The sequence below is a fragment of the Cheilinus undulatus genome, linkage group 13 (genome assembly GCF_018320785.1).
Source record: "Cheilinus undulatus linkage group 13, ASM1832078v1, whole genome shotgun sequence".
NCBI classification, from domain to species: Eukaryota; Metazoa; Chordata; class Actinopteri; order Labriformes; family Labridae; genus Cheilinus; species Cheilinus undulatus.
In genome coordinates this window covers 2,869,774-2,941,862 of record NC_054877.1, presented here as the reverse complement: position 1 = coordinate 2,941,862, position 72,089 = coordinate 2,869,774, and the positions used below count along the sequence as shown (strand labels likewise).

Below are 72,089 nucleotides of genomic sequence, written 5' to 3'. Positions count from 1 at the left end.
TCGCAGCCTTGATCAGCTGACAGAGATCACAAGAGAAGTGTAAGTTCACGTGGGAATAGTAGTTCAACAGCTGACTATTTTACCTGTCGGGGTTAATTTATCATCCTTTCTGGTAAAAGTTCGTGATATTATTAATCTGGCACACCAGACGGATTTGTTTCACACATCCATCTGGAAAGGTAGCGTTTGGGAAAGGACAGAGCCTTTTAAAAAAAATTTAGAGGGTGATTGGATGAGTGTTCTGTCTGTCACATATTTATGTGCCAATAAGATCAACAAAACATGTGACGTAGCCGCTACCGAGCTGCGCCTGCGCCCCTACTGAAGGAGTAAACTACATGAAGAACTGCATAAAGCGAACCATGGCGACTGTAGACATGTCAGTACATGGCTTTTGTTGTTTTAAAAGAAAAAAAAACTCACTGCTGTTCTTTGTTCTTCTTTTAACAGAGAAATGTCGTCAAGTTTTGATAAAACTGGCGCTTTAGCAGCATCCACGCTAATCTCTTCCGCCATAACAGCACCGGTCTCTTGTTGGTGCTTGTTTACGTCACGACTCTGCCATGCCTGAAAGTACTGCCCCTCGATGCTGATTGGTCCTGTCACTTTCTAACAGGGCCCAAACGGGTCAGATGGGAGCTTTGCAAGATGGACTCGCTTGTGAGAAACATGGAAACAGCGTATCCATCGACTTTGCAAGGTTAAGATATTATTGCTTCTGCCACTGGGTGAGTACATTAAGAAGTTAAAATTCTTTGGCTAAATGTCAAAAGTTAACTCTTCCTGGTCAATGGCGCCGTTGTAGCTCTGTGACACATTGACCTCTCAGGGACCCTTTGCTCTCGCCACAAGATGAGATGTAATGTTGATGTAGTGATGATTTACAATCATGAGTCAGTGCATTGTTTTGTGTTTTGAAAGAACCAAATATTCTACGCTTGTGACTTCCTGTTTGGAGCTTTCTACTCAACGGAATTGACGCGGTTTGGCAGCAGCCAGCGCTGAAAATAGAACTGCAGTCTATCTCAGATGAAGTGGAGTGGGGCTCCAGGGATGCGGCGCTGACGGACTGGAGTGCAGTCAGTGAAACTGCTCTGATAGACTAGAGAGGGAGTGATTTGCTCCACAGTACGATTCACAGCGTGGTCACTGTTTGTGGAAACTGGAGGTTAGCCGGACTGAAATGTTGAAATATAAAATTATCACAGTCCGACTAAATCAGCTAGAAACTGCCATTTTTTCAAAGTAGTCGTTCATAGAAACGTGCTGACTAAGGCCTTGGGGCTCTTGATGTCAGTGTTTATTTATGGATGAACATGTAAGGGTTCCTTTTGATTTTCTCTGCATTTCCTTGGCAGATTCAAGCCAAACAGCTGTTTGCTGTTAACATTTGTTGAAAACTGTTAAGCTGTCATGGCCCAGACACTCTCTGAATAGAGATGAAGAAAATCTCAATCCTTTTCTATCAGCGAAGGTAAAACAGATCAAAAAGCAGTCTAATCACGTTTGGTCTCTGCAGGTGTTTTTACACGACCTTTGGAACTTCTGTTTGTTTCTTTGTGCTGGTGGGCAATCTGTCAAACAGACCTGCCAAAAACTGCTTTAGGCATGGATATTTGGTCTGGTACGTGTGTTTTAGTGTGGTTTGTTAGTAGTGCAGACATGAACTGACCTTGATCGACCTAACCAGGAAGTTTTGTTCTGTTTTTAGATTTAACCAGCTGAACATGAGCTAAAGTCCACAGGCATACCTGACAGGATCTCTGGAACAGTTTGTGTGGATGAGCAGGTAATAGTTCAGCATGATGCACGGGTTCCATCTCTTCAACTGTCCAGTCCAGTGGTGCCAAAAGTGGGGGTCGGGACACCATGGGGGATCGCAAGACACTGAGAGCGGTCGCAGGATGCCTTCCAAAAAACAGAGTATTTTAAATGATTTGGTGAGATTTATACTGGAATTTAAAAAATCCTTAAATGTACATGTGCACATGACTGTTCTTGAATGTGTTCAGCTATGGTGCTTTCTCTCTCAGGCACAGTGGAGGTCCCCAGTCTCCACCACCATTATTTTGGGGGTCATGGACTGAAAAGTTTGGAAACCCCAGTTTTAGATGACTTACTGAAAATATGGTTAAAATTAAAAAAAAAAAAAAAAAAAAAAAAGTAGTCATACAACCACTTAATAAACAATTAATATGAATTACAATTCAATACAATTAAAGGCTTTTCTTTCTTTCTTTCTTTCTTTCTTTCTTTCTTAACATTACCAGTCTTTCTGAGCTCCCTGAGCTCACCTGAGTTTAACGTGAAGGTCATCTGTCTTTCAGAGTAACAGAGTATTAAAGACCTACCTCTTCTGGTTGATATCTCTTTCCATTGTTGCTGCCCAATCGTGGGTTTTTGGATTTGACCCATGACAGGTGCTATTGGCTTTGGCTACTGAATACACAGTGGAGGCTTTAAACCAGACCTCAGTGAGACTGCCTGACTCCACATTCCAATAGGATATGGCAGCATTTTCTCTAGAGGCTGAGAGTGATCACACCCCAGAAGTTTACCATACCATTTTTGCCTTGCCTGGACACTGCACTACAGGATTTTGCTGATACCAGCCATTCAGAAAGTATTCAGACCCCCTTCACTTTTTAAAATTCTGTGATGTTGCAGCCTGATGCTGCAGTCAAAATAACTCATTTTTATTCTCTAGATCTACACTCAGTACTTCATCATGAAAAAGTGAAAACACAATCCATTATTATTATTTTTTGCAAATAAATTAAAATATAAAAACTGAAATATCACAATGACATGTGATGAGATTCATTGGAGTCCACCTGTGCTAAATTAAACTGATAGGACATGATTTGGAAAGGTGCTCACCTCTCTATAGAAGGCCTCACAGCTGACAATGATATCAGAGCAGAAACCAAGCCATGAGGTCAGAGGAGCTGCGGAGCTTAGACAGGACTGTTGACAGGCACAGCTCTGGGGAAAGTTTCACAAATACTGCACTGGAGAAGAAGTTTGGCACAACCAGGACTCTTAAAAGGAACCCTGCATGAACAGACAAGTTCATCTTGTTGGATAGATATTTGTATCTCTCAAATCTATATTGAACTAAAAAACTCACTAGAGATCTGCATGTTGGGTAAATTTGAGCTTACAAACTCACCAGGAGGCCGCCATGTTTTGGTCCATGCCCGTGCTGTGACATCACAGTTCCGCAGCCTCCCTATGAGCTCCTCGCCATTGCTATGCAGTAACCGTTTTTCAGACGGTTTTTCTCCTTGCAGTTGTTGCTGCCATAACAGCTTTCATACCAGACACCAGTTTGCTGCATGTTGGTTTTGTTTCCCTGCTGTCAAAGCTCTGTCATTCCTCCAATGTTTTACCTCATTAAAACTCCCTAAAGTGACTGGATTCAGTGTACAGTGGAAGCATATCAGGAGCTTTTAAGAATAAAAGCCTTATGAACATATGAATGGAGTTTCTCCAAAGAAATGCTAAAGTGGACTTTTACTTTGAAAAGCGTAAACCGGAAGTGCTTTCATACTGAGCTTTACCTGATCCATATGGAAACAGAAAGCAGGGTTGCCAGGCTACTTTCAACGTACTGCCGCGGGTAGATTTTTTTGTCTGCGGGTTGAGCAGACCCATTTTTTATGTCTTGTGTATGAGTATTTAATTTCTGTAGCAGAACAAACTACTTTATTTACACTCAAGTACAACTAAAACAACCAGCAGAGGCAGGAAAACATGGAACATGGCGCGCAGACATACACGCCACCCACAGAGAAGCAGAATGTCTGCAGGCGATCAAGCAATATATGCAGTGTGTTAGAGGGTTCACTGTATTATTTTGAATTTCAGAATTGGGCTTGGTTTTGGGCTAGTTTTTATCGGCCACTGTGCTGTTTTTGTCACACAGACCTGGCAACCCTGACAGAATGCTTCATAATAATAATAATAATAATAATAATAATAATAATAACAATAATAGTTATAATAGTAATAATGAAAATAATAATTATAATAAAATAATAAAATAGTAATAATAATAATAATAATAATAACAATAAGAATAAAATAGTTTTATGATAATAGTAGGAGTATTCATAATAATAATTATATAATAAAAATAATAATAATAATAATAATAATTGTATTATTAATTATAATATTAATAATAATATTATTATTATATTATTATTATTAATAATATAATAATAATAAAATAATATTAATAATAATAGTATTATTAATAATAATATTATAATAAAATTAATAATAATAGTATTATTATTATATTAATAATCATAATAATCATCATAATAATAATAATAATGATAACAATAAAAATAATAGTATTAAAAAAATAATAATAATAGTATTAAAAATAATAATAATAATAATAATAATAATAATAACGATAGGTACTGATGAGAACTTGGATAAAGGCTATCTATATCAATAAAAAGATCGGTGTCAGTGATGCTTTGCTACAGTTTCACAGAATTAAACTATTGATAGAGTCCAGGGTCTCACTGATAAAACAGTACATCAAGTCCAGGCTAAAGGTGCGAAACACCCAAACATGGCTATGCCAAAGACCCTTCAAGAGTTCAAAATTGTGCATTAGCACACACTTTTGCAGTGTTTTCATTATAAATCAGAATACAGCTGTAAACCTGAGAACATAAATTCTGTCTCATCCTCCTTCCTCTACACATTCAACCATAAAAGGCCAACGTTAACCCCCTCATGACCCCATCATGAAATGATTCTTCTTGTAATGTCAGAGCGATCTCTCCCAAACTGTCGAGTTTTATTAGAGAGAAGTCTGATCAGTGAGCTTTTATTTTTCTATTCTCATTGAAGTGGACTCAGTGTCAGAACAGGCTGACTGTGTGACTGCTGTTGAGACTTCATTTACACACTTTGTCCAAACGTACAGTATTTATCTGCAGGTGATGAAGATGTGGAGAAAGAGAAAAACCAGGCTGTGTGTGCGTGTTACAGCACAGAGATATTTATTCAAACTCAAATCAAACCATGAGTAGTTATAATTTGGCAAGGCACAACGGATGTGTTTCAACTTGTGGTCTTCTTCAGCAGTGTGTGTGTTGTGTCTTGCTTAAATAAAACTACCTAAAGGACATTTTTGAGAGCCGACATCTCATTTTCTAGTACGTCTTTTTGTCCTGCACCTTAAGGAGTTTATTGTTTGGAGGGTGCTCCTTTTTTTGCTGTCTCTATGTCTGTTGAAATGCCTGACTCAATCGTGTGTTCTGGCAGAGTGATGATTAGTTGGGGTGTAATCAGTAGGCGATTTTAGGGGGGATGAGGGGGGATGGCGTCCCCCTTGTTAGCAAAATGACCAAAATGCGTCCCCTTTGTTAACCTGCCATCCCCTCTCTGTCAGGGCAGAGCAGGGATGCTTAGTTGAGTACGTTCTGACTGACTCATTGATCCTTTACAGGGTTCCCCATTTATGCAGCGAATCTCCACTGTTTAATTAGCCCCCCTGTTTTCACACATTCCCATCCAGCATAACTTGTACTGTCCCATGGATACACAGCCTGATCAATGTGCTGATGCTGCGCCGTTATCCCGCCTCCCTCCCTCTCCCCTCCTGGGTGTAAAGTAAAGCTCGGAGCTTGACACTGTAGGCCGGTGATAGCCTACTCTACCCGTGGCTCTCGAGCCGCATGTGGCTCTTTAGTGACCAGTTGCAGCTCTTTTAAGGCTTGCTTTTAAAAAACTCTTCCGAAATCCTCTATAAAGGTGAAAACTGTCAACAGAAAAGACTCATTGCAATAAGTCATATCAATAAATCTAATTCTACGGTGGCCAAGAGGTCTCAAACAAATGCAAATTCGAAACGTTTTGCAAAAAGAAAAAACATGACGACATTTGAGAAAAACACAAAAACAAAAGTTCACATTCATGCTGCAGCACATGAAAACACAAACACTCAGCGCCGCGCATGGACACATAAACGCGACACAGCGCGGAGGCAAACAGATTCCACAACAGCACAAAAATACAACAACTTGGAGCAGCAGATGCAAATAAAAAGTCACAACACAACGGAAGTGGGGCCGTTATTAGGGACGGACCTGCTAGCCTGCTAACAGCTCCATTAGCAACAAAGTTACATACAACACCGCTACTCAAAATAATTTCTGTACTCACAGTATGTCATTTGTAGTGTGTTTTTCATGATTTTTAATAACTGTAACTTCCTGTATAGTTTAATATGTATGTTAACAACTATCTAAATCAAATTGATCAAGTCAATTCATTCGTCTGACAGCTTACGTAATGCATATCGGACCCCAATCGTAGCTGTCCGCGCTGTTTGCCGGTTAAAATTACTTCTAAAACTTATCGATTACAAAATAAAATGCAAGAAGTGGAGCTGACGAACGAACAATGTTTACTTACTTTAATTACTCGATCCAAGCGTGTCTTCAGTTAGTTTGCATTGTGGTACGTAACTTTATTGCTAACGGAGCCGTTAGCAGCTTAGCAGGTCCGTCCCTAATAACGGCCCCACTTCCGTTGTGTTGTGACTTGATAGGATTTTAATCTACTTTTTTATATGCCAGTGTAGAAATGAATGGGATTTTGTTATGATTTTAACATCTAATTATTAAAAATGCTGCAGTTAACATGGAAAATCAGAGGGATACCTAGAGACCCCCAGTACAAGAATATGCTGGAATTTTCTGATAACAACTACTGCTAACAATTGGATTTTGTTATTTTGTGGAATTCTGAAAACTGGAATATATGGTTGTTCTTTTTTATGTCTTTCATTATTTTAAAAATGCTCCAGCAATAAAAGAACAATAAGTTATGGCAAATGTCTGCATTTCTACAAAGGAAAATAACAAAAAAAAAAATTAAAGGAGACATATTTTACCCTTTTAAGACAAGCTTAAATTGGTCTCATAGGTCCCCAAAACATGCCTGTGAAGTTTGGTGCTGAAAAAACACTCCAGTATAGGATTTTTGTACGTCTAAAACCCCCTCTTTTTCAGCCCTTCTCAGAAGGAGCCATTACTGTGTCTGTGGCTTTAAATGGTAATTAGCTGTCTCACTCCTCCCCTGAACACACCCCTCTCAGGAAATGGATGCAGTACTCCTGGTACTACAGACACTTCTATCCAAAGTTTAGCACTTGACGAGGATTCAAACCATCAACCTCCCAGACTGTAGTCAGCAGGATAACCCACTGAGCTATCCAGCATCTCAGCTGGTAGTTGAGAGGATCAGTAGAGGAGGGCAGAACTTTCCCCCAAGTGGGGTAGGGCCAACTAAACCTGGGGGCGGGTGCTTACGCTCCTGGTGAGGTCACCAGGAGCTAAACCTGAGAACAGCTTGTTCCAGCGCACATTTTCTGAAAGGTGGAGAAAGAGAGGGGGAGAGGTAATGGATTTTTCTGGTATTTGAGGGGATTGTGGACAGGCCAGGGGCACATATTTGTGTTAGAAAAGCCTGAAAAAGTGATTTTTGCATAATATGTCTCCTTTAACTGTCCCGTTTTAAGCAACCTGCCTATCATTCAAGTATATGTTAGATTTATGACTTGCACTTGAAAGCACCATGACGTCTCACAGGCAAAACATTTTAATGAGGTCCACCCGAGATAGCGTGACTGACCACAACTGGTGTGTGTGTGTGTGTGTGTGTTTGTGTGGGGGGGGGGACAAGATGCATCCCCCTTGTTAAAAAAAAAACAACCCCCTAATGTCTGTTATCCTTTCAAAGCAGATGGATACGCCCGTTTCCTTGTTTCTCACTGGTGAATCCATCTTGCAAAGCTCCCGTCTGAACCGTTTGGGCCCGGTTAGAAAGTGACAGGACCAATCAGCGTCAAGGGGCAGTACTTTTGGGCGTGACAGAGTCGTGACGTAATCAAGCAGCAACAAGAGACCGGTGCAGTTATGGTGGAAGAGATTAGCGCAGATGCTGCTAAAGCACCAGTTTTATCAGAACTTGAAGACATTTCTTCATTAAAAGAAGAACAAAGAACAGCAGTGAGTTGTTTTCTTTTCAAAAACAACAAAAGTCGAGTACTGACATGTCTACAGTCGCCATGGTTCGCGTTATTCCCCGGTAGCTGCGCACACACACCTTGGTCGCGGCTACAACACGTATTTTTGCTCTGATTGACCCTTAAAAATCTTCAGAGGGTAATTGGAGAAACGTTCTGTCACATTCATGACGGGCCAATCAGAGTGAAAAATGACAGTGCACGTGCGCTAGTCTTGTGCAGGTGATCACCACCTTTGATTGTTAATGGCAGATCTTCATGTAAAAACGGTGCCAAGGCCGGTCAGGAGACATGCAAGAACTTCTGTGCCAATACAAGCTTTCAGTGTGACTGTTTGCTCTTATTTTAAAACAGAAATGCAGTCCAGTTCTGATTAAACTAACGCATTCCTACAGCTACATACCAGCTAACGGCTACTGTGGCAGCAGCCCCTGAATACACCGGAAAATCCCACCTCAACCATCGCAAACCCATGCTGGAGCAGACTGGGAGAAGAGCGAAAACATGTTTTCTGTAACAGATAGCGTCCAGTGTTGCTCCCTGTGTGTGTTTTAATGAAGACACGTTGTCCAGTTCTGACAAAACCACCGCTGTGGCTAAGTCTGAGTGAATCCCTTCACTAGCAGGGCTTGTATACAAACGTTCACACAGCTAACCCTTTCCCCCGTAACTATCACAGTCATGCTGAAGCAGGTCAGCAAAAGAGCAAAAAACATCTTTCACAACATGAAAAGCTTTTAGGGTTTTTTTTTTAATTCATTATCTCATACAGAAATGTGGTTCAGTTCCAGTAAAATGATCCAGTGCTAAGGCTACACCAGAGGTATTTAGAGCAGTAGAGGAAGCCATTTCCCAGAGCTTTCAGTACAACTAAACCCTGCCCACAGCACAACTCTGCACGTATGGCTCTGAAAGGGATTCAGTCAGATACATGCACACCCATGTGCAAGACTGACCTCAGTGGTCAGTCAAAAAAACATCTGAAGATAGTGAAAAAGGCACTTTGGCCTGCTGATGTTGGTGTTTCTTTTTACATCCCATGGTTAACCCTGAGTTTCCACTGAGACAAAAAGGACTTATGTAAACAAATAAGTGAAGGAAATGCAGTAAAACTAAATCAATATGTTGTTTTAAATCATAGAAACAATCAGCATCAGCGATTAAATTAAGGAAATAGGTGCAAGGTAGAGGTACACCACAAAAGCTCAGTTTATATTTTATCTACTAAAGGCATTCTGGACAAAAATCATGCAAGGGGGGGAGGGGTTACTCAGCTCAGTGACGTAACATAATTTACAACATGGGAAATGTTTGGAGACAGTTTGACCATCTGGATAAACGTAGAGTAGATTATACTGATGAAATATTTTTGCAGGCATCTAAAATTTAAATATATTTTCATATAAAAGTAGAATATCGCCATAGGCCAAGGCAGAGCCTACTGTCATCTTTCTCCAAAACTAAACCATCATATAATGCATTTATCTGTCAGGTTTTTGTTTTTTTGTTTTTTTTATGATTTGTGATGATGAGACAGCCATGATTTACTATCAGCGGGGTCAGCGGATGCTGAGGCTCATGGTGCGCAGAGGTCGCCAACTTTCTGCAGAGTCAATGGCTACAGACCTCCAAACTTCATGTGGCCTTCAGATTAGCTCAAGAACAGTGGTAGAGAGCTTCATGGATGGGTTTCCATGGCTGAGCAGCTGCATCCAAGCCATACATCACCAAGTGCAATGCAAAGCGTTGGATGCAGTGGTGTAAAGCACTCTAGACTGGACTCTAGAGCAGTGGAGACGCGTTCTCTGGAGTGACCAATCACGCTTCTCCATCTGGCAATCTGATGGACAAGTCTGGGTTTGGCAGTTGCCAGGAGAACAGTACTTGTCTGACTGCATTGTGCCAAGTGTAAAGTTTGGAGGAGGGGGGATTATGGTGTGGGCTTGTTTTTCAGGAGCTGGGCTTGGCCCCTTAGTTCCACTGAAAGGAACTCTGAATGCTTCAGCATACCAAGAGATTTTGGACAATTCCATGCACCCAACTTTGTGGGAACAGTTTGGGGATGGCCCCTTCCTGTTCCAACATGACTGTGCACCAGTGCACAAAGCAAGGTCCATAAAGACATGGATGAGAGAGTTTGGTGTGGATCAACTTGACTGGCCTGCACAGAGTCCTGACCTCAACCCCATAGAACACCTTTGGGATGAATTAGACAGAGACTGAGAGCCATGCCTTCTGGTCCAACATCAGTGTGTGACCTCACAAATGCTCTTCTGGAAGAATGGTCAAAAATTCCCATAAATACACTCCTAAGCCTTGTGGAAAGCCTTCCCAGAAGAGTTGAAGCTGTTATAGCTGCAAAGAGTGGACTGATGTCATATTAAACCCTCTGGATTAAAATGGGATGTCACTTAAGTTCATATGCCAGTCAAGGCAGGTGAGTGAATACTTTTGGCAATATAGTGTACATGCAATCACATATCTATTGTAGAAACAAAATCTTTAAAACCTCCTAATGTACTCAACAAAGGCAGAAGCAAACAAAGAACTGAAATAGAGTAAAATAAACAAATATATTGAAGAGAGTCCACCCATGCATTTTCTTCCGCTTCTCCAGGGTCGGGTTGTGGTTGCAGCCGGCTAAGTGAGCCCCCTCACTCTATAAAAGGTTTCGTGTGGTTAATAAAACAAGCTTAAAATAAAAGTTTTCTAAAGTAAAAAAATATGTTTGTCATCTTTAAGTTGTTTTAGTCCATTTACAACTTAAAGTGTATATCAAACTTAAAATGTGAGAGCATTGACTTAACTCCATATTTGATCAATTTCAAACATATCTTTTAGTGTAACTTTTGAGAAATTAAGTTCAGGCTCTTTACTTAGCCGCTCTCGTTCTCTCCATGCATCATTTCAAAGTCTGGATTTGTCTGGACCTGTTCTGCTGGCACACAGACCCCCACACATGGAAGAAGAGGGAGAGATACGGTTTTACTTTGCAGATATTAACAGTAAGAAGCCGTTTCCTCTATGTTTGTTAATAATTTCTACAAACTGTGCTGCACACAGTCTTAAAACTATTTGAGCACAATCCTCAACTTCAAAGAATTCATTGTTACGTTTGAGCTAAGCTAACGTTAATTTAGCGTTGGCATGTTTTTAAATGTCATTTTAAGCTAGCTAACTGTCTTCAATGAAGTCTGTTGTTTGTTTTTTTCCAGTAGCAGATGAATGCCCTCAAACAGTCTGAGATAAAGACATATCAGGTTTAAAAACTGCAGACATAAGTGGACTAGTGTTTTATTAAGCTAGCATTGGTTTGAGTGAAGTTCAGCCACCCACAATTACGAGTTTCAGCACTTTGGTATTCTATAGTAGTTTAACCTCAGACAGATGTGAGTAAAGATATTCTTAGATTAAAGAGTCAAGGCACGACGTTGGAATTATTCTGTATGTCAAATATTTTGGGCTAATTGTTTACACTACAAATTTCACTATTTTTGCTCTAATTTAATTTTGCATAATTTATTTTAATTCTTTAACTTTGTTTTTCTAAAGCACCATATAATTCAGCTCTTTTCACCTCATGTTAATAGCATTTTTAATCAGTTTTGGCTTGCCTGACCACAGAATCTAAATTTACGTTAGACTGTCTCCCCTGAGGTGCTTTTGTGTTTTTACCTTCTTTTGGCTCCGGTGCTGATCCGTAGTCTGGTGGTTTATCTCAGAGAGGAGGAGGATCTCTTCAAAGAACATTCATGTGGGCACTGAAGTTTAGAAATTGCATACTTATTATAACCTTGTTAAACTATGATGACTTAGGAAGCTAACATAGGACTTTTGATTTTTCATTCTGGGATGAAGAGAGGCAGCTGATGATCTGCTGGAGATTGTTGTCTCTGGAGGGGCCATAAGGTCTAAAGCAACCAGCCCAAAGATGAGGATCAGGGAGAGAGAAATCTGGACTGAGTGTTAAAAAAACAGTTAGACCAAAGTGTTTCTTTGTGTTCTTTATTCTGACTAAAGTGAGATAAGTTACCAAAACTCAAAAAAAGTCTACCTTCATTTTTTTTCTCACCCCTGCAACATTTTCCAGCTCTTCCTGGGGGATTCTGAGGCATTCCCAGACCAGATGAGATGTATAATCCCTCCAGAGAGTTCTAGGTCTCCTTCCAGCTCACCGCCCCACTTTGAGGGAGCAATCCACCGGTTTCTGGCAGAGAACCATGGCCTCGGACCTGGAGGTGCCGACCCTCATCTCCCTGACTGACCTCACACTTTCAGTTCTCCTGTGGTCTCGTGTCTCCAGCTGCTCTGGGCTGAGCTGAGGTACAGGAACACTTCCTGTGGGCTGTCCTGGTCGGAACACAGCACAGGTGGAGTATGTGGAATTTTGGGGTCAGTTTTAATGTTGAGAATGACACAGATCCAGCAGTAGTGTTTGATATGTAGTGAAATTATATGTGTTAACTCTGAATTAATTCCTCACCTTGATGTCTGTGTCACTAGTCCTGCCTCTGAAATGTACGTACACATGGGTCAGACTTTTCCTACCAGTGCACACATTTTACTGTCAGGCTTGTTTGTATTGATCACATACCTCGCATGGGAAGTGGCGAACGCCAGTTTTCAGCCCTGTTTTGAACAATGTTCATCTCTAAGACCCCAGAGCTTCACGATCTTAGAGAGAGTTGGGTTGAACCAGCTCCTCTGCTTTGGACCACTGGCTGGTAAAGATGTTTAGAATGTATACTTTCCATGCAGAGAGTTTAGATTATTTTATTTCATTCTCTTAATACAGCCAAACAAATATGTGAAGTTATACTCACATCTGTAGAAGAAAGAAATAGTGACAGGTTGCTCTGACAGTAAAGTTTCAGACTAAGCAGAGAGGAAACAGTTTAAATAGTCCCAGATAAACGCTGTGGGGCTGCAGCAGGATGACTGATTACATCAAAACAAAACTAGTTTTATTTGAATTACATTGACACCTTTGTTGTTTTTATTAGGAGGCATTTCACAGCTTCTGTGTTACACTCCATCCCTTTTTGCTTCTCCTCACAGTCAATAAATAGATTCTGGTTTCTGTCCACATCCCGTCCTCCCTTGGGAAAATAACTCCAGGGTGACAGGAAAAAAGTTGGAAGAATCTGAGATAGAGAGGGCATGCTTGGGTGAGTCATGGACCAGTTATGTTGGCACTGCTCCCGAAAAATCACATTATTTGGTTGTGAGCAGAGAGGGCAGCCAAACATCATGAGAGCCATAGAGAGCCCTGTCACAAGTGATGAAAGTGATGGCGATTACTTCAGTGTGTGTGTGTGTGTGTGTGTGTGTGTGAGAAAGAGATATGTGTGGAAATAGTGTATTTGTGTCTGTGTGAACGTGTGTGTGTGGGGGGGTACAGGTCATGATGGTGCCCTTGGCCTTGTAAGGCAGGGTTATCAGGGGTTATATATTTGATCCCTGCCCTCCCTGCAGGTCCAGCAGCTGCTCTCTCTTCACCTGGCCTCTGTAAGTCTGCATCACTCTTTATTCTCTGCTCCTTTTCTGCTTTTTACTTCTCTAAAGATAAATAATTTAAATGTGAAAATCTAGAGTTAATGAGAGAGTTAAAGCATAGCCAACACAAGACTGAAAAAAGCTTTACAAGGCAAATTTGAATTCTGTCTGTCAGATAAATTTATATGGACAAGGTTAAAATTAGGGCTGTTGAATAATTGATTTTAAAAATCCCCATTTATTCCTCATCTTTGATAGTTAACCCCAACTAATCAATGTTTTGATCTCATGTTTAAATCATTTTGCATTTTGGCAACTTAAATGAAGTCAACAGTGTGAAGCAGTTCCTACCAGAGTCCTGCTTTGGGAATCAAAAAAAGTCCAAGAGATGCATTTAATGCTGTTGATTTTTAGATTTATTATTTAAATAAGTTGCACTGCTACACCAGTGTGGTCTGAGACACTGACTTAGAGCTGGGAGACAGCTTCAAAGTGCTTCTTCTGTGAAATACACACTTTGACATCAGTGCTTATTAGAAAATATGCAGGAGTGCATGTACAAAATGACTCACTGACAGTGATCCCCAGTGATATAACAGGATTTGCTCTTTTAGGAGTTCCAGTTTAGTTGCTTCTTCTTAACCCAGGTTAGGTTAACAGTGAGGCTTAAAGACTTCCCTAAACTGTTCTGTAGCATTTTACTTTGTCACTTGTACTGTCTTAATGTGAGGGAACTGGAAAATCTAAACAAAATATTAGTTTTATTTTGAAAGACGACAAGGAACTTCTGATGTATTGAAAGTTACAACACTGGCTTAAACACAGTAAAAGGGAAGTTTCTATGACTAGAAAAGTAAATAGAAATAGCTAAAAGTGTTATATTTTACAACCTGAGGTGCAGAATTCATCCGACTTGTCCACCAAAATGGAAAATCAGCGCCGCCACTGGCCAGATGCAGGAACTTTTGAGCAGCATTTTCCTAACTTTGCAGCATTTTCCTAACTTACCAGCCACTGGTGCAGGTAAATAATAGTAGCCTAATGTAACTGGGTGATTTTATCACAGTAAACGGCATAAATTAAAGCCATTTCGTTCTGTTTGTTCCTGACTTTATGAGGAGAGCTGAGCTGAACTACACACTCATTGACCAAAGCAGCCCGCCTCCTCCCCTCTGTGTCAGAGCTGTGGTCAGATGTTTACAGGCCACTGTGTGCTGGGAGGGTTTGACTCAGCATCACATGAGAGTAGTTCCCCTCTGCAACTGTTTTTTCTCGAGGGAGGGTGTTTGAACCGTTATCGTGCTTGTCCAAAGTTCTAGGAAGTTAAACAAAGCCTGAATTTTGAGACTGCAGAAAATGTGCAAAATATATTTAAGTCCCTTCAGTGTGAAATGCAAACATTGTTGACATGTTGGACTGAGGTTGCTCCAAACATGTGAAAACACTGAGAGCTGTGGGACTGAATTTTGGATTTAGACTGTTAGAAAGTTGTTCACCTCTTTCCTGGCTTGGTTTGTTTTGAGCAGGGCAGATATCTGAGCCCACGACATCACCCGTCCTGATGGGGGATTGCCCCCCCCAGAGCTGCATTTATATCAAATCACGAGCAGTTCATCTCAGTACAGTCTGCTGTTAGCTGATGTCACTGCCTTCATTGAACGTTAACATTCAGCTACATGCTGTATTGTTGTTCATTGTGAGGTAAATTTACCAAATCTATCAGCTGTGGTTGCCTATGGGTCATTGAAAGCATCATTACAGAGAGATCTGTACCAGAAAACAGTAAAATTTAATCCCTAACTTTGTTTATCTGCTCTGGCACAGAGCCAGGCAGCTGAGCTCTGATCAAAAGATTTTATTTATTTTTATCTGAGAGGACTGAATTTCTCTTGAGTGGGCGTGGCCTCATCTCATTCAACAGACACGCCCACACCATCCTGGAGCAGATTTTACTGCCTGGTTGTCCATGATTTTGAAGCTTAATTTGATAAAGTAAGAGAAGTTTTCCATGACTAAAATTTGGCCTGGTGGTTCAAAACACAGTGGTCTGTCATACAGCAAACCTAAAATAAAGATTTTTTTGTATCTCTTTACAGGGACTTTAAGTTCAAGTCTGATACTCATAGCTTCATAGTTTAGGTAATCCCAGCACATGTTTGCATGGTTTAGGACAAATTGGTCAAAAATGAGGCTTGAAATAAACCCCAGTTTGGATCATTCATGCACCAACTCTCTCCTATTAAACAGCCTATGACCTGTATACTATAAGCCTTGATTACCATATCTTATTTAGCAATGCTGCTCGTTAAAATAGAGTGACTAGTAGATGTTTGTTGCTGTAGATTTATTTATCAACCAGCCACTGTGGCATGTGAAAAAGTCTAACCCTGTTGTCCACTGAGCGGTCTGTTTTTATGTTTTTTAAGTGAAATGAAACATTCATGGGGCCGGTAGTGTCCGTATCACTGTAAGAGCAGGAAGGCGCCACGGTGATTAGTGTCCAGCTGGTGCCCCGCTACGGTAGTTTAACTACGGTCCTCATAAAAGGACAAAATAGTCCTGACTGCAAATAAAAACTTACATGCATGGAAGTCAGACTTAATCTCATCATGACTTTGCATGACAGTAGTAGATAGAATAAATATACAGAACTCTTAATATACAGAAAACCCCTACCTGTGTAACAGAGACATTTTAAACTATCTAAAATCATGCTTTTTTACTTTTTTCTCTTCCTTCTTAAGGTGCACCACTGACGACTACCCTCAAGGTTGAACTCAGCTGATATCTGTCTTGAACCTACAGGTAAATTCTCCTTTCAAACTGTTGTATAATCCTTATTATAGAACTATTGTTGAGCAGTGCATTATAATGATGTATTTAAAAAGTTAAAATCCAGATGTGATAGAAAAAGTGACATTAGTTAGAGTTGAACTACAGTTGAACAGTAGCTGACGTATTAAGAAACAGAAGCTGAGTTTATGTGACTGTCAGTTATGAATCCATGAATGTTTGTGCAACAGTGCAGCCATGGGGGACGCGGAGATGGCTGTGTTTGGGATGGCTGCCTCGTACCTGAGGAAGTCAGACAAGGAGCGTATGGAGGCGTCCACGCGTCCCTTCGACATAAAGAAGGAATGCTTCGTCCCGGATCAGGTGGAGGAGTTTGTGAAAGCAACCATCACTAGCCGGGATGGAGACAAAGTCACAGTGCAGACGGAGAGAGGGAAGGTCAGAGGTTTTATTTCACTGTTTAAACATTTAGTTTTCAGCACCAACACCTCTGTCGTCCTTTCTATCACGCTGAAATCAACGTGAAGAAAAGTAGAAAGAAAAGAGTGCAATAGATTACAAATATGATACAACAGGCGTGATAATGTGGAAATAACCAGAACTGAAGTGCATCTTTGTGAAATCAACATAACCTTTATCAGCACACTTGTCTTTTACAAATATATGAGCATATCTTTAAAGCCAGATATATTGTCCAGCCCTAGTTTCAGTTCCAGATTCCTCAGAATCTGTTAGAGCAGCACAAATACATGAGCAGAAGAGTCTGAGTGAGATTCCTGTCAGGGAGTGTTAATCTGAGCGTTAATCTGTGGGAAATTTCAAGCATCTCTCCTTGAGTGAGTGTGAATACAAGTTTAAATGACTGTGTGAACACTATGGCATTTAGTTCAGTAGAACAGAGCGATGAAAAAAAGCTTTGTCTTAAATATTAAATATATTATTTCCAGGTGAAACAAAGACTTTTCTGAAAGTAAACTGCTCTCCTTTCCTGCAGACTGTGACCGTCAAGGACACTCAGATTCTGCAACAGAATCCTCCCAAGTTTGACAAGATCGAGGACATGGCCATGCTGACCTTCCTCCATGAGCCCGCTGTGCTGTTCAACCTCAAAGAGCGTTACGCAGCATGGATGATCTACGTGAGTAATCCTTTTTTTTTTTTTTTTTTTTTTTTTTTTTTTAAAGGTGAGTTTTGGGAGTTTCCTGCCTTAGTTGTAGAGAGAGGACAGTGGATAAGGGAAGAAACTGAGGAGAGAGAGATGGAGGAATGACATGAGGAAGAGGAGCCACACAGCAACATCATCAGTGCTGATTCAACAAACCCTGTGTTCGTAGTATTCTAACAGTGTTATTTCTGTTAAACATCAACATGTTCTTTTAACACAAATAGGATTTATTCCTCTTCTTTCTGGCTGTTTACTTGAAGAATATATATTGTTTATTCTTGATAAGCTGCAGTTTAACTTTTATACAAAGTTGAATTTCCCACCTACATCGATCACCCATGACGGAGATAAATGTCCTGTGACATGGATAAACTTAAGGAACAATATCTCACTAAGTAATGCCTTTCATGAAGGCCAGCCCATCTCTTACGATTGGCTGAACCAAATCAGTAGAAATGACTAATTCAATGGATAACTTCACACATGGTGCAAAAGCATGCATCATAAAAACAACAACAGTCCAATCAAAAAGCATGTGAACAGATTTAAACACATGTTTGCCCAGCTGCATGATTGGAAACTCTGCCCATAAAGCCCCCAGATTTAGAGTGTCAGTGGGCGGGGCTTAGATGAGTTGACTGTACAGAGATGGACTAACACTGATAGATCAACACTGTCAAATAACCCCAACACTGAAGACCTTTCACTCAGGATGGAGATAAAATAACATAAAAATAAACTCTGAATCTTTAAAACTGAAAATTCAACTCTCCAGTTTTTTGCATGTACACAGGCCAGACCTGAACCCAGACCACCTGGCCTCGACATAGAACCACTAGGCTCGGTGTACTTCAAGTAGCCTGACAGGGTTTTTAAACCCAGAGTTTTGGCAGAGGTGCATTTTCCTTAGAGTTTCAGAACATCAACATGGACAAGGCTGGGGTTATGATAATAATGGACTTCTCTCCTCCGGAGCCTCCTGTAGGCCACGACCACTGAGGTCAGCAATGCAGCCAGTGGCTGGGAAATATCTCAGAATTGTAAAAAACGCCCCCTAGAGGATCTGAATATCTTAGAGTTTAACAATGTGGATCCTGCGGGAAGAATTCCCACTCTTTCTCTAAAAAGATTTTTAGCCATAATGTCAAAACCATCCCAAGTCCTAGGGAAAAAAACAACACTACCTACGATATTAGAGGGTGACAGCAATGTCTCTGATGGTTGGAGCCCACTGTTACCATGGAAACGTTTAACTTCTCCACAAATTTCAAGGTCTCCCTTGATAAATAGATCTCTGATCCACCTAATTACCTAACGATCAGGTATAAAAAAAAAAAATCAGCATTTAGGCTGTGACTTCTGAGGGTAATGGTTGTTTATTACGACAGAGAAATCATAATTTAATGGAAGATTCTAAAATAAGAGAGAAGGTTTTCTTACAGAACCAGGCTGTTGTCACGTCTGTTTGATTCTTACTGTTTTTGTCTGATGTTTGTAGATGATTGCTGTGCTTTGGTTCTCATCCTGTCTGTTTGTATTACAATAATTTAAAACAAAAAAATATATATTATGAAAGAAAAAGAAAGAAAAAAGGTACCCTCTTCTTGAAAAACCCGCCCTGCCTGCAGATCAGCCAATAGGAAAATCAGTTTCAGTAGAAAATAAGAAACTGCATTATTCGAAGGCAGGATCAAAGAGTTTGGATAAAAGTGCATGGCATTTATACACGTGCATATATTGTGTGAATATACTTTTACATTTATCCACATTTGTATTTCTAAATGTCTAGATAAACTTGAATATTTTTTTTCTGTGATTTTCAGACCTACTCCGGACTCTTCTGTGTGACTGTCAACCCCTACAAGTGGCTGCCGGTCTACAACCAGGAAGTGGTGGTGGCCTACAGAGGAAAGAAGAGGAGTGAAGCTCCTCCTCACATCTTCTCCATCTCTGATAACGCCTATCAGTACATGCTGGCAGGTGAAACCAAACATGACAGATAGTGTAGAATAAAGGAACCTTCTCATACATGTGATCATGTTGAATCTTTGAAATAACACAGCTGTGCTCTCTTTAAACCTTAGACCGAGAGAACCAGTCAATCCTGATCACGTAAGTTCCCTGATTAAGCATCAGTGATGATGTATGCTCTGAAATCTAACTCTCTGATCGTTAAAACTACACCTTGAAATTACAGCGGAGAATCCGGAGCAGGAAAGACCGTCAACACAAAGAGGGTCATCCAGTATTTTGCCAGTATTGCAGCTGGAGGGATAAAGAAAGACCCCAATGCCAAAGAAAAGGTAAAGGTCGTGTGCTCACTGAGCTGTTGGAGCTCTTAAACCGTCCAAAACGACGGAAAACATGTTAAAACAACAAAGAACAGCACGCAATGAAAGATAAATCTTCACCGATTGTGAAGCCTCTCACAGATTTAGCGGTTTGTTTTATAATGGGCTGTGAACACAAACACATGAATTCAACAATAACCAGTCTTCACTCCTGGAATTCAAAATCTTCCTCGGTTCAGTGCAACTTCAGATTAAGGCCCCATTTACATAAAGTTCTCAGTAGAAAACACAAAACTTTTGTTGTGTTTTGGCCGCCTGTCGTCACGAGAACGCTGTTTTTGGTGCCTAAAGAAAGACTGATTTAGAAATGAGTTCCAGAGTGAAACGTTTTCAAAACGCCCCTATCAATGTAAAAAGGGGAAATACACTGCCTGGCCCAAACAGAAAGCGCCACCTGGATTTAACTAAGCAAATAGGTACGAGCCTCCTATTGGATAATTACTGCATGGGCGATTATCTTTCAGCTGGCAACAAGTTATTTAACCCCAGCTGATGCAATGAGTAACTTCTCATTTCTTAAACAACCATGTCGAAAGACACATCCTGTGGTCGTGGAAAAGATGTTAGTCTGTTTAAGAAGGGTCAAATCATTGGCATGCATCAAGCAGAGCAAACATCTAAGGAGATTGCAGAAACTACTAAAATTGGGTTAAGAACTGTTTTAACATTATTAAATTGTGGTCTGATGAGTCCAGATTGACCCTGTTCCAGAGTGATGGGGGCATCAGGGTAAGAAAGAGGCAGGTGAAGTGATGGACCCATCAAACCTGTGGGGGCAGTGCTATGATCTGGGGTTGCTGCAGTTGGTCAGGTCTAGGTTCAGCAACATTATGTGCCCAAAGAATGAGGTCAGCTGACTACCTGAATATACTGAATGACCAGGTTATTCCATCAATGGATTTTTTCTTCCCTAATGGCACGGGCATATTCCAAGATGACAATGCCAGGATTCATCGGGCTCAAACTGTGAAAGAGTGGTTCAGGGAGCATGAGACATCATTTTCACACATGGATTGGCCACCACAGAGTCCAGACCTTAACCCCAATGAGAATCTTTGGGATGTGCTGGAGAAGGCTTTGCGCAGTGGTCAGACTCTCCCATCATCAATACAAGATCTTGGTAAAAAATTAATGCAACACTGGATGGAAATAAATCTTGTGAAATTGCAGAAGCTTATCCAAACAATGCCACAGTGAATGCTGCTGTAATCAAAGCTAAAGGCGGTCCAACCAAATATTAGAGTGGGTGACCTTTTTTGGTGGCGACTTTTTTTTTTGGCCAGGCAGTGTGTTACTCTCATTTTGATGGCTATAAATGCCAATTTTATTTGAGAAAGTCTATTAATTTTTAAGATTATTACATCTATCTTTTTTCATGGACCATCATGATAATAACTGTCATTTAAACACAAAAATAACAAACAATATTTCTGTTTCCCATTTTTCATATATTTCTACCTCTTGGAATGATTTAGTCTTTATCTTTGTCTTAAAGTTACAATATGGAAACTTAAGCGCATCGACTCTCCTGTCTCCTTAGGCTGGCCACAGGATTTTAAGCCCGATTTTAGGCAAGATTTGACCCCCCCCCCAATGAGCGTGGGGGCGTGTACCGACTGGAGCCTCGTCGCAAACGATTATTTGTCTGAGTAGTCTGCATGTGTGTGGTGTCAACACGATTGATTTACTGCTCCAAATCGTGTCGTAGCCTCCCAGACCCTGAATCATAAATATCAAACATGTTTGATATTTACGATTCTAGGTCAGTGTACCCACAACAACCAATGAGAGCGAGCAGACAGGGTAGCATCACCAGACAGATCATACGTACTTTCAGCGCTCACAACCATGAACACAAGTGTACTTCAATTCCAGCCAGGATTTCATCCTGAGTCTTTCTCTTGTTCTGTGATTGTTGCTGCACCTGTAATGCATGTCTGTTGTGGAGGGACAGCAGGACAGTATCGACAGACATCCATGTTGGTTTTTTTCTGAAGTCATGTGATCACGCGAGGTCGTAGGCAGGTCGGCAGGTGTGTGGTGTCCAGTGATCTGACAGTCGTTCAGAGGATCAAAGATGAAAAATCTTTGGAAATTGTCCTGAAGTCTGTGGTCTCCCACGGTTCTAAAATCGTGTCAGATTAAAAAATCGTCTAGTGTGTGGGCGGCCTTAGTGTTTCCTCGTGTGCAGAGATCGTTTTCAGAATGTTGCCATGTGAACATGGAACTATCTGAAAATGAAAACGGAAAACGAAGCAGAACCGTGTAAAGTAACAGGTAACATGTAAAGCACATAGATTGGCCATAATCTATGTCTGTTATCAGGCAGATCCATCCATCCAAGCTCCCATTTGAAATGACTGTGCTCAGTCTGACAGTTGTACGGCATGTACAATGGCTGCTGCCTGTGTAGCTGGTTTTATCAGAACTGAACATTTCCTCATTAAACTAAGAGCAGAGAGCAGCACTGAAGGCTTCTCTCGGCAGAGAAGATGTTTTTGCATCTGAGCTCAGGTTACAACCAGAGCTGTGCACACCTGTGACTTACAAAATGCTCTGTACTTTTAAAAGCTGAGGAACAAAAGTGAAATATCCGTCTTTGTGTAACTTCACCTTTGACAGGGAACCCTGGAGGATCAGATCATCCAGGCTAATCCTGCCCTGGAGGCCTTTGGGAATGCCAAGACCATCAGGAATGACAACTCCTCCAGATTTGTGAGTGTCAACCATGAGTAGCTAAATTCTGGGTCTAGCTATGCTGAGATAGAAACTAAACTGTGATTATACAGTTGATCTTGAATAAAAATCTCGTCTTTCAGGGTAAATTCATCCGTATCCACTTTGATGCCAGGGGAAAGTTGGCCTCAGCAGACATTGAAACATGTAAGGAGAAACACTTCTTTTATATTTAGTGTATGTTATAAAGCACTGAGAGCGTTACGGTAGTCTTTAACCAGATTAAACCGCTTTTGTCCCCTGTCAGACCTCCTGGAGAAGTCTCGTGTGATCTTCCAGCTTAAAGCTGAGAGAGATTATCACATCTTCTACCAGATTCTGTCCAACAAGAAGCCTGAAATCCTGGGTTAGTGTGTGGCTGTGGAGTATTTGAGGCACAAATGTGCCAAAATCAAACTCTAAGACGAGCAAACATGGCTTTGGTCAGCTTGTATGACCTGTCTGACTTTCTCCTTTCATCTTTCAGAGATGCTGCTGATCACAAATAATCCATACGACTACGCCTTCATCTCCCAAGGGGAAACTCAAGTGGCCTCCATCGATGATGCCGAGGAACTGATGGCAACCGATGTCAGTCTCTTATCCATACCCCCTTCATACCATTATATCAGACCAGGGGCGTAGCTAGGGATTTAGGGCCCCCAGAAAGAATATTACACAGGGATCCTCTTAGCCAGCTAGCAAAGCAACAATATGTTGCATCTTTTTTACTAATATCTATGCATTTCCATGATTTTTTTAGCCATTATTTCCAAATTTTTGAGCAATATTTTTTACTGTGGTTAATATTAAATTTACTTGCATTATTTTGCAGCGCTGGACTACACCATCTGGACATTTTTTTAAGGGAGGAGCCCCCCAGGATTGTATTTGACTCTATTTGATAGAATTTCACTCTGTTGACTGATTCATTTAGCTGCTGCTGATTCAATAATGACACTAATTATTAAGAAAAATTAAACAAAAACACACTTTTTACTGCAGGCATATGGAAACCCATTTCCGCCACTTGAAAAAGAAAAATGTGTAAGTTAGGACATTTACAAAAAAATAATCTTAAGTCATAATTATGAGATAAGAAGTAAAAATTATTAGACAAAAAGTCAAAGTTATGAGATAAAAAGTCATTAAGTTATTTATACATTTTTAGTGTCATAGTTATGACTTTTTAGATGTGAAAGTACAGCAATTCTTGAAAAAAAAAAATCCTAAGTCATTGTTATGAGATACAAAGTCAAAATTATGAGTTAAAACATCTTTATTATAACATAAAAAGTCAAAATTATGATTTAAAAAATCTTAATTATAACATACAAAGTCAAAATTATATGATAAAAAGACTAAAGTATGAGATAAAAGTCAAAATGATAAGTAAAAATGTCATAATTATAAGATAAAAGCTATAATTATGATTTTAAAAAATCAAAGGTATGAAACAAAAAGTCAAAATTATGATATAAAAAATCAAAATTATGAGACAAAACGTCAAATATGTGGGTTAAAAAAACTGACTTATAAGACAAAAGTCATAATTATAAAAAAGGCAAATTATGAGATAAAAACTTATAATTATGATAAAAAATAATAATTATAAGACAAAAAGTTAAAAAAAAAATGAGATAAGTCATTTAGTCAATTATGCCTTTTTCTCGTTTTTCAGCTCATAATTTTATCTCCTAATTAAGAATTTTTAACTCATAATTTTGACTTTTTTCTCATAATTATGACTTTTTATCTCATAATAATGACTTAGGATTTTGTTTTCAAGAACTGCTCTACTTTGACATTTCTGTTTTTTATTTGGTGGAAATGGGCTTCCATACAGGCATGTAGAGGGCCCCTCCCTAATGTGGGCCCAGGTAATCAGGAGCTTTTCACCCTGTTCTAGACCCATGTATCGGACTCCTGAGTTTTAATGCAGTCCAGCTCATTCAGACCAAATCAAGTGTTGAAGCAATGCTGTTCCTGTATAGATAGGGGTCTATTTTTAGAGACTGGTGAGACTTTGGGCTGTTTTCACTGAAGTTTTAATGCTATGGTCATGGCTACGCTGGTTAGGCTGATTTACACTTTATCAGCAATGAGAAATTTACACTAAACCACTGGATTTAAGCTGCAGTAACGGCCTTCAGCACAAAAAGGTACTTGTTTTACAGCCAGCATGTCCTTGCGGGCTCAACATGGGTTATAAGGGGTCTAATGTGGGTTTTTCTGTGGGTTCCATGAGACCCATATATTCCCCATCTCTACAGATCCAAGATAGTGAATGTAGTAAACATGGGCAATTGCAAGGATCTCCAGATGGGTCTCTTATGGGCTGATCCACACTTGCAGTTCACATGGGCAATCACAGGTGGGGCCACCATGGAACCCATGGACAAGCCCACATGGACCCATGTTGTAGCCCACATATAACCCATGTGGGGCCCACATGGACATGCTGGCTGGGTTTACACCATCAGTTGTGTATAAATGTCTTTTAGAATGCATGATAATGATGTGCAGTCCTGTTATTTGTAATGAGCTACCTTCTGCTCTTCTAGCTTTTGTATCTGACTAAGGTTTACATGTTCCACAGAACGCCTTTGACGTTTTGGGCTTTACGCAAGAGGAAAAGAACTCAGTGTACAAGCTGACTGGTGCCATCATGCACTACGGAAACATGAAATTCAAGCAGAAGCAGCGGGAGGAGCAGGCAGAGGCTGACGGCACTGAAGGTTGGAGACGTTCTGTTGTCAGGTTGGGCTGATAAAGAGACTGAATGGTACATGTATACAGTAGTACAACAATCATTCTCCTTCTTCAGATGCTGACAAAGCAGCGTACCTGATGGGCCTGAACTCTGCAGACCTCATCAAAGGTCTTTTGCACCCCAGAGTCAAAGTAGGAAACGAGTGGGTCACCAAGGGACAGAATGTCGCCCAGGTAGGACAAAGGCCTTTCTAGACCTTATAGACTATCTCTATGCTTGATCACAGGTATGGCAGTTTTGTTGGTGGAACCAAGCTGTTTTTACTTAGACTTTCTGAGCAAATATTGCTGAATATTCTGCTAGTTGGTAGGAACTACAACCATAGATGAGATAGCTCAGCTGGGCTTAGAGTCAGACAGCTAAAACAGAACAGCTTGTGGAGAACAGACAGAAAGAGCAGCAATGAAGGAGACTCATACCAAAGTGGTGAGGTTTCCTGGCCTGTTGGCTCAGTGAGTCAAGCCTCTGACTACAAAGACAGAATTAAATGGACAGATATCTGTGGAGAAACCCAGCATCTGTACTGATAAAACCAATTCATGCTAATCTCTTTTTGCATACTATTTGAATTTTGTAGGCATACCCACTAATAGCTGAGATTTCTCAGATGTTTTTTTCGTAGTAAGAACTGACAGATTGCCTAGCTAAGGCCCGGATAGCTATTTAAAGGGATACGTAAACATTTTGGCAAATTCTCCCATTGCCATAACTCCTATAGTCTTAGTAATAGGTTTGTTTCTTTTCGTTGTCATTGCAAGCTGTTTCTAGATCGGGGGGACTGTTAAACCAGCTGCACACTAGCAGATGGAATTTTTGCTTTCCCTCATCAAACTCATCAAATACACAATCCAACAACTCCAAAACGCTCTCGTGGACAAGTTGTGACCTGCACATTCACCACGCTATGAAATAATGACGTATAATTATCTAACATTACGACACATGAAGCAAACTCTCGGAAATATCTTGAGTAAACCACTGGGTGGAGTGATATGGTGCAGCAGCCATGTCTGGAGTGTAGTTGTAGTGTAGCTTTGCATTTAACTTTAAAACATCTCCGTCTCGTAATGTTCCATGATTATTTCATAGCGTGGTGAATGTACAGGCCACAACTTGTCCACGAGAACGTTTTGGAGTTGTTGGATTGTGTATTTGATGAGTTTGATGAGGGAAAGCAAAAATTCCGTCTGCTAGTGTGCAGCTGGTTAAACCGTCCCCCCAGATCTAGAAACAGCTTGCAACGACAACGAAAGGAAACAAACCTATTACAAAGACAATAGGAATTATGGCAATGGGCGAATTTGCCAAAATGTTGAAGTATCCCTTTAAGACATGGGTTATCATAGACAGGTCAAAAAACAACACTACTGACAGAAACCTGCACTAGAATAGCTGGTCTACTTTGTCTTTGTCAATCAACAACCATCAGTTTCAGGGTTTACTTCAGAAAGTCTTTGACAATGGCAGTGGTTCTCAGTGTGGGAGTCGGGACCCCCTCGGGGGTCATGAGACACAGAGAGGGGCGCACCAGATGTCTTCCAAACAGGACATTTTAAAATTGTTTAAAAGTTGAATATTCTATTCATTTTAAAAAAATATATATTGCTGTTTTCAGGCTAAAACCTTGTATCTCCAAAATCAGGAGATGAAAGAAAAAACGCCGTATGTCTCAGTTAATTTGAATGTTCATAGTCAGCACTTTTTTGAAAATTTCTATGGCTTTAATATCAGACAGATGTAAAGGGTGACCAATAGTGCTGATTTATGAAAAAAATGTAATAATAAAGTGAAATTCAAGATTTTGGCCTGATGCCAGCAACATGCATGAAATTAGATAAATGTAAAATAAAATCATTGTCATTCAATGAGATTTAAGCTGAAATCAAAGTTTCAAAATCCTTAGAACGTGAGTCTGCACATGACTATTTTGATTTTGCATGGTTGTGTTCATATATGCTATACCTGTACCTTAGGTACAGTGGGGGTCCCTGGTCTCTGGCGTCTTTATTTGGGGGTCTCAATCTAGAAAGTTTAGACCCCTGCTCTATAGTCTTGTAAGCAAGGTTTTTCTGTTTTTATATTCTGACATCTAAAACACAAAAACACATTTTCCTCTTGTATCGGGAGTCTGGCTTCATGTTTCAATGCTCCACTTTTTTCCAACTGCTGCTATTTAGTGGAGACTTCTCTTCCAAAGTGATGGTGATTTTGTGCCATGAGATCTCGTCACCCCTACTATATGGTTAATATTTCTACAAAGGCATTAGGAAAATAACAACGTTGTTTTTAATACATGTCCTGTCCTACAGGTCACCTATGCTGTTGGGGCTTTATCCAAGGCTGTTTATGAGAGGATGTTTCTGTGGATGGTATTTAGAATTAACCAATCACTGGAGACCAGGCAGCCTCGCCAGTACTTCATTGGTGTACTGGACATTGCTGGATTTGAAATTTTTGATGTAAGACAGTGCATAATCAATAATAAATCCCTCTAATAAGGCTTACCTTTCCTCTAACATACAAATAGATAATCATTATTTCTTTAACCTTCAGTTCAACACGTTTGAGCAGCTGTGCATCAACTTCACCAATGAGAAACTGCAGCAGTTCTTCAACCACCACATGTTTGTGCTGGAGCAGGAGGAGTACAAGAAAGAGGGCATTGAGTGGACTTTCATTGACTTCGGTATGGACCTGCAGGCCTGCATCGACCTGATTGAAAAGGTGAGAGACCATGCTGTTTGCATCTTCCTGAAGAGAACTGAACTAAGAGAGTAACTAAGAGTATTTATATTTTCTTTCCTCTCAGCCCATGGGTATCATGTCCATCCTTGAAGAGGAGTGCATGTTCCCCAAGGCCTCTGACACAACTTTTAAAGCGAAGCTCTACGACAACCATCTGGGGAAATCTGCAAACTTCCAGAAACCAAGGATCGTCAAAGGAAAACCAGAGGCCCACTTCGCCCTGATTCACTACGCTGGAACTGTTGACTACAACATCAACAACTGGCTGGTGAAGAACAAGGATCCTCTCAATGAGACTGTGGTCGGACTCTACCAGAAGTCTACGCTGAAGCTCTTGGCTTTACTCTTTGCAAACTATGCTGGAGCTGACTCAGGTATTCTTATGCAAATGATTTTAAGAGTAGATTATCTTATTGTCAGTAAGATTTCAGGTTACCCATTATATTTTTCAAACAGTTATGGCTGAGGCGGTTGAGGGCAAAAAAGAGAAGAAGAAGAAGGGATCCTCATTTCAGACTGTCTCTGCTCTGCATAGGGTAATGTCAACTCAATACTGACTTTAAAACTCAACCAAACCTTAAAAACTCAGTCCTTTATGAATTTTAACAAATGTTGGCTGTTTTAATGAATTAATGAATAATTTCAGCAAAGTTTTTTTTTTAATCACAGTTCAGGCACCTTATTTACTACCTGGTAGTCAGTTGCGGTTGATGACAGTTGGCCTGTGTAGGTGCTCTTGTTGGGGATATCTGCAGGTCCGAGCAGGCCTCTGAGCGCTGCATAGACACAGGTGGTGCAACTTTAGGAATAAATGTGTTTCCAGCATTTCAGTACTACTGGTGCTAAACACATGATAAAATCAGCTTTTTCAGTTTAATTCTGAGCATCTCTGCATCTATTTTAGAACCATCTAGTCCCAAGAATTCTTATTTGGAGTCGAGGGTCTGATTGTTTTTATGGTTTATTTGAATATTGACATTACCGATGCCTTGCTACATCTTAATCCTGTGTGTCTTGTGTGTTTGCACACAGCCCTGTAGTTCCATGTCTTTATATGGGCATACTAAGAAAGGAGAAGTGTCAGCACTCAAAAATGTCCTTTTTGGTAGTTTTATTCAAGGCAGCGAGGCACAACGGACGCGTTTCGACTTAGTCTTCCTCAGCATTGTGAAACAATACACGGAAGAGTGCCTTAAATACAGGAAGTGTTGAGGTACAGCTTTCAAAATAAAATACAATGAAATAAATTTAATGGGTTTCCTGGTAGGGGCTCTAACGTGTAACAATACCTTGTACAAAGATCAATGTAAATATAAATGTAGAAATGCATTACAGTGACAATACACCAAACACCAATATCCAAATAGTACAAAAAATGTACAAAAAATGTGCACCTACAAAAGTTCAGCCGATCCTGGACATGACTCTCCAGTCATACTGACAAAGTATTAAACACTGTATCAGATAAATAATCAAAGAAAAGAGCAATAAATATTCAAGAGAAGACGTTGCATTTTTATATAGGAGTCTTGAATGCATAAGGCTCCCTCTAGTGGCTAAAAATGTTAGAATTGCAAAAAGGTCCTAACATTACTAAGAACAAGATAACCACATAACTCGTGATTGAACCAAACATCTGTTCAAAAGCACCAAATGCCATAAATAAAGCGGTGAATAAATAAATGTTAATGTCAGAGTGACACTGCTTTATTTATGACATTTGGTGCTTTTGAACAGACGTTTGGTTGTTAGTAATATTAGGACCTTTTTGCAATTCTAACATTTTTAGCCACTAGAGGGAGCCTTATGCATTCAAGAGTTATATAAGAAATGTAGCTTCTTTCTCTTGAATATTTATTGCTCTTCTCTTTGATTATTTATCTGACAGCTTGATAATAGAAGTGTATTTTAATTCATTTCAAATTATTTCCTTTTATAAAATCTACTGAGGTATTTATAAGTCTAATAGATTTATTTATTGAGTGACACCATTTAAGGCATTGCTTTAAGTGTCTTTGAACAGATGTTTTATTTAATGACTCTCCAATATGAGTTTGTGGTTATCGTGCTCTTAACAATGTTAGGACCTTTTTCAATTCTAACATTTTTAGCCACTAGAGGGAGCCTTATGCATTCAAGACTCATATATAAAAATGCAACGTCTTCTCTTGAATATTTATTGCTCTTTTCTTTGATTATTTATCTGATACAGTGTTTAATACTTTGTCAGTATGACTGGAGAGTCAGGTCCAGGATCGGCTGAATTTTTGTAGGTGCACATGTTTTGTACATTTTTTTGTACTATTTGGATATTGGTATTTGGTGTATTGTCACTGCAATGCATTTCTACATTTATATTTACATTGATCTTTGTACAAGGTATTGTTACACGTTAGAGCCCCTACCAGGAAACCTATTAAATCTATTTCATTGTATTTTATTTTGAAAGCTGCACCTGAACACTTCCTGTATTTAAGACACTCTTCCATGTATTGTTTCACAATGCTGAGGAAGACTAAGTCAAAACGCGTCCGTTGTGCCTCGCTGCCTTGAATAAAACTACCAAAAAGGACATTTTTGAGTGCTGACACTTCTCCTTTCTTAGTAAGTCTTTTTCGTCAGGCACCTTAGAAAAGTTTTTTTGTTTGAAGGGTGCTCCTTCCTGTGCTTTGCTTGGGCATAAACAGGGTATTTTTCTGTACTTACAAGTAAAAAACTGCACACGCTTGAAGCTAACAAACACATAGCATTCATCTTGAAAAGAGGTGTAAACATTTTAGCTGTTGTAAAACACATCATTTATCTAATGCAGGTTTTCCTCAGAAACATTCTCAAGTGAAAAATTAAGATATCAGTGGCTGAGGCCCATTCTTCGGTGTATCGTTAAACAGAATCCATATCAGTTAGGCGGGACTAGCGGATTACTCTGTCTGTTGAGAGAGTCAGAGTTGTCAGAGACTTTAAAGCAGGGGTGTCCAAACTTTTACCACTGGGGTCGCATACATAAATATATAAGGATGGAGGGGCCACTTTCATACGCCTCATCCTGAGGACTGTTAAATTAGTAAAAACATTCTTATGATGGTTAAGATATGCTTCGTTATTGGGTATGCTTAAATGGCTAGTTAATGGCTGACAAGGTAAATAGCTAGTCATCTCAAGGGTTTTAGGGAGGCCAGTCAGATTTCAGGAGGCCCTGGTCGGCCCTGGCTACTACTGGTTCTGCCCCGAAAACATCATCAGTACTACCATAAGCCTTCGTAATCTATCAGGGCATTAGAAATCAATTCAAATATTGTTATTATGTTGGTTTTCAATATGTTTTCCATTTACATTGTTGTCTTTATGTAGTCACAAAAAACTCAAATCAATAAAGTCTACCTGTCAAAATGTTTGTTTACAGAAATAGCATGGTAGCACTGCCTTGTGCTAAAACAAATTAGTACGATACAGTCAAGCTTCATGTTCAAATGCAGGCCATATTTCATTTAATGTTTAGAAATTGCTGAGGGCCAACAAAAATGGAACTGCGGGCTGCATTTGGCCCCCTGGCCTTAGTTTGGACATCCCTGCTTTAGAGCATGAAAGGCTGGCAGAGCAGATACTAAAACTCAGAATATTTATATACATTTAAACATACATTACTTTCTTTTGCTTGTGCCTAATTTCTTCTTTCTTGTACCTTGTGTTTAAAATAATTTATAAATGTTTTTTCGCTGTCTTCTAACCCCCAAATTTCCCATACTCCATCTGAGCACTCTGGAGCGAATCGCTCCCTCTCTAGTAAAGTCTTTGCAGTTCCACTGCATGCGCTCTGGTCCAGCTCTGATGCCTGACAGAAATGCCCCTACGCTCTGCTCCACTTGAGAAATGCACCAGGTCAATTACTGTCTTACACCTGCAAAGATGATAACTGCCCAAAAACAAAATAAGCCACAAATGTAACACAAATCAGCAGTTTTTAAATGTAATAAGTTCACAAATATCATACATTTATCACAAATGTAAGAGCAGTTGCCTACTGCAAATGCAATAACAAAATTCCTTGCAATCATAATAACTTCATTTGCTGAGATTCATCTATATGTAGGCTTTTAAAAATGTAAATTATTTTTCACAACTGTAACATGAACATGAAAACTAAATGTTTGTCATTGTTTGTTGTTTTTCAAATCAGCTAAAGCTCAAGCCACATCATAAAACATAGTCTTGGGAATTTTTGTTTGCCATGGAACAGGAAGTAGTTACTTCAGAGTCTGTTTTAACAAATTTTAATCTACTCTGCTAACATTAATGACTCTATGAACGTTTTAAGACTCTGTAAAAAAGCTTCCTGTTTCATGGCGAACCAAAAAAAGTCCCCTTAACTACGTTTCTTGATATGACTTCAGCTTGAGCTGATTTGAGCCCACTGGCAGACAAACAATGGCTGCAACTTTTATTTTTCATGTTTACATTACATTTATGGGACGTTAATACATCCTTGAGAGACGGTGATTTCTACCTTCCTGTTAACCTAATGGTTCCATGCAAATGTAAGAGTAATTACATGTGGCAACCACTATAATGTGAGAACTTTATTACATTTGTAGTAATATTACATTTAAAGCTGCAAATTTGTATCACTTTTGTGGTTTATCACACTACCCCAGAATACAACACAATCAAAGAACGAACTGCTGTTTAGTAAATCATCATTAATTCACCATCAGCTCCCATCCTGTGGCACAAGCTATATGGCACTGGTTGGTCGGTGGGTAATAGCTACTACAGCCCTATTAATTAAGAATACTTTATTTTCAAGGGGAAGACCCCAAAATTTTTCATAAAAAACACAACTTCTTTGTGATAAACTTTGACCTTTTAATTTCCTAATATTCTAAGAAGAATCATGGAATAATATTGAAGTTAATGAAAAATGAACACCAGAAAGGGAAAAAAATCTGTTCTTTTCATACATTTTCAGTGTGAACTCGTGGTTCTCCCATGCTCTTATGATCTTGACCCTCCAGCTGCTCTGTTACCTCGGTGTGGAGTATGTGTAATTTGGGGGTAGTGCTCTTATTTTTGAAGAGGTTCTTTTCTACCTTGTGTGCTGAGACTCAGATCAAAATGAATGCTTTAAAGGCTGATATTTCGAAATGAATTCTTTCTCATATTAAAGGAGAACCTGAACAAGCTGATGACCAACTTGAGGTCTACTCACCCTCACTTTGTGCGCTGCATCATCCCCAATGAGACCAAGACTCCTGGGGCGATGGAGAACCCTCTGGTGATGCACCAGCTGCGCTGTAACGGCGTGCTGGAAGGCATTAGGATCTGCAGGAAGGGCTTCCCAAACAGGATCCTCTACGGAGATTTCAAACAGAGGTAGTGTTTTTCAGAGATGGTGTCGTGTCAAACAGAAGACCAGTGTTGAGACATCTGCCCATGTCTTTTTTTGTAGATATCGCATTCTGAATCCTGCTGCCATCCCTGAGGGTCAGTTCATTGACAGCAGAAAGGGAGCAGAGAAACTTCTAGGATCTCTGGACATCGATCACAACCAGTACAAGTTTGGACACACTAAGGTATCGTCTGAATTTGTCAGATATTTGAAAAATGTTGCAGAGGAAAGTGATGAAAAAGATGGACAAATGTTAAAAACTCTTTTTTAGGTGTTCTTTAAAGCTGGACTGCTGGGGCTTCTTGAAGAGATGAGAGACGAACGTCTCTCCAAAATCATCACTGCTATCCAAGCCAGAGCCCGCGGTCTGCTATCTCGACTTGAGTACCAGAAAATGGTGGAGCGCAGGTACCTTTGGTGTCATGCTGATGGTGTTCAATAATTCATAGAGTATTGATTTGTGATGAACATATTTTGTATTATTTAAAAACATTTAGAGATGCATTACTGGTGATCCAGTGGAACATCCGTGCCTTCATGGGGGTCAAGAATTGGCCCTGGATGAAGCTGTACTTCAAGATCAAACCTCTGCTGAGGTCTGCTGAAGCAGAGAAGGAGATGGCCAACATGAAGGAGGAATTCCTGAAACTAAAAGAGGCTTACGCAAAATCTGAGGCCCGTAGAAAGGAACTAGAGGAGAAAATGGTGACTCTTCTCCAAGAGAAGAATGACCTGCAGCTCCAAGTCCAGGCGGTAAGAATGGCACTATCATGACAAAGATGACAAAGATTTGCACTTACAGTCGCTAGAAAAAGTATATGAACCCTTTGAGATTTCTTGGATTTCTGCATAAGTTGGTCATCAAATGTGTTCTGAGCTTCATCAAAGTCACAACAATAGACAAACACAGTCTGCTTAAACTAATACTGCACAAAAAAGTGATATGTTTTTATGTTTTTATTGAACAAACCATGTAAACATTCACAGTGCAGGGTGGAAAAAGTATGTGAACCCCTAGGCTAATGACTGGTTGACCCTCCGTTGACAGCAATAACCTCAACCAAACGTTTCCTGTAGTTGCAGATCAGACCAGCACAACGGTCAGGAGGAATTTTGGACCATTCCTCTTTACAAAACTGTTTCAGTTCAGCAATATTCTTGGGATGTCTGGTGTGCATTGCTCTCTTGAGGTCATGCCAACAGCATCTCAAGCGAGTTGAGGTCAGGACTCTGACTGGGCCACTCCAGAAGGCGTATTTTCTTCTGTTGAAGCCATTCTGTTGTTGATTTACTTCTATGCTTTGGGTCGTTGTCCTGTTGCATCACCCATCCTCTGTTGAGCTTCAGTTGGTGGACAGATGGTCTTAAGTTTTCCTGTAAAATGTCTTGATAAACTTGGGAATTCATTTTTCTGCCAATGACAGCAATCCATCCAGGCCCTGAGGCAGCAAAGCAGCCCCAAACCATGATGGCCCCTCCACCATATTTCACAGTTGGGATGAGGTTTTGATGTTGGTGTGCTGTGCCTTTTTTTCTCCAATCATAGCGTTGTGTGTTCCTTCCAAACAACTCAATGTTGTTTTCATCTGTCCACAGAATATTTTGCCAGTAGTGCTGTGGAACATCCAGGTGCTCTTTTGTAAACTTCAAATGTGCAGCAATGTGTTTTTTGGACAGCAGGTGGTGTCCTCCCATGAACTCCATTCTTGTTCAATGTTTTACTTATTGTAGATTTGACAACACAGATGTTAGCATGTGCCAGAGATTTCTGTAAGTCTTTAGCTGACACTCTAGGATTCTTCTTCACCTCATTGAGCATTCTGCGCTGTGTTCTTGCAGTCATCTTTACAGGACGACCACGCCTAGGGAGAGTATCAACAGTGCTGAACCTTCTCCATTTGTAGACAGTCTGTCTTACCGTGGACACATGAACATCAAGGCTTTTAGAGATACTTTTGTAACCCTTTCCAGCTTCATGCAAGTCAACAATTCTTGATCGTAGGTCTTCTGAGAGCTCTTTTGTGCAAAGCATGGTTCACATCAGGCAACGCTTCTTGAGAACAGCAAATTCAAAACTGGTGTGTATTTTTTATAGGGCAGGCAGCTTTAACCAACACATCCAATCTCATCACATTGATTGGACTCCAGGTTGGCTGACTCCTGGCTCCAATTAGCTTTTGGAGAAGTCATTAGCCTAGGGGTTCACATACTTTTTCCACCCTGCACTGTGAATGTTTACATGGTTTGTTCAATTAAAACATGAAAACACATCATTTTTTGTGTAGTATTAGTTGAAGCAGATTGTGTTTGTCTATTGTTGTGACTTTGATAAAGATCAGAACACTTTTGATGACCAATTTATGCAGAAATCCAAGAAATCTCAAAGGGTTCACATACTTTTTCTAGCAACTGTATCATCATGGCCACCCAAAAGGGGGGATAAGGGGGAGAACTTTCTCGGGCAATGGGGGGCCATGACGGTGAGGAAAATCATGATCCAAGTTAATCAATAATAACCATATTTCATATTTGACCTGAATGACAACCACTCTTATCAAAAACATACATTTTTAATTGAGTTACGCAACAGTAAAATATAACCTTTATCAAACTCAGAAAGGACCGACAGAGCTAAGCCATGATGTGCACAAACATCAGGATGCCAGACAAGAAAATTAGAACTGAACAAATTGCAAGGGAAAAAAAAAATTAAATAAATGCAAAAAATGGTTAAATTGGTAAAATGACAATGGGCTATAAAAAGTAAAAAGGGTCAAAAATAGTGAAAAGCAGTTAAAAAGTGTTTTAAATTGGCAAAAGGTGGAAAATTGTGTGAAAAGAAGTAACAATGGGTTACTGTAGCAACAATGGGCAGAAAAATAACAAAAATGTGTGGCTGGAGCAATGAATGGGTGTCAAAAAGAATCAAAAATTGGTTAAAAGTGTAAAAACACGTGCAGATGGCCTAGAGGGCTAAGTCGTGACCCACGTACGCGAGTGTCCGGGGTTCAAATCCAGCGTGTGGCCCTTTTCTGCATGTCCCATTCTTGTCCAGTTTCTGACTCTGTCCTCTGTCCTTCTCTCTCAAATACAGGCATGAAAAGCCCAAAAATAATTCTTAGAATAAGTCTTACAAGCTTGATAAGTAGCAAAAATTGATAAAGAAAGATGGTTACCCAGTGGCAAAAATGGGTTACATGTAAAAATGTGCAATAAGCGAGGCTAATCTATAACTCAGGTAAAAGTAAAAAGTTAGTCATTTAGAATTTACTCTGAGTAGCTATACTCTCATTCCCAAGTGGCTTTCACCGTGAAAATATGACATATATATAAAACAGATGGATTCACCTGTTTCTGTGTTTCTTAACAAATCTATCAGGCATGTCAGGTTATGGACCTCGTTGTTGTGGCTTTTAGTGTTTTATTTTTTTACTCAGTACTCAGAGCTCTTTAAAATGTATTTAAGTACAATTCTTCACCCAGAATATACTTAAAGGGGACATAGTATGCATGACTAACTTTTTCAGGCTTTTCTAACAAAAATAAGTCCCCCTGGCCTGTCCACAATCCCCTTAAATACCAGACCCACCCCCCTACAACCCCACACCTTTCAGAAAATGTGTGCTGAAACAAGCCATTCTCAGATTTTACCCTAATGATGTCATGAGGGGAGTTAGCTCCGCCCCCAGGTTTGGTTGGCCCTCCCCGCTTGGAAGAAACTTCCGCCTTCGTCTCCTGATCTTTCTCTCAGTGAGAAGCAGAAATGCTGGATAGCTCAGTGGGTTACCCTGCAGACTATGGTCTGGGAGATTGATGGTTCAAATTCCAGTTTCTGTAACATGGTAACATCAGGAGTGCCAAATCCATTTACTGACAGGGGTGTGGCCAGGGGTGGAGTCAGACAGCTCATTAACATTTAAAGCCACAGACACAGAAACTTCTTGTTCTGAGCAGGGCTGAAACAGAGGAGGTTTTAGACATGCAAAAATCCAACATTGGAGTTTTTTCAGCAACAAACTTCACAGACATATTTTGGGAACCTCTGAGACCGATATAAACTTGTCTTAAAAGGGTCAAATATGTCCCCTTTAGTAAAAGTAGTGATTTTGAAAACTACTCAAAAAAGTACAAGTACACAAAAAACCTTCTCAATTACAATAATTTGAGTAAATGTCAGTTACTTTCCACCCCTGGCATTGAAGGAGTGAAATGTGTTTAAAGTAGAAAAAGACCAAAAATGGCAAAAAAAAAAAAAAAAAGTTCAGAAAGAAGAGGTGAAAAGTGATAACACAGTGGCATAAAAGGGTAACATATAAAAATGTGTTCCAAGAACAAAAAAAAAAAAAAAAAAAAGGTGAAAAAGGGTTTAAATGTGTTAAAAATTGGAATAATGGGTCACAGGGCAAAATTGGGCCAAAAAATGGCAGAAATGGGCATGTAAAGTAGTGAATGTGTGTTTCAAAGCAGCAAAAAACATTTAAAACTGGAGAAAAGGGCAAACATGTCAAAAAAAGTGTGGAAAAGTGATTACACAGTGGGAAAAAAAATGCTCAAAGAAGCAAAAATAAGAAAAAGTGCATGAAAAAGGTGAAAAGTGGCTAAGAGATACGGTTAAGAAAAGTTAGTCATTGTTTTTAAGAACAATGCTACTGATCCAACACACATTCATTGATATCATCAATAAATCATAACTGTGGAGGCCATTCTCTGGGTTTTTAGGGGTCCATTCTCTGGGTTTTCAGGGGCCCATTCTCTGGGTTTTCAGGGGCCCATTCTCTGGGGTTTACAGGGGCCCTACCCATTCTGTGCATGCCATTACCATATGTGTTGATGAGTTTAAATGTTTTTGTGCAGGAACAAGATAATCTTTGTGATGCAGAGGAAAGATGTGAGGGGCTGATCAAAAACAAAATTCAGCTTGAGGCAAAAGCCAAAGAGTTGACAGAAAGACTGGAGGATGAGGAAGAGATGAACGCTGAGCTTACAGCCAAGAAGAGGAAGCTGGAGGATGAGTGTTCAGAGTTAAAGAAGGACATCGATGACCTGGAGTTAACTCTGGCTAAAGTGGAGAAAGAGAAGCACGCCACTGAGAACAAGGTACGACCTCAAACTTAACCACTGCCCTAACTCAGGTAAATACTTTAACAAGGAGCTCAGCAATCCTTCTTTTCACCTGTCCCAGGTTAAAAACCTGGTGGAAGAGATGGCTGCCCTGGATGAAATCATCGCTAAGCTGACCAAGGAAAAGAAAGCCTTACAGGAAGCTCATCAGCAAACCCTGGATGACCTGCAGAGTGAGGAAGACAAAGTCAACACTCTGACCAAGGCCAAGGCCAAGCTGGAGCAGCAAGTGGACGATGTAAAAAATCATATAAAAAATCAGTGTTTTTTTATAAAATACAATCAAAGATTTTAAATCAAACCAATGAAAACCATTATCATTTTGTTGTTAAAGCTTGAAGGATCTCTTGAGCAAGAGAAGAAAATTCGAATGGATCTTGAGAGGGCCAAGAGGAAGCTGGAGGGAGACTTAAAGCTGAGCCAGGAGACTGTAATGGATCTGGAAAATGACAAGCAACAGCTGGAGGAGCGTCTCAAGAAGTACATAGACATTATGACATTAATCATCATAGTCATCATTTCATATTGGGTTCAAAACTAACAATAGTTAAACTTTTCAGGAAAGACTTTGAGATCAGCCAGCTGAATGGGAGAATTGAAGATGAACAAGCCATAATAGTTCAACTTCAGAAGAAGCTGAAAGAGCTGCAGGTAAAAACGTGCTCCATGAAGTGTAAAGGTCGGAGCAGTGCTTCATTCTAACGCTGTTCTGTTCTGGCTCTAGGCTCGAGTAGAGGAGCTGGAGGAAGAGCTGGAGGCAGAGCGAGCTGCCCGAGCCAAGGTGGAGAAGCAGAGAGCAGACCTGGCCAGAGAGCTGGAGGAGATCAGTGAGCGTCTGGAGGAGGCCGGAGGAGCAACAGCTGCTCAGATTGAGATGAACAAGAAGAGGGAGGCAGAGTTCCTGAAACTCCGCAGAGACCTGGAAGAGGCCACTCTGCAGCATGAAGCCACTGCTGCCACCCTGAGGAAGAAGCAGGCTGACAGCGTAGCTGACCTTGGAGAGCAGATCGACAACCTGCAGAGAGTCAAACAGAAGCTGGAGAAGGAGAAGAGCGAGCTCAGGCTGGAGCTGGATGACGTGGTCTCCAGTATGGAGCAAATCGTTAAGTCCAAGGTATGTGTGCATGAAGATGCCCAACATTGGTGCTACTCATCCCTGCCCTAAACGAGAGCCGAAATATTTTTACACAAGCCACCAAAAAAGCCCCTTTCTTCCCTCAGAAATGTTTATTTGAGAATAGAGACAACAGTTTTGGTTTATTAACGAATAAAAAGCATGATTTATGATGCAATAAAGGATGGATATTGTTGATACTGATCCCTCTCCATTATCATAGTTGTTAATGGGGTGAAACAACCCATCGATGTATATCAATACATCAGTTGGCTGTTCATTTATCCAATCAGATCAAAGTCTAAACATCAACAATGTCACCTTGTTCTTTTTTACTGGTGAGAAATAACAAGACAGACGATTTATATGAAAGTAGTAGATGGGGGGCGGCGAGAGATGAAGGTGGGAGGGAAAGAAAAAAATGTATATAATAACAATAAGAATATGAAAATAAATAAAACTACATCTAAGTACACATAGTTAAGACAGCAATACAGACTACTGGAGGCCTTTAGCAGAGATTTTCAGAAGGATAACTGCTCTGAAATTTGAGTGTTATGGTCATCAGTATGTGGTGTTTTATGCAGAGAAAAATAATCATGATAAAAAATAACTATATAACAGGAAAAAAATCATCACCTAAAAGCTATGCTTTTATTTTGAAATTACCCCCACATGCCTGTTGACAGTTTCTGCCCCAGCAGTGTCCTCAACAAGCTAGCGTAGCAGCAGTTTCTGGGGGAAAGAGGATATCGTCTCCTCTTGGCTGAGTGTTGAGTGTTGCCTGATACAGACTCTACAGATAAACACAGAGGAGAAAGTCCGCTGCTTCATGCCTCCTTTGATTCACTGATTTAAGTCTGCCGTCTCGTGTTAGATTTATATAAAAGTAAAAGCTGTCTGAACTTAACATGACTCAAGCAGGATGGCTTCTCTCTATACACCCCCCCATCACTGAAATAAACTTTGCTCTAAGTCTAACTTCTCCAGTTGATCATGATCATGGAAGGTGGCAGAAAAGAGAAAAGAGTCATGAGAGGACATGAGGGAATACAAACTTTTGGTACTAAAAATGTTTGCTGTCATAGATTTAGGATCTTTTTTAACACACATGTCCATATGTTCCTAATTTGAATATAATGAGGGGTCTCAATTTTAAGTAATTAGATGACATTTTATCTCCTTGTCCTACTAGTCCTTTTACTGTGCTAATGTGACTTCCTGCCACCTCATTTGACATGGTAGCCAGCTTTATTTTCCCAGTTTTAAGACATTTCAACCTTGGATTACTATTTAAACCAATGGGACCTGCTGCTATACGTTTTGGAGCTCACCACAGCAGACCTAAGAGAAGCAGGACTGTTTGGCAGTGGAGAATACTCGTGCTGGGAGTATTGAAATATCGATGTTTACAAAGTACTCTTCTGGTATCGAAAAATTTAATTAAAAATTACCAACATTTTTTGACTGTATATTCTAACGCTGGCTCTAAAAAGACTTTTTTTTTTTAGGATGAGAAAGTCAGACAAGAAGTCCATCTTAGCTGAAACTAACACACATCTGTATCAAGGTCATAATATGACTGCTTGCTTGATCAATTTCAACAAATTGCTGGACAATTTGTCAGAAACTGTTGTGAACTATAATTTATGACTTTTTAGACTACTTTGGAGAAGACCTGCAGGACTTTGGAGGATCAAATGAACGACTACAGGGGCAAATGTGATGAATATCAGAGATCCCTCCATGACTTCACCACCCAAAAAGCCAAGCTCCAGGCTGAGAACGGTCAGCGTTTTCCTCTTTTCACTCTAAAGCCGGGTGTACATTGTATGATTTTCCTCCAATTCAGCCATGAATTTTGAGTCGCACGACTCACCTTGAAGTCGGACCGACTTTCAGTCGGATTGGGCGTTGTTTGTCGTGCTTTGTACAGGAGGGTACAATGGCCGACCGCAGCCCAACTATGACCTGACGAGCTGTCCTGACTGGTCGGATATAGTTCTGACATGTTTGATGTTTTGGTCGTACGACTCCAGACACTCAAGTCAGAGCAGAGACTCGAGCAGGATAAACAACTTTGGGGGATTTTTTCCTTTCTAAACTATCAGACAACGTCCTAAATTACCACGACAATAGCAGAAAAAACTATCTGATGCCCCTCCACCCCCGCTATGATAAAGGAAATACACAAGCAGGAAATATTCCTACCCAGAGACCTGCAGCTGACACAGAGGTGATGCTGTTTGTGTGTGTGATTGAGAGAGAAAGCAGGAGAGAGACAATGAGAGACAGAGATAGGATATGACTGGAAACACTTCAACCTCAGTGTGTGAAGCTTCTTTAAAAAGGATTTCTGCCACAGTCCGACCTGACTTCACTCGTACAGTGTGAGCACTCAGGTCAGGCACGACCATCAGACTGTTTAGTGTGAGCACATAAATCATGAGCGATGGTCGTGCGTTGTAATTCTGCCACGACTGTCATATGGTTGAAATCATACAGTGTATGCCCAACTTAAATACTGTATTCATTTATAACAGAACAAAGCAACTAGAATATTCTCATTTCTAGATGAATATTCAAGACAGCTGGAGGAGAAAGAGTCGCTGATATCTCAGCTGACCAGGGGAAAGAATTCCTACAATCAACAACTGGAAGATCTAAAAAGACAGCTAGAGGAGGAGATCAAGGTATGAGCAGGCTGAATGTGCCGGTTGTGTTTACACCATAGAAGGATTTATGTTAAAGAGAAACAATCATATCTTCCACATACATCCAGGCCAAGAACGCCCTGGCCCACGCCGTGCAGTCTGCCCGTCATGACTGTGACCTGCTCAGAGAGCAGTATGAGGAGGAGCAGGAGGCCAAGGCTGAGCTCCAGCGGGGCATGTCCAAGGCCAACTCTGAGGTGGCACAGTGGAGGACTAAGTATGAAACCGATGCCATCCAGAGGACGGAGGAACTGGAGGAGGCCAAGTAAGTGCAGAACATACAAGAACATCAGCTGTAATGTAAGGAAAAGCTGGGGATCCATTCATTTTCTAATTCGCTTATCCTGTGCATTGGATTGTGGGTAATTCCTGCGAGTGGAGGATACATATGGGCATCCTTGGAAATTCTCTGTTTGAAGGACTCAGTCCTTGGAAAATTTTGAGGATCCTCGCCATGGAACGGTCCTCCGGTGGAGTATCCTTCAAAAATGACCGTTCCAGGATCCTTCCTTATATGTCAGCCCTGCATTTGACTGCCAACCAGTCGCTCAGTGACAGCTGGGATAGGCCCCCCACAACCCCCAGTGGGATAAGTGGTATAGAAAATGGACGGATGTTGCTTTAAGACAAATACAGAAAATTAAAACAACCTGTGAAGTTTAATGATTGTCAAACAGCCCTGAAATCATCACCACTGCATTATAAATGTTCTCTTCCATTAATGGCAGTAAACCACAGGGTATTTATTATTATATGAGTTAATAATTGACATTTGTTTAGGTGACCCCTCTGATTAAAGTCATTATAGAAACTCCAGACTTGTGATCTACTTTCAGGAAGAAGCTGGCTCAGCGTCTGCAGGATGCTGAAGAGGCTGTTGAAGCAGTGAATGCTAAATGTTCCTCTCTGGAGAAGACCAAACACAGACTGCAGAATGAGATTGAAGATCTCATGGTGGACGTGGAGAGGTCCAACGCTGCTGCTGCCGCTCTGGACAAGAAGCAAAGGAACTTTGACAAGGTATATCAGTGTTGTTTTTTTTTTGTTTGTTTGTTTTGTTTGTTTTTTATCCCAATCAAATACATATGAGAATCAGATCAACTTTTATCATTCTGAATTCTTCTTTCCCACAAATTATCAACACTGATGAGTCTGTCCACAAATACTTGATGAAGATTATGATAGTTAATAGTTCAGAGAGACCTGGTGTTGATCAGCCTCTTCTTTAAACTGCAGAGAGCTTCATATGATGATTTAAAGTTTTATCTTGATTAAATGTTTAGGTCCTGTCTGAGTGGAAGCAGAAATACGAGGAGTGTCAGTGTGAGCTGGAGAGCTCCCAGAAGGAAGCCAGGTCTCTGAGCACTGAGCTCTTCAAACTGAAGAACTCCTATGAAGAATCTCTGGAACATCTGGAGACCATGAAGAGAGAGAACAAGAACCTGCAGGGTAAGGGTCATTGAATGTGCTTTACAATAAATACATTAAACATATGCAAACAACAACTAAATACTTCTGTCATAAACAGAGGAGATTTCTGACCTCACTGAGCAACTTGGTGAGGGAGGAAAAACCATCCATGAGCTGGAGAAGAACCGTAAGCAGCTTGATCAAGAAAAGACTGAGATTCAGTCTGCTCTAGAGGAAGCTGAGGTAGGCCAAAAACTCAGGTCCTCTCTCTCTAAAATACGTACAGTTTGAAAATGATGCTGCAAAATAAAGTGAAAAGTGTACAAGAAAACAAGCCTGATTAATGACAATGATTTTCATTTTTATTTCAGGCTTCTCTTGAGCATGAAGAGGGCAAGATTCTGAGAGCCCAGCTTGAATTTGCTCAGATTAAAGCAGAAATGGAGCGTAAAGTAGCAGAGAAAGATGAGGAGATGGAGCAGAGCAAGAGGAACTCACTGAGGACCATTGACACCCTGCAGAGCTCCCTGGAGGCTGAAATTCGCAGCAGGAATGAGGCCCTCCGTCTGAAGAAGAAGATGGAGGGAGACCTCAACGAGATGGAGATCCAGCTCAGCCAGGCCAACAGACAAGCTGCTGAGGCTCAGAAACAACTCAAGGCTGTTCACGCACATCTGAAGGTACCAAAAGTCGCTTTTAATGTCATTGAGTTTACATTTTTACTGATGCGTCTACCTGACTGGAGGCATCAAACTTTCTCCAGGATGCTCAGCTCCAGCTTGATGAGTCTCTGCGCGCCAATGATGATATGAAGGAAAATATCGCCATAGTTGAGAGGCGCAACAACCTGCTCCAGGCTGAGGTTGAGGAGCTGAGAGCTGCTCTGGAGCAGACTGAGAGAGGGCGCAAGCTTGCAGAGCAAGAGCTGCTGGATGTGACTGAGAGGGTGCAGCTACTGCACTCCCAGGTATGGAAGATAGTAGACTTCAAACTTTCACAATTTTCCTGTAATATCACTGCATAACAAAATTACCTTTACATTTCTGTCAAAGAATACCAGCCTGATAAATCACAAGAAGAAGCTGGAGGCAGACACGGCCCAGCTCCAGACTGAGGTGGAGGATGCACTGCAGGAGTGCAGGAATGCTGAGGAGAAGGCCAAGAAGGCCATCACTGATGCTGCCATGATGGCAGAGGAGCTGAAGAAAGAACAGGACACCAGCGCCCACCTGGAGCGTATGAAGAAGAACATGGAGCAGACCATCAAAGACCTGCAGCACCGTCTGGATGAAGCTGAACAGATCGCCATGAAGGGAGGGAAGAAGCAGGTGCAGAAGCTGGAGGCCAGGGTGAGTCCCACACGTCTGCTTTTGTTATCATTTTAAGCTGCAGACATGGAGGCTTTTTAAAGGTTGGAAATTTAAAAACAACACTGTCTCTGATCAGGTGAGAGAGCTGGAAAATGAGGTGGAAATGGAGCAGAAGAAAAGCAGCGAAGCTGTAAAGGGAATCCGCAAATATGAGCGCCGTATCAAGGAACTCACCTACCAGGTAAGATGACAATAAATCACTTTTTTGTTATTGGATTTACAATAAAAGTCTGAATTTATCACAGTGCATTTTGAATTTCCCTGCCAACCTTTCAGAGTCATTGTTAGATTGAAGTCAGATTTACTTAAACCTGCACCTCGCCATCTTCTCCTTCTCTCTTATTTATGGGTTGTGATGTGTTCATTTTCACACATCTAAAGTGAACAATCCTGAAAAAAGAGGAAATGCAAAGTTCCAATAATACCAATGAGACAGTGTTGATTTGATGAAGTACTCAGACATGTGACAAAGTGCCGTCTAACACTAAACTGTGTTCCAAAACATTATGCAAATATGAATCCAATCAATTTGATTTTTAGTTTTTCACTGAAAGTTTTCACTTGTGCTACTTCCTCCTGTCAGCTTCACTGACATCAGTCTCACTCCTGTGAGACTCTAGTCTCACAACCCTGGATATGTTAGGAAAATTAAAGAGAGATCATCAAACTGTGAAAAGATTTGTGTGTGATTCAGAGATCAGACGGGTTCGTTCAGATCAAGGCGGATTAAGGAATGTTTCTGTAAGGCAAAATAAAACGGGTGTACACTTTACGGTTTCAAGCTGACCGTACGACAGTCGTGGCAGAATGTCATCTCATACTGCATGACTGAATCGCTTACGATGCACGACCATAGCACAGGAGTTGAGTGCTCACACTGTACGACTGAAGTCTGGGTGAGACTGTGACAGAAACCCGCCGAGTTTCCTTTTTAAAAAGTCTCAGGGTCTAAGAGTGAATTGTCTCCAGTCATATTCTCTCTCCCCCCTCTCTCTCTCCCGCTCTCTCTCACCCTCTCCTGCTACGTTTCTCTATCCCACACATCCCACACATACAGAGCATCACCTCTGTGTCAGCTGCAGGTCTGCGGATAGGAATATTTCCTGCTGGTTTATTTACTTTATCGTAGTGGGGTGCATCAGAAAGTTATTCCATCTGTTGTCATGGTAATTTAGGATGTTGTCTGACCATTTACTAAAGAAAACAATCCCCCAAAGTTGTTAATTCTGCTTGCGTTTCTTCTCTCACTGTGAAGTGTCTTGAGTCGTACGACCAAAATATCAAACATGCCAGAAATCCTCCTGACCACTTGGGAGCAGGTAGTGGGGTCGTGTCGGGCTGTGGTCAGCCGGCGTACCCCCCTGTACACAGCACCACAAACGACGCCCGATCTGACTGAAAGTCGACCTGACTTCAGAGTGAGTTGTGCGACTCAAAATTCGTGGCTGAATTAGAGGAAAATCACACAGTGTATGCTCGGCTTAAATCCCATCATTCCCTTACCTCAAACCCTATAGAGCCAGGATCATCAACTACATTTGCACGAGGGCCAAATTTAGTCTTGGCAGAGATTGTGGGGGCCGGACTTTAAAATAAACTGAAATAAGATAAATACCCTGGTCTAATTAACATAATTATAATATTAGAATTTATGTTTCCTTTCAAAATGCAGATCATTCTAGCCGTTAACAGTGAAGTCTGTGTGTCACCTGTACTGCAGCCAGCCACGAGGTAGCCAATGAGATACTTTCTCTACATAACTGGGGGTTGTCATGTGGTCCATCACTGGTTTGGATGGTTATATGGTGCTCTGATTGGTGAAAAACATTTGCAGAAAAAAACTTTTGTTTTGATTCTCGGGCTGAAAAAATGTAACTCTACAAGAGTTTGACGTAGGAGGTTGCCACAGAAAACAGTAGATTTAATCAGGACTGGAGCGATGAATATGTGTTTATCACGCATCACATTTACTAACGATTCCAGAGAGGTTGATTTATGCCAAAACAGATGAAATGTCAAGTTGTCCTGAATAAAACTGGTTCAATGTTCACATTTTTGGGGTTGATTTGATAATTGGGGGCCAGATGGAAACCTTTGGGGGGCCTGATATGGCCCCTGGGCCACCAGTTGATGATCACTGCTGTAGAGAACCTGTGGAGCATCTTTAAAAGGAAGCTCTATGAGGGTGGACAGCAGTTTATTTCTAAACAGCAGCTCTGGGAGGAACCCTGACATCAGAGAAAGGCTCCTATGTTAATATGGGACTGGATCTGTAAAGAGGGTTTTCATAGTAATAGCTTAGAGTTGAGACCAAATTACCTCCTAAAGCAAAAAATACAACAGATTTCTGTTTCCAATCCTTTTGGGTATTTTGAATCTCTGTTTTGCATAGAAATGTGGAACACTGCATTGAAGTTAGTTGCAGAAAAATGGCACCATGAACACTAATTATTTTGTTGAATACAATCCAGATTACAATTTAATTGTTGAGGAATGAAAAATCCTAAGAAAGTAAATCAAGATTGCATGATTGCCAGTGTTCAAATCTACATAAACTCACGGCATCTAGTAGGACACCTTCCTGATAATGCAATGCCAGTTTTTCTAGTATCATTTTGCCCTACAATCAGGAACATAGAACGAGGGTAAATTCAGCATGTGTGCTCATAACAAAGACTTTAAACTTGTGTCTACTCTACAGACCGAGGAGGACCGCAAGAATATCACCAGGCTTCAAGATCTGGTAGATAAGCTGCAGATGAAAGTGAAAGCCTACAAGAGGTCTGCTGAGGAGGCTGTAAGTAAAGAAAAGTATGAACCAAGGTCTAAACGTTGCTTTTCCCTCTACTGCAGTCTAGCTAATTCATTTCTAAATACAGGAGGAACAGGCCAATGTTCATCTTGGAAAGTTCCGCAAGCTGCAGCATGAGCTGGACGAGGCTGAAGAGAGAGCCGACATCGCTGAGACTCAGGTCAACAAGCTCCGTGCCAAGAGCCGCGACGCTGGCTCCAAGGTTTGAAGCATGCACTGTAGCAGGTGCACAGCATCTGACCCTGACACATGCTGCCCTCTATAGGCTGCATTTAACATGTATGCCGCTCTGCTTTTAAGTCTGAGCACACATTAGTGTGCAGTCAGCAGCAGTGCCTTTGTGTATAATATAGCAGGTAAAGAAATACATTGCTGTTTGATGCTAAAGCAATACTAATCTGAAGACTCTAACAAGTCTTTCTCTTCTTTCCCCTGCGTCTATGATGGCTGCGACAGAAAGGGTTTGATGAGGAGTGAAGCTGTGGAGGCCTTGGAGAAACACGTGTGTGTGCTGTGAACTGTAGATCCCCTAAACTATCACTCTTCACATCCTGTAGTCTCTAATAAAACCTCATTCTGCTGTTTATCCTTGTGTTGTTCCATTTTTTTAAATAATGGGATTTATGGAATACTGTACTGACACCATTTCATGTAGCATTGCTGGATTATGCTAATTTTGGGGATGGAGAAAAAAACAAGAAAATTAGGATTTTAGATGAAGCACATGAATCTACGGACCTACTGGGGGCTAAGAAATAAAAGACAATCTATGTAAGAAGAGCTGAGCCCCCGAGGACCCACCTGGAAAAATTAAACATCTATTAAACTGACATCATAACGGGCTCATACCAAATGTTCTACCTATAAACTATCAAATACCATAGCAGTGCATTAGCGCCACTTTAAAAGATAAAATGATAAAGAGGATCTACTCATTTTAAAGAAAAAATAATTATTTTTATCTTGTAAACTTACAACAAGTACTTTTGTTTTTTTTAACTTTATAAGTTGAATATTTACGTGAACCAAAACTAGACATTTTGAGCTCATAATGCCAAAAATAGCTGGCTGCATGGAAGAAAATCAGACAGATGAAACCGTTTACCTTGAACTAGTGCTGCTGTCGAGAGAGTAATCAAAATAACTTCTTACTGGGGCTGATCAGTAAGGTAATGGTAGTGACATTAGCCAGAATTCTCACATTTTCATAATCATCTAGACCAGTGGTTTTCAAACATTTTTCCCCAAGGCACACCAAAAATCAAGCTGAAGTCTCCAGGCACACCATATTCATGTCCTTGCAGAATAGCCTCTGTTACATGTCGCGACACATCCCAACCGCATGCAATATGAGCGAGCGCCAGCTACAGCATCAGTTTGGTTACTGAGTTTCCTTTCGCAGGACCCTGACAGCCTGAGGCCTTGTGCACATAGAGACAAAAACGATGTATTTCTGTTTCATTATGAAAAAGTTTAACATAAATACAGGATCGTTTCAGGAAATGGCCGCACAAGCACAGAACCACTGAAAACCACTGAAAACGCTGTAGTGCATAAGCCAAGCCTGTAAGTGGTACTGTAATGCTGCCATAGAAATGCACCAAAAAAGGGAAGAAGATCACAGAAAACTGCCACAAACTTTCTCCTAGTTGCCCTTCTGGTTGTTCTCCGTGGTGGATTTAAGAACATCTGGTGTCTGCTGTTCTTGGTGGTAAAGGAGCACCAGATTTGGCTGTAAAAGCTGTAACAAGCTCAGGAGCTTCTGCAGCATGAACACAACCGTGTAATCCACCGTAGCTGTTTTGGTTCGACAGCAGCATAAGTGGGTTACGCTATGTGTGACATAATCATTTCAAGAAAGATGCGGTGGGCTGTCCACACGGAAACCAAACGGTAAGCATTCACAGATTTGTTCACTCTGGGACCTGGTTTAAAAAAGTAGCGTTTATGTCCTCACAAAATGCTGTTTCTGCGAGGATAAAATGCAGATACGACAAAATTCTTTTGCGTATACTCCTGAATTTGTTTCCGTGTGGATGGTGTCTTAGAGTGACGGAGTGCAATTCAGCTCAATAATGCAATAGTGCCCAGTCACCCTGTTCCTATTTTCCTCTGTCGCTCACATTGAGATGGACAAGTAACAAGGAAAAAGGTAGCACAGGGGATGACAAGGCACCAGGAGTGTCCTATCAGAAGATATTTTAATTTTCTTCCACTTTTCTCACTCCTGAAACTTGATAGCTTGTTTTACAAAGTATGATACATGAATATTCTCCATATACATTTATGAAATTTTAGGCTCTGACTTGTGCAAAACTATGTGGCTCACAGCCATTAGAGGCTAGCCTTCAATTCCCCACAATTTTAAAAATTAAAGCATGAGATGTCATGTTTTCACATGTGGAAAACAGTCAATTTACAGACAATTGTATAATTAACAGACAACAGATGGAGAGTTGGCATGCATGGCTACATGATGCACTGCAATGTCTGACACTCCTATGCAGTAAGGACATTGTTTATAGGATCTTTAGTTGCAGCATGATTGTAGTCATAATATATAAGTAGACAAATTCCAAAGGCACACATCTGAGAACCACTGATCTAGACATAGAAGAGACACTTTTTTAACTGGGACTATCCAACCACTGTTTTCAGTTTCGTTTCAGGTAACAGTACGACTTGATTATCTTGTAAATTACAAAGTCTTAACATTTTTTTTTAATTAAGGTCAAGATTTATGATCGTTTAAACTTGAAAATTCAAATTTTTTCTCACAAATTTCTGCTTTTTAAAGTCTGAAATACTCAGTTTGGTTTCTTATATCAGACTTCATAATCTCAAAACATCTTTTTTGATTATTGGAAAAATTCAACTTTTTCATAGAAACTGATCCTCTATTTTTTCAGTCTTTAGGGTGGCCCTATTATGCTGCTGTACATTACAACCTCTCATGGTTTAAAAAGAATACCCCTCCCCAAGATCTTTGGCCCCCCTAGGAGTGCCCAGACCCCAGGTTGGGAAGGTTAATCATCTTGCTATTTTATATATCAGCATTAAAAATCTAATAATGTGAAACCGGTTTGATACACCACAGCAGGTATAAAATTAGTTTGATTATAAATAATTGAAGGCAAACTCCTGCAGTCTGAACTGAACAAATTAGAAAAAAATCCATGACTGGAGATTGCTGAGCTTCTGTACTTTTTGATACCACTGATCTTATTATAATGGCAATAATGAAGCACATGAGGTTAAATCTAATAACCCAGAATAGAAACATGTTTACAATATTTTAGTATGATTCAAAACGATGTTTAAATGTGTATCTGCAATTCTCGATCATTTCAACAGTAAACTGCTTAAAGTAGCATGTCTAGGACTTTTACGATCGTTCTTGAAAAACAAGATTTGTGCGAGTATCACCATTTAGCTAAAAACCTCTTGGTCTTTATTTCACAGCTGGTACCTCAGTAACATGTTTTATTTTCTTAACTCTGATGTCTCTGACCTCAGTAGAGCTGCTGAGTCTATAGCGTTGTGATGTAATCCACACTTTAGAGGTCCAGACAGCCAGAGGAGAGGAGCAAAGCCCCGGCAGGAAAACATGGAGGACCAGTGAAGTGTGGAGGGAGACTGCCCAGTTACTGAGAAGCTGAGGTGGGGCCATCGCTAAAACAGAGAGATAAAACAAATCTCTTGCTCTTAAAATAGTGTAAAGAAAGCCAGAGAGCCTGGGACTCAAGGTCAACAATGAGCCAACGCTAATACCATGCATAATCACTAGCAGCTGTTAGTAAATCCCTGTTTCAGACTGCTGATTCCTGCAAAGGGCTGGGGAATATTTCAGAGAATCTGTAAAAACAGCTGATCTGTCTTTAAATATTCTTAGGATTCCTCTATTAGAAATTAAATATCAAGAGAGGGATTTTCTAAACCCTGGATATTAAAGTTTAATCTTAGAGTCAGTGGTGCTAACAGGAAGTTCCTGTGTGATGTCAGAGATTTCAGGGAAAACAACTTTTCAGAGGTCACCAGCAATAATCTGAAGAAAATTTGGATTTCCAACAAGTGGACCCAGATGTCCAGCTAAGTTTGTTAGCTCGATGCTAACACACAATGAAAACTGTCATAAATGGGCTAACAGATCATGCTTTTATTTTAATTAAAACTATTTATGGTAAATATATTGCTAAACTGATCAACATGTAAATGTTAAAACATTTTTTTTAAAGAGAAGTGAAGTTTAGAACCTTTAAAGTCTGTAACACTACAGCGGTATCACAGGACATTACTGCGTTCTTATGTTATCTAGTAACGGTAAGCTAACAGGCTAACAGCTTTCAGATGCTCTATGGCACGGTTGTCAAACTTTTTACTGGGGTCCACAAACCAAAAACGTAAGGAAGTCTGGGGCACGCTGGTTTCCCTAGCCTTGAGTGTGTTCAAGTCCCTGTAAACGTTGTGTCCAAACACACTAGATATGTCAGACTCAGGTTGCTTTAAACACTGAGATCTATGTGGGACTGAAGGTTTGGATTTAGACTGTTAAGGGAGCTGTTCACCATTGTTGAGAATAGGTTTAACTTGGCCCAGGTAAATGTAGCGTCACTGTGCGAAATACGGGGGGTCTAGGGGGGTCTGAGACCCCTTAATTGACACAAGAAACCCCCTGAAACCCTCAACTGCAAAAATCTGGGGGGGTCTCTTGAAAAGTATTTATAACGTCATTTTTTCACTTGCTATTGTCACTACAAATGCCATTTGAAAGCACGTCATGTTTGTTTTAATTAAGTTCATTGTAAAGGGTTTATTCACATAAGAATACGGAAGAATAATGTCTCTGATAAAGCTTCCAAACGTGGGGGGCGCTGTTTCAAATGCTCCACAACAACGACCTCGCGTAACCCAGCCATACAGCTTGTGTGTTTCTTACCGCTTTGGTTACTCTCCTGAAATTGTGGAATCAGTGTGCTTAAATTCAGCAAAACATGTCAAAGAGAAAGCAAAGTTCTTTGCTTGAAAACTTTGGATTCACATGTAAAAGACTAAACTGAAACAGTGATGAAGATGGAGCAGAGACATCCCCAGCTAATTCTGGCGAGGCAGCTGCTAGCACATCTACCGGTGAGTTGGGGTCTCCGAAAAAATCTATTAAACCCAGACTTAATGAACTGATTATGATAGACCTGCTGTGCTTCATAGTAAAATATATATTTCGCCATATGTCGGTTGGATGGGTTTATATGTGCACATATGCGTGTGTATGTGTGAGCGCGCGCCCACACGAGAGGGACACGTGAGTGTCCTATATGGTCACAGAGCAGAGTTGTGCTGTGGTCCTGCAGCTGTGTGCAACTTTGTTGATGATGATGCTAGACTGGGTGATGTGTGTTTAATGTGCGTGTATGCATACTGCATGCTGTGTAAGACTTCAGCCTGATACTGGAGCACTAGTTAGGGTGGACCCCCCGGGTATTTCGCACACTGTGTAGCGTCCAATAACATCAGTGGGTACTGAGGGGATCCCACCACTAACAACAATATAAAATCACCAAGCAGTTCATCTAAATACAGTTTGTTAGCCGATGTCACTGCCTTCATTGTAAAAAATTTACAGCTAGCTAAATGTTGTGTTTTTGTTTACTGTGATGTAAATGTGCCAAATCTATCAGCCCCAGTGGCCTACAGGTCATTAAAAATAATGAAAAATGGGGCAGTAATATCTGCTCTAAGAGGGTTTGGGCGGGGCTTCAGCTCATTCAAGAGACACGCCCAAACCCTCTTAGAGCAGATATTACTGCCCCATTTTTCATTATTTTAATCTTAGATTTACAAACTTAAAGATGTATTTCATGACTGGTGGTTCACCACAGCAGCCTTTCATGTAAAAAACCTAAACACAGATTTATTTTTAAATATCCTTGCAGGAGCTTTAAAGTCAGTAAAAATCAGAGAGATGTAGGTTGAAATGTGTCAGAATTTATGGGATTGTACTGCTGTTTATTGATCATAAATCTAGTTATTGTTATTTTGGTCATCAGTATCACTATTTGAGTGTCATCTCAATTTAGTGATGAAAAAAAAAGCATCTAAATTCTTCCTGTAAAATATTTATACAGTTAACACAGCAGCAACACCTAGTGTCAAAACTAAGAAGAGCAAACTTCTGTTCTAAAGTGGCCCACATCTCATTTTGAATTTGCTGCAGTCCAGTTTAAACTTTCATTGGCTGCTTCTGGTCTCAGTATTACCAGTCTAGTGGTATACATGGACCATAGACTAGTAAAAATAATAACAGTGAAAAAATATTTTTAATAGAGGTGATGGCTTCTTCAAGTCTTTGCTCAAGCATTCAAAAACCATCCGAACCCTAGTGTGTGCATCTTCTTAGATATAAGCTTAGCTCCTCCGCCCGTCTACAGCCGGGTGTGGATGTCAGTTTTTAACCGCTGCTCCTGCTGCTCGGGGTGAAATAATGCTTTGTGACCAGAGGAGGTAGAAGAGGGAGGCCCCAGATTCCACAACCGTGAAACTCAGAGTCCCATCTCTTCTCTTGTCACGTGCCATGCCCTTTACTCCCAGAGCAGACGAGCAGGTATCTATTACCTAATGAAGGCACGTTCACACCTCTGGCTAAAGAGCTGCCTCACATATAGAGCGGTATGTGTCGAGGATTATCAGAATGATTAACGGGACATCTGACCCCATGTTCAAACAGGACTGACAACAACAACATGGCCTCTATTATGATGGTATATGATATGTATGGTCCTGGCTAAGGAGCTGAGAGTAATAGGTCTGACACAGCAGACAGTTTACACCACACAAACACACTTAGCTTCACTGGCTGAACCTACACAGAGGCTCTACAGTCTATAAACAGAAGGCTTTACAGCAGACAGACAGAAAATAGCAGCACCTTTCCTTATGATACACCAGTATGTTTGCTGTCCCAGCTTAAACTTTAAAGAGGAAGTTGTTGACAGGAAGTCAGCGCTAAATCAACACTCATGTTCACACGTAGTCTACAAATAAGCTGGTTCTGTTAAAATGCTTCATATACACCTCAAACATGATAGTACAGCCCATTGTACTGAGTATTGTTATCTTATGTGAACACAGGAAGTCAATCCCTAAATCTAAAAATATACCTATTTATTGGTGTATTTATCCCTGACTTTATTAACCTTGCAAAGCAGATGGATACGCCGGTTTCAATGTTTATCACTGGTTTGGGCCCGGTTAGAAAGTGACAGGACCAATCAGCGTCGAGGGGCAGTACTTTTGGGCACAGCGGAGTCGTGACGTATGCAAGCAGCAGCAAGAGGCCGGTGCAATTATGGAAGAAGATATTAGGGTTGATGCTGCTAAAGCCCCAGTTTTATCAGAACTTGACAACAATTCTTCATTAAAAGAAGAACAAAGAACAGCAGTGAGTTGTTTTTTATTTAAAATACGACAAAAGTCGTGTACTGACATGTCTACAGTCGCCATGGTTCACGTTGTTCCTCGGTAGGTAAGCAGGCGCACCTAGGTTGCAGCTATGTCATGTGCTCTGTTGCTCTGATTGGCCTGTAAAGATGTGACAGTCAGAACGTTCATCCAATCACACTCTGAGTTTTTTTCAAAGCCTCTTGCCTTTCCTTCTCACAAAACTGAACATCACTTTTTTGGTCATATCGTCATGACTTGGACAGAAATAGACTTGGGTACAAATAATTCCCTGTGTTCAAGCTGACATAAACTCAATTTATTCAACTCATTTCAGCTGCTTGTATCCGTGATCTTACTCTTTCTGCCATTACCCAGAGTTCATGACCATGGGTGAGGGTTGGGGGGAAGATCGACCGCTAATTGAAAGCTTTGCCTTCAGGCTCAGCTCCATCTTTACCACAGCGTTCCGGCAATGTCCGCAAAACTGCTGATGCTGCACCGATCCATCTATCAATCTCGGGCTCCCTTTTACCCACACTCGTGAACAGGGCCCCAAGATACTTAGACTCCTCCACCTGAGGCAGAGACTCACTCCCCATTCGGAGGAAACAATCGACTGTTTTCCAGCAGAGAACCATGGCCTTGGACGTGGAGGTGCTGACTCTCATGCCGACCATTTCGCACTCAGCTTGACACCGCCCCAGTGCCTGCTGGAGGTCCCCCACTGAGGGAGCCAACAGAACCACATCATCTGCAAAAAGCAGAGAGAACTCTGAGGTCCTCGTACCAGAAACCTTCTTCCCCCTGGCTGCACCTTGAGATCCTGTCCATGAAAATCACAATCAGAAAGAGAGATAAGGAGCAACCTTGGCAGAAGCCAACACGCGCCAGGAACTTGTCCAACAATGTAATTTTTTTCAGTATTGTTCAGCCCTAATTCAAAACATTAGTTTCAAGGCTGTACTAAATGTTAGCATGATTTGATATAGTTTAGTTAAGTCTATATTACTAATTTTACCTGTTTTATATCACTTTTGACTTTGTATGGCAGCTACCTTGGCCAGGTCTCTCTTGTAAAAGAGATTTGTAATCTCAATGGGACTTCCTGGTTAAATAAAGGGTAAATAAAATTAAATAAAATTTAATGTGCCATACACCAAAAGAGGAGCCAGCCCTCACAGACTTACAGAACACTGAAATACAAAACAGATGAGAGCAGTCAAACAATGAGAGGAGCAGCTCGTACATCAGTCAGACAGAGATAAATCAGATCTTAGCATAATGATTCTCACTGGATATTAGACCTTCTACTTCAGCTTCAGTTTTTAGGAATCAAACATCAGGTGTCCTCTTACACTGTTGGAAGGCATTCGAAACAAACTGAGCAAGTTTAATATAACATCTTTTACATAAAATATCATGAGCCCAATAAAACACCAAAACAGTTATTAGTTTTAAAGTCAGTGATCAAATCAGAGCAGAGCCTCAGGATGAATCTGACTGAGAATCTGGTCTCTTAGTGAGTGAGATCCTGGGTGGTCGTCTCTACAGAGCTCACGAGGTTCACCCTCATATTTGGACTTCATCTTTACGTTGGGAAATAATACGTCATCAGATACACAAAGCATCTGAATCATGTTTTCTTTGATGAGGAGCTGTTTGACCTCCAAGCTCAGTGTTATCTTCACCTGGTCTTTAGCAGAGCTTTGGAATCTCTCACTTCCATTTGGCACCCTGACGCCAGCTGTCGGTGCGAGGGCCGGGGACGTTATCAGAGTGGAAATAATCTCAGCACTTGTCAGCAGTCGTTGACCCTCCTTTTATCTCTTGACCTCTGAAGGAGCTGTGATAGCTGCTGTTGGTGACAGGCTTTACATTATACTTGCTGTGCATAATTAGAATAGGCAATGATATTTCAGCATCTTACAGCGGGTTAATTCTTTGTTTATCCATACTGCTGTGTCACGGCGTGATAGTTACACCCCTGTGGCGGTTCATCTTCAGTATAAATATCACAGAGACTTAAAGGGGGCTATCAGACCCAGCCTCTGCGCTGGCTTCAGAGGTAGAAACAGAAGTGTTACAGGGAGGTGCTGTGTGTTTGTGGAGCTCAGGACACAATGTGAATCAACAGACAGGGACACCATTATTACACTAATGCTGTGAGCGTCTGAGGTTAAAGCATCATTACAGTGCTGTTACAAAAACAGCGAGCATAAAGGGCCACAACTTTGGCTAGAGACCAATAAACCTCATGATCAGTGCCAAAAGGTAAACGAGCCTGGAGCAGCAGATTCATGCATATTTCACATTCATTCATTCAAAGCTCACATGCAGAGTTTTTGGGATGGGCAGGACTACAAAAAAAGGGTGATTGGACAAACATTCTGTCTGTCATATTCATTATTAGCCAATCAGAGACAAAATTATTTATTAGTCATTTGCAGCTTCAGGAAGTAACATGAGTTTGACAGGAGAGATGTTCCAAAACCAGTTTTTCCTTCCTGATACTGATTCCTACACCAGAGTGGTGGGTATCAGCCGATACCGAGTACCGACCCCATCCCAGTGTTAACTTTCAGTTGTTTTTCAAAGTTGTTTCAAGGTCGTTTTCTGGCTGTTTTTTTGTGAGTTTTTCTGCTAAATATTAAAATAACAATGACGGGGGGGCATCGCAGTCTCTCTCTCCATTATGCTCTCTGGCGACATGATGTGGTAACAGAACAGCCGGCCATTAGTTGACACAAAAGAAAAACATTAAGGCAGTTAGCATTTAAGCTAGCAGCAATAAAAGACCTAAAATGGATTAAAATGGATAAAAAGACATTCAACATCAGATTAACTAGTTATAGTGACATCAATGGTATCAGTACGTAGTATAAAACCACCTGTGTCTGAAAGGTCCAGTCCCTGGCTACCATTACACCATGAAGACAAAAGAACACTCCAAGCTACTAAGAGAAACAGTACTGGATCAGTGCATAAACTCGTGTACTCACTGATACCATGCTTTTATTGTATCAGGTATTGCAGTGGTCATTTCATCGACTAAAACTATGACTAAAATGTTCATCGACAGCCTTTTTTCCATGATAAAAACTAGACTAAAACTAACAAAAATAGATCTGACGGTTTAGTTTCATCAAGATGACTAAAACTAGACTAAAATGTAATGTAGTTTTCGTCGGACATTCAAAATCTGTGATATTTCTCCACTGTGGGTAAATCTAACAAATACAATGCTTCTGTATCTATTCTGCTGTAGGAAGCAGGGACCCCAGGTTTAGCAGAGTGCAGAGAACACACTACCATGATTTGGTACCAGATTTAGGCAAGAGAATAAATGCTTGGACTAAAAGTAACGACTAAAATGTGAGGACTATTTATGGACTAAAACTAGACTAAGGGTGTATTCACACCTGTGGCCCATTTGCTTTGTTTGTGTTCACACGGCAAGAGTCTCTTGCGGTCCAAAGTTGTAAACAAATGCCACGTGTGCTCCAATTCGTCTCTCATTGGTCAGAAATCTTACTCAGAAGGTGGGGGAGTTTCCTTATCTTCAGTCATTCATTCATGTTCTTGATCGCTTTCCACGGGGAAAACAGCAGCTATGGAGCATCAGCAGCGTGTGTGACTAGTTTTTTTTATAGCGTTCATCTGGCTAATGTACCAGTGTTCGCTACATCAACAAAGCATGCATTTTTTTGGCAGTCAAGACTGCGTCTGGAATATAATGTGCTGATGCACTTGCTAAGACGAAGACGTGCCGCCTCACGGAGTCGCGGACAAGGATGGGCTCTGATGGGCGACAACGACAACGACAACTTCTTCTGCTGTTGTTGATTCTTCTACTCCTTCTTCTATTGTTTTAACTGAACGGTTGGCAACCGGGCATATTACTGCCCCCACGACTACAGTGTGTACTACAGTTATGAGTCAGTTGTGCTGCTTTCTGAGGTGATGCTGTTCTCACTGCAAAGGAACTGCTACAGGACTCAAATGGAAGCGAGCTGAGACCACCCTATTATGGCGATCTCGACCTGCTTGTTTTGTACCACATCCGAGTGCGATTGCTGTGTTCACATATGTCCAAACGAACCGGACTTTGGGGGAGGCCCTCACTGTTTCGGAACAACTGCCCCAAACGAGCCAGGTGTGACTGCACCCTAAAACTAAAAAGGGTAGAAATGACGAAAATGTAACTAAAAGTAAAAGACATTTCATCTAAAAACTAAGACTAAGACTACTAGCCTGACAAGACTCTACTTGACAGGCAAGCTACTTGAAAAATGAGAGTGTTGGTGGATCAAACTCTTGCCGAGGCACGATGGAGGAAGTGCAAAAATGTCTTCCTACCAAAGGCTTTCAGCGTGGTTCTCTGCTCCTCTTTCAATAAAGAAATACTGTCCAGATCTGATTAAAACTGCTGCTGTGGCTACATCCGAGCGAATCGCTGCACCAGCACAACTATCGCAAACTCATGTAGAAGCAGGAAAAAAACAAACATCGTTTTTGCCAAGAAAAGCTCTCAGTGTGGTTCTCTGCACTTCTCTTAGTAAAGAAAAGAGGTCCAGTTGTGTTGTAGTGGTTAGCTACATCTGAGATTATTGCTACACCAGTGGCGATCATTACCTTCAGAACAACTGAACTCAACCTGAGCTACCGCCTCATTCTCCTTAAAAGACTCTGATTGGTCCAGTCCACTCTCAGACCTTGCACAAATGTTTCAGATTGGATCTGCCCTACAGACATGGAAACTGGCCAGTCTATTGGCTTTGCAAGGTTTCAGGACTTTAAAAGTTTGGGGAAAATCAACAAAAAGTAAAACATGCTATCCTGAAGTGTGTCTCCTCGCTCACAGGAGGGGCGCTATAACTTGCACACTTCAGAGTGATGGGCTGCAGGATAAAGCTGTCAATCTGAGTATATTTGTGTGAGACAAAGCCCAGTGTAAGGCCATCATCTGCTTCATCTGATCTGAGCGCTGGACTGAGAAAGGATCCTGAAAGCCTCTGTGGCTGTTCTCCTCAATCAGAGCAGGCTTCCTAGCTGGAATTTCACACAGTTATCTTTGTCCTCAAAGACACATTGCCATGTCGACAGGCCTGTAACTGGGGGGGGGGGGGGGCAGCTTTTCTGCTGTGTGATAATGGGAGAAGGCGTCCACAGTGACCTTGACGCCTCATTGGAGCATGTCATACTTGCATGGCCGTCCATTGTATGCCATGATTACTGCCTTTCATTGAATCTCAAGCATGTCACCTGTGGCAGACCCGTGTCTGTGTGGCCTGGCACTTGTCGCCTGGTTAATCTCACAGACTAATGTTCTTTATTTAGATCCAGCCTCTCTCTATCTGGTTGTTGTTTATGTTACCACTGAGTCCATTCTATGATAACTGAGCACGAATGTTAGCAATACCTCACCGCGACTCCACCTAAGCTCTCTGGGTAATGGACACCGATGAATGACATAGTTTTCTAAAATCTCCCCAGATATTTACTGTGCCTTGATGTTGACACCACAGTGCCAGTAGTTTACATTCATAGAATACTGACTATTGTTTGAAAGAATGTTAATTATCCTTCTGTTTAATATGATTGGCTGCAGTTCAAAGATGCATTGATAACATCCACTTATAAACTACTTACAGTGTCATTACATTAGTGGAAGGGTTTCATTTTTTTATATAAGTAAAACAGCTGGAAAGCGCAACCTCAGTTCCAAAAAAGTTGGGATGCTGTGTAAAATGTAAATAAAAACAAAATGCAATGATTGACAAATCTCATAAACCCATGTTTTATTCAAAATGGAACATTAACAACATGAAATGTTGAAACTGAGACACTTGCTTGGCTTGAAAAGTATGTGGTACTAGGGATGGGTACCTTTCACATTTGAACCGGTACGGTACCAATTCCCGGTACCTGTACACAATGTACCCATTTTTGGTACTTTTGTGTGTGAAGAATATGCAATAATAAATGTTGCATAACCTCAAAACCTCTGAATTATAGATATGCATTTCTCAGTATCAAAACACAATCAAATATATCAAAACAACATCAAACAGTATTTTTACAGATTATTCCAACATGGAAAACCTAAACTACTAAAATTACCCAGTGTTTTTCTTTATATTGCACTAATGTAAACCCAGCCCACTACCTCCTATTCCTCTAATTTCCCCTCTTGGAAAAATGTGTGTTGGGGTCCATGGAGGGAGAATAAGTTTGAAACAAATGAACAATAGAGTATGGAGTCAAAATAACTAAAAAAATAAAGAACAGGTATAAAATTTTACCAATTGAAGTATTACAAATGAAAGTTAACAAAAATATTCCTCTACCATGAACTACATGTACTTCTTTCTTCTTTCCTCATGCAGTTCTTTTTCCAGCAAAACTAAGACGTCATCTTTTCCTTGTAAGAGCAGAGTCTGCTCCTCACTCATCAATCAATCATGTGACCATCAACGCAGAAGCATAACCTGGCCGTGATCAGAAGAAACGTCACACATCCGAACCGTGCACACTGACTCCGTTACGTTATATTTGTATTTACTGCAAAAAAAATAAAGAGTGGCAAACTGTTTCATTCTGTGATGAAAATAGACAGTGAGGACGAGCCTGTGGCTCTGCCTCTCCTTCAGAATCACTCTGAATCCATCCATCCTGACAGAGCGCTTCATACGGCACCAGCTGTGCCAAGTTAGAGAGATGGAGAGCAACTTTTAGGACGCACTCACACTAGGCGGTCCACATTGTGCCTTAATCCAGAGTCTGTTTGGTGACTGAGCGAACAAACGTGTCCCTTTATCTACTATATTTCTGTGGCTGATATCCACATGATAAACAGGCAAATAACAGTGTTTGAAGTGAGGATTTGGTACGAGAGAGAGAGAGAGGGAGGGAGGGGGGTGAACAAGCAGGAAGCAGCAGGAGTCGATCTGAACCATCAGTCATCACACTGCCTCCTCAGATTTTGCCGTGGTAAACCTGGACCTTCATGTCACAAATATTGCAGCGTAACCTGCATCATATTTTGAAAAGTGGAGTGCTACCTTCGACCACTTCCTATCAGCCATGCTAGTTTTGTTGATTCAGTTCGCTGCTACCGACGTCATTACTCACATGTGTGCAATGCTGTGTTCGTGTCCATGTCACGTGTTGTGACTACTCTTCCAGTCTCTTGCTGTTACAAGGATGCATTTAGGTACCCAAACATGGTACTGTTTGATTTTACGTGAATCAGTTCTCGGGAGTACTTACGCATTTCAGCGGTACCTATAAAAGTACCGAATTCTGTATCTATCCCCATGTGATACTACTGACAAATAGCTGGAGGAGCATTTTACAACTAATTAGGTGAGTCAGCAACAGGTCAGTAACATGACTGGGTAAAAAATAAGCATTTATGAGAGGCAGAGTCTCTCAGCAAATGTAGGCATAAGTTCATGAACAAGTGAAAAACTGTGACCAAAAACACGAGAACAATTTCAGAAAAATGTTCTTCAATGTAGAATGCTGAGGTTTTGAATATACAGCATCTACAGTCCATAATAACATCAAAATCTCCAACCTTCCCTTCATCAGCAAAATTCTCGAAAAAGCAGTTGCTGCCCAACTCCAGCAACACATGTCCAACCATGAGCTCCATGAACCTCTTCAATCAGGATTTCGCACTCACCACAGCACTGAGACCGCCCTTATCAAAATAACCAACGACCTCCTCACAGCTGTAGATTCTGGACACATCAGCCTCCTCATTCTCCTTGACCTAACCGCTGCCTTCGACACAATATCCCACACCATCCTCCTTGACCGCCTGTCTCACCATCTTGGCATCACTGGTACAGCTCTCTCCTGGTTTCACTCATATCTCTCACAAAGAAAACAGTTTGTTACCATCGGCACCTCTCACTCATCCCCCGTCCCAGTTAACCAAGGCGTGCCTCAAGGCTCTGTTCTTGGACCTCTCCTTTTCACCATCTACATGCTTCCCCTTTGGACAGATTATTCACAAACACGGTCTCAGCTTCCACTCTTATGCAGATGACACCCAACTCTATCTCAGCACCAAACCATCCACTCAGCTCCCTCCCCACTCCCTGGTAAACTGCCTCCACGACATCAAAGCCTGGATGACCTCTAACCAACTCAAACTCAACAGCAATAAAACAGAGCTCATAGTGGTGGCCCCCAAAGCACTGCTGCAGAAGGTTGGAGATATCATGCTCGATGTGGACGGGAACTCCATCTGTCCTCCCTCCGAGGTCCGAAACCTGGGCGTCATCCTGGACTCCACCCTCTCCTTCCAGTCCCACATAAAGTCTGTCACCAAATCTGCCTTCTATCATCTCAAGAACATCTCCAGACTCCGACCATCACTCCCTGATTCTGTGGCTGAAACACTCATTCATGCTTTCATAACCTCCCGCCTGGACTACTGTAATGGAGTCCTGTCTGGAGTTCCCAGCAAAACCCTGGACAGGCTTCAGTACGTCCAAAACTCTGCAGCTAGAGTTCTCACCCGCACTAGACCCTGGCAACACATCACTCCGACCCTCATCCACCTCCACTGGCTCCCTATCAAGTCCTGTATCAACTACAAAGTCCTCCTCCTCACATACAAATCTCTCCATGCTCTGGCTCCCAGAACCTTTCTGATCTCCTCCATCCATACACACCATCCCGCAACCTTCGATCTTCAGACACCGGCATACTTTCCATGCCCAAAACCAAACTCCGAACCTATGGAGACAGAGCCTTCAGTGCTGCAGCTCCCACCCTCTGGAACACTCTTCCTGCAGACATTCGTAGCGCTCCATCTCTGGACATTTTCAAAAAACGTCTCAAGCACGTCTCAATGTACTGCATTAAAAACAGCCATGATTCTGTACTGAAATAACTGCATGGGCTCAGGAACATTCCAGAAATCATTGTCTGTCAACACAGTTGGCCGTTCATCCACAAACAAGAGTTAAAGCTGGATCATGGAGAGAAGACGCCAGAAACACCGCCGTCTTCTCTCGGCCAAAGTTCAATTAACATGGACTAAGGCAATGGTTTCCAAACGTTTTCTGTGGGGCCCCCCCTTTGGCAGATGCCGAGCACAGATGCCGTGTCCTGCAGACTAAAGAGGAGAGGGAGCATCCAGCTTGTTCTCCTGGCTCAGGTCTAAAACCTGCATCTCTGATGGTATGGGGTTGCATTAGTGCCTATGGCGTGGGCAGCTCTAACATCTGGTAAGGAACTATCAGTGCTGAAAAGTAGAGAGAGCTTTTAGAGCAACATGTGCTCCCATCCAGACAACGTCTCTGTCAAGGCTGCAACTATTTCAGTAGGATGATGCTAAACCACATACCACATCTATCACAACAGCATGGCCTCACAGGAGAAGAGTCTGGGTCCTGAACTGGTCTACCTGCAGTCCAGACCTTTTGGAGCATCAGAAAAGGAGAAATATAGCCATGGTATGGCTGCAGTACAGGCCTGTAAACAATAGTAGCTGGTGTAGAGATAGCGTGGCAGCAGTAGTTCTATCAGAGCTGAAGAATCCTTCTTTAGAGCTTCCCAGACACCGTACGGGTCCTGTTACCCACATTGATGTGAAATACATCCCATACCAAACATTCAGTATGGTGTTTCCTGTTATCTCTGAGTGTGTGCTCTCTCAGCATCAACGTGACCAAAGTGTAGTGTAGAAGTATGATGATTGATAGGAAGTCCTGATTCCTGTGATTCAGACAGTGCTGTTTGACTCTCTGCTGTACTCTCCTCCTTATATTCCAACAAGACCAGTCCTGCTGAATCAGGAAGAGTCCCCATGATCCATAATCCAGTAGAAGATTTAACTTAAACAAAACATGTCTATAAAGCAGAGATGGACCTGCTGTAAATATCAGGACAGGTGCCTTTATATCAATATCTGAAATAAGCTCATCAGTTGTTTTGGTGTAACACTCCCACAATACCAGCATCTCCTCTCATCCTCAACCATAAAAACAGATCAGAGTTTGTCAGACTGGACACATCTTCAGCCAAATGATCAAGCAATAATGTGTCACTGCTCAGCCACTGGATGTGCAACCTAATACACACATAAACATCTGCTACTGACCCTGGTTTGAGCCCATATTATTTACAGGTAGGTGATGTTTGTCCAGTACTGATGTTAAACTGGTGCATCTGTCCATCTCCTAAAAGAATCCACAGATCTGATTCACTCCTGCAGAGCTCCAGAATGACTTCCTGCAAGTGAAGCAGCATTTCACAATAAAAGTGTGAAGAACTTTTCTGGATGGATGGATGGATGAGCACCAAAGACATCAGGCAGGGTGTGGGACCCTGCCAGGGTCCCACACCCTGCTGTCAAAATTAGATATGGGCATGCTTTTTTCAACCATGATTTAGACCATAATAATGTATTTTCAGCCAACCTAAAGATGATAAAAGGAAGAGATTCTGCTCATTTATGTGCAAAAGTCATTCTTTAAAGGAAAATAACTTTTTTTTTTTTTTTTTTAGATCAGAGAGTCATATACTAACAAGAAGTCAAATGCAGAATTTTAGTTTAAGAGACGAACATTTGCAAGATAAAACTGAAAATTTCCAAGTTTAAAAAGTTTTAAATTTGGACACCAGAAACTCAAAAATTTCAACTTTTTTAATTGAAAATTGAAAATTTACAAGAAACCCAACTGAAAACAGAGGATGGATTTATGGCTTTTCAACTCTCTCTCAAAAGTTCGACACTTTAGAAGGTGCACATTAACAACTTCTAGTCAAAAGAATCTAATTTTTCCCTTAAATTCAAGACTTTTTAAACTTGAGAATTTCAACTTTTTTCCTCAAGTTTAACAGATTGACAAATGAATAGAGTGGGCATTAAACACCGTCATCATGGATAGTTTAGTGTATGTATGCCTATTATATTATGATTTTGTCAATGAAAACAAATTGATGTTCAATTTTTCAAAGTGGGTCTTAGCTTTTCTTAGATATGAGTGTGTGTGTGTGTGTGTGTGTGGGGCTAAGGAAAAACAGCAAACTTAACTTTGATAACTAATGATTAATAGATTCAGTATTTTCATTGTTTAATTATTGTAATTTTATTGACTTTTAAACTTAGGGAGCATTTTTAATCAATGCATTTTTTTTACAAACAGGTAGTTTATTTTGTATGTACATGCTGAAATTCTTTGGTTAAGTGCCTTTTGATATAATAAGATGATTTTGGTCCATATCACCCAGCCCTTTTATGTAGTTTGTGTTATATAGCATAAATAATCTTAAATCTTTAATTGATCCAGAAAATTCATATATATATATATATATATATATATATATATTTTTTTTTTAGTATATTAGTGCTGTCAGTTGATTAAAAAAAATAATCAAGTTAATCACATCACCATTTCTTTAGTTTCAGTATTTTATTTTATTTTCAAACGTTCTTATTATCAAGTCTTTATTTTCATTGTTTCAGCTTCATGTACAGCACTTTCAGAGTGCTTTACTAAAAAATGTATTTTTATCATATTATTATTATAATTATCTATAAATTAACATTTAAAATACTACCATTTACTTGTAGTTTTGGTTGATATAAATTAGTACAAGTATATTTTAAAAAACTAGAATTTTTAAACTTATTTGTGGTTTATAAATCAGAGTGTCTTAATTCACTGAGCAATAGTATTTATTAACTGCAGTAGAGCCCAGCAGACAAACACATCAGGTAGAAAATAACTCATAACTGAAGTGAATGATCAGGTGTGCTGTTACCCTGAGGTAGCTGAAGTTGCTGACTGAAGTCCAGTGGTCTCTGCTCAGTGTGATAAATGTAGCTCAGCCAGCTGCTCCACTTTAGTAGCCTTTCTAGCTGTCATATAGTTCATGATTCTTGTGACAGTAGTTCTCGTAGGCGTTCTGTGGTACTGGCCATCAGAGGAGACCTGGATGACGTCTTGAAGCCCCTTGTTGTCAACGATGCTGATGGTCTTCAGTCTCTGGTGACCCATTAAAGGTCACATTAGTTAGCTTAGATGTTGTAGTTGTGGGGACAAATCCAGATCTGACATTATGGCTTGATCCCATGTTGTTGTTAGCGTCTTTGCTAACATCAGCAACATTAGCTATCATGGCTTTGTTCCATGTTGTTGTTAGCGTCTTTGCTAACATCAGCAACATTAGCTATCATAGCTTGATCCCGTGTTGTTGTTAGCGTCTTTGCTAACATCAGCAACATTAGCTATCAGGGCTTGATCCCATGTTGTTGTTAGCGTCTTTGCTAACATCAGCAACATTAGCTATCAGGGCTTGATCCCATGTTGTTGTTAGCGTCTTTGCTAACATCAGCAACATTAGCTATCATGGCTTGATCCCGTGTTGTTGTTAGCGTCTTTGCTAACATCAGCAACATTAGCTATCATAGCTTGATCCCGTGTTGTTGTTAGCGTCTTTGCTAACATCAGCAACATTAGCTATCATGGCTTTGTTCCATGTTGTTGTTAGCGTCTTTGCTAACATTAGCAACATTAGCTATCATAGCTTGATCCCGTGTTGTTGTTAGCGTCTTTGCTAACATTAGCAACATTAGCTATCATAGCTTGATCCCGTGTTGTTGTTGTTAGCGTCTTTGCTAACATCAGCAACATTAGCTATCATGGCTTTGTTCCATGTTGTTGTTAGCGTCTTTGCTAACATTAGCAACATTAGCTATCATAGCTTGATCCCGTGTTGTTGTGAGCGTCTTTGCTAACATTAGCAACATTAGCTATCATAGCTTGATCCCGTGTTGTTGTTGTTAGCGTCTTTGCTAACATCAGCAACATTAGCTATCATGGCTTTGTTCCATGTTGTTGTTAGCGTCTTTGCTAACATTAGCAACATTAGCTATCATAGCTTGATCCCGTGTTGTTGTGAGCGTCTTTGCTAACATTAGCAACATTAGCTATCATAGCTTGATCCCGTGTTGTTGTTGTTAGCGTCTTTGCTAACATCAGCAACATTAGCTATCATGGCTTGATCCCGTGTTGTTGTTAGCGTCTTTGCTAACATTAGCAACATAAGCTATCATGGCTTGATCCCGTGTTGTTGTTAGCGTCTTTGCTAACATTAGCAACATTAGCTATCATGGCTTGATCCCGTGTTGTTGTTAGCATCTTTGCTAACATTAGCAACATTAGCTATCATGGCTTGATCCCATGTTGTTGTTGTTATCATCTTTGCTAACATCAGCAACATTAGCTATCATGGTTTGATCTCGTGTTGTTGTTAGTATCTTTGCTAACATCAGCAACATTAGCTATCATGGCTTGATCCCGTGTTGTTGTTAGCGTCTTTGCTAACATCAGCAACATTAGCTATCATAGCTTGATCCCGTGTTGTTGTTATTATCTTTGCTAACATCAGCAACATTAGCTATCATAGCTTGATCCCGTGTTGTTGTTATTATCTTTGCTAACATCAGCAACATTAGCTATCATAGCTTGATCCCGTGTTGTTGTTAGCGTCTTTGCTAACATCAGCAACATTAGCTATCATAGCTTGATCCCGTGTTGTTGTTAGCGTCTTTGCTAACATCAGCAACATTAGCTATCAGGGCTTGATCCCGTGTTGTTGTTAGCGTCTTTGCTAACATCAGCAACATTAGCTATCAGGGCTTGATCCCGTGTTGTTGTTATTATCTTTGCTAACATCAGCAACATTAGCTATCATGGCTTGATCCTGTGTTGTTGTTAGCGTCTTTGCTAACATCAGCAACATTAGCTATCATGGCTTGATCCTGTGTTGTTGTTAGCGTCTTTGCTAACATTAGCAACATTAGCTATCATGGCTTGATCCCGTGTTGTTGTTAGCATCTTTGCTAACATTAGCAACATTAGCTATCATGGCTTGATCCCGTGTTGTTGTTAGCGTCTTTGCTAACATTAGCAACATAAGCTATCATGGCTTGATCCCGTGTTGTTGTTAGCGTCTTTGCTAACATTAGCAACATTAGCTATCATGGCTTGATCCCGTGTTGTTGTTAGCATCTTTGCTAACATTAGCAACATTAGCTATCATGGCTTGATCCCATGTTGTTGTTGTTATCATCTTTGCTAACATCAGCAACATTAGCTATCATGGTTTGATCTCGTGTTGTTGTTAGTATCTTTGCTAACATCAGCAACATTAGCTATCATGGCTTGATCCCGTGTTGTTGTTAGCGTCTTTGCTAACATCAGCAACAGGAGCTATCATGGCTTGATCCCGTGTTGTTGTTATTATCTTTGCTAACATCAGCAACATTAGCTATCATAGCTTGATCCCGTGTTGTTGTTAGCGTCTTTGTGGCTTGATCCCGTGTTGTTGTTAGCGTCTTTGCTAACATCAGCAACAGTAGCTATCATGGCTTGATCCCGTGTTGTTGTTATTATCTTTGCTAACATCAGCAACATTAGCTATCATAGCTTGATCCCGTGTTGTTGTTAGCGTCTTTGCTAACATCAGCAACATTAGCTATCATAGCTTGATCCCGTGTTGTTGTTATTATCTTTGCTAACATCAGCAACATTAGCTATCATGGCTTGATCCTGTGTTGTTGTTAGCGTCTTTGCTAACATCAGCAACATTAGCTATCATGGCTTGATCCTGTGTTGTTGTTAGCGTCTTTGCTAACATCAGCAACATTAGCTATCATGGCTTCATCCCGTGTTGTTGTTAGCGTCTTTGCTAACATTAGCAACATTAGCTATCATGGCTTGATCCCGTGTTGTTGTTAGCGTCTTTGCTAACATCAGCAACATTAGCTATCAGGGCTTGATCCCGTGTTGTTGTTATTATCTTTGCTAACATCAGCAACATTAGCTATCATGGCTTGATCCTGTGTTGTTGTTAGCGTCTTTGCTAACATCAGCAACATTAGCTATCATGGCTTGATCCTGTGTTGTTGTTAGCGTCTTTGCTAACATCAGCAACATTAGCTATCATGGCTTCATCCCGTGTTGTTGTTAGCGTCTTTGCTAACATTAGCAACATTAGCTATCATGGCTTGATCCCGTGTTGTTGTTAGCGTCTTTGCTAACATTAGTAAAGATGTGCTTTGCCCAGAGGTGGTTCTTCAGACTCGTTGTACTTCAGTGTAAAGACAGTTCATCACTGCAGTATGCACACAACTTTTGTTTCATCCAGACTTCCATCAGGCTGTTTCTAAATCTAAATTTTCCATGGAGGAGACCTGGCTCTGTCTCCTAACCGCTGGCTGCGTGTGAGCCGCCTTTAACCTTTTCATCAGAGGGACATAAACATCCACGCAGGAGGACTACGGGAGGAAGTTGTGGTCAAACTTAGTCATATGACTAAACTGCATTTTTATTTTTCTAATGCATTAAGCTTTCCAGATTAATCACGAGCATTAATGCGTTTATATTAACAGGCCTGATATATAAATATATATATATATGTATGTATATATATACAGTATATATATTTACATATATATATATATATACAGTATATATATTTACATATATATATATATATATATATACAATATATATATTTACATATATATATTTACATATATATATATATACAGTATATATATTTACATATATATAAAACTTTCTATATAACTGCATAGGCTTTGATAAAAGAGTAGGACTAAAAAACACGGGGGCAATAAGAATTATAGAAAAATAGTTATTTAGACTATGTAATAAAATCTAAATAGAATAATAATAAGAATGAAGAACCAAAGTGCAGTTTACTTAAGCTTACATTTAGCTTTGCAAAGCAGAGGCTATTCAGCATAGATTCAATTTATACAAATTACATTTACATAGTTTCAGAGCAGAACAGAGATTTTTTTTCCCGAGCAGTGCAAATAAGAATAAAGCTTAATAAAGATAATGCTGAAAAGAAGGAGGGAAATGGAGACCAGAGAATGGACATGGTACGATGAAATATAATAATAACAATAGAATCCAAATTATACATTATTGTTTATCATTATTATTATTGCCATGATTTTCCCCCCTTTCTGCTCCATTTATTTGTTCCTTTTCTTTCCCTTTTTTCGTTCACTATCAGTTTTTTTTTTATATCTCATTTACTTGAATTATTTCTCTACCTGTATATATCCTATATCCATATCTATATCCAAGTTCCTGCTTCTCTCTGTCTTGTTGCCACTGTTTGTATTGTTTGAACTGCAAATGTTTTGTCCCTCACTTGTCATCTTCTGTCTAGCATCACTCAATTAAAAAAAGATCAGAGCAAAAGATCAGAAAAAAATGAAAATATTGCTGCCTCGTTTAGCATCTGTAGATTAAACGGGATTAGTGCTGATTATGGGGAGATGAGATTAAATGATATAAACTGTATGTTAACAGTAAAGTGATTATAGGGAGTTTAGATGTCATGATAAAAGCTGTATATGTTAACAGTAAAGTGATTATAGGGAGTTTAGATGTCATGATAAAAGCTGTATGTTAACAGTAAAGTGATTATAGGGAGTTTAGATGTCATGATAAAAGCTGTATGTTAACAGTAAAGTGATTATAGGGAGTTTAGATGTCATGATAAAAGTTGTATGTTAACAGTAAGTGTTGCTGGGTGTTTGCTTCTATTAAAACCCC

At 40.5% G+C, this 72,089-nt stretch overlaps 1 protein-coding gene and 1 pseudogene across 2 annotated transcripts; both read left to right on the top strand.

Annotated features, from left to right (window-relative positions):
- The first annotated feature begins 16,588 nt into the window (after positions 1 to 16,588).
- Positions 16,589 to 48,504, top strand: LOC121520088 (myosin-7). Of its 2 annotated transcripts, XM_041803342.1 has the most exons (37): positions 16,589 to 16,789; positions 17,346 to 17,489; positions 19,340 to 19,496; positions 19,601 to 19,628; positions 19,714 to 19,819; positions 22,490 to 22,582; positions 22,687 to 22,750; positions 22,851 to 22,949; positions 23,070 to 23,173; positions 25,182 to 25,320; positions 25,410 to 25,528; positions 27,665 to 27,814; positions 27,909 to 28,079; positions 28,165 to 28,474; positions 28,557 to 28,636; positions 33,265 to 33,470; positions 33,547 to 33,670; positions 33,758 to 33,894; positions 33,984 to 34,239; positions 38,341 to 38,583; positions 38,669 to 38,845; positions 38,942 to 39,087; positions 39,168 to 39,258; positions 39,332 to 39,721; positions 41,383 to 41,509; positions 42,296 to 42,414; positions 42,504 to 42,700; positions 43,272 to 43,455; positions 43,719 to 43,884; positions 43,964 to 44,088; positions 44,217 to 44,525; positions 44,609 to 44,812; positions 44,898 to 45,194; positions 45,292 to 45,396; positions 47,917 to 48,012; positions 48,095 to 48,229; positions 48,484 to 48,504. In XM_041803342.1, the coding sequence occupies exons 1-37, from the start codon at positions 16,589 to 16,591 to the stop codon at positions 48,502 to 48,504; spliced, it is 5,820 nt and encodes a 1,939-aa protein (XP_041659276.1). The 2 variants fall into 2 exon arrangements, with proteins under 2 accessions (XP_041659276.1, XP_041659277.1); XM_041803343.1 differs by lacking the exon at positions 48,484 to 48,504 and having other exon boundaries at positions 19,714 to 19,825; positions 48,095 to 48,235.
- Positions 48,505 to 63,587: 15,083 nt separating this feature from the next.
- Positions 63,588 to 64,195, top strand: LOC121520114 (annotated as a pseudogene).
- The last annotated feature ends 7,894 nt before the right edge of the window (positions 64,196 to 72,089 follow it).

Coding starts and splice junctions, on each gene's coding strand:
- LOC121520088 (XM_041803342.1), top strand. CDS start 16,589: ATGGGGGACGCGGAGATGGCTGTGTTTGGGATGGCTGCCTCGTACCTG. Junction 25,321..25,409: donor AGAGGCTGACGGCACTGAAG/GTTGGAGACGTT, acceptor CTCCTTCTTCAG/ATGCTGACAAAGCAGCGTAC. Junction 39,088..39,167: donor CTGGAGGAGCGTCTCAAGAA/GTACATAGACAT, acceptor TAAACTTTTCAG/GAAAGACTTTGAGATCAGCC.